Consider the following 72,089-nt stretch of genomic DNA (forward strand, 5'->3'; position numbering starts at 1 on the left):
ATAATTCTATGGGTTAATAGAGGGTTGCATATGGGGGGTGACACATATAAGCAGCAGGATGAGTAAAATATGTTGGTACTGTCCTCATCCTGTGTGTACTCCGACTGTGTGTTTGTTGAAAGCAGTGAGAATTAGTGTAATATTACTGAGCTGTATAAGAGGAACATTTTAGATATATTAACTTTTATAAGTGAGTCAATAACCAGTTGAATGTGGTTAAAATTGTCTTTGCCCATCTGTGTGGTATCGTGTGCAGTGAAGTCACTGAGAGCAGAGGAGTTGATGGTATGGCGACGCCAGCAAAAACAATGACACAACCTTTCTTTCCTTAGAGGCACACAGCTGAAGAAATTGGTCACACGATGACAATTTGCAGACGTGCTACCAAATATATTTTGAAGTTGCACTGATTTAATTTTGATCACATGTGCGACTTTTGCCCGTGGTTTAAAATCAAATTATTTTTATTTTGGGAAAATATTACTTTGTCATCAATGACTAAACATCAACTCATAGGAAGCTGAAATGTGTATCCTCCAAGCTATGAGAATAATTTCCTTACAAGATGTTATATTGTACATTTGTTTATATGCACATACGTAGAGGACTAGAATAACTTCTTAATTTCACTATTTTAACTTATTTCCTGATCCTGGGAGTAGTAATATGATCATCCCTGTGAGGGGGGCAAGGATTGCTGTAAAGCGTCGTAAATTGTCGTGAAGTGGATATGACATATACAGATGATGTATGTGGATAAGACAGATGCTCATCGCTTTCCTTAGCATCAGCAAGCAAAAAGACTTGAAAATGTTTGTTTTCCCAAACGGTGAGAATTCTTCCTTTGAGACACAAAGTTTTAATGAGAGAACATGTACATTGAAAATGTATCATTTTTTAAAAAAAGCTTAATTTAATAGGTGTTGTGGAGAAACCCCCAGAGACGGAGACTTCAACAAAGGGTATGTGATTTATTTTTTAACTTTAATACATTTTCTTTAGCATGTATTGTGTTAAATGTGTGTTAAAATAGAACAGTGGGATGGCAGGCGATCAGCTGGTTAGTGTGTGGGATGCATTTGTGCATGCATTGCAGGGTAGTTGCTTGATGGAACATATGCTACTTAATGTCAAGCTAGTGGTATAAAACATTAATTCTTTTAAACAGTTTGTTCATATTGTTAGCCAGTTTTCAGGTACCACATGTTGGACACATGCTAGCCGAGTGTAGGATCGATGTACAGTGGGTACGGAAAGTATTCAGACTGTTACGCCCCAGCCTAGGGGTTGCCGGAGCGTAACACGATTGTGGAGTTCTCCTCCAAACCTCTTCCACTCTCAACAAACACGAACTAGACGAACTACAATTAACACGAATATTTATTCTGTTTAAACACAGAATACAATACAGAAATGTACAACACAAACAAAACGCTCCGTGAGCCCTACGATACTATACGAATACAGGAAAACAAACACAAACGCTAAATATAGCCCTATGGTATCAAACAAACGAAAAGTCAATAACAGAAACGCTACAATAGCCCTACGATCTCAATCAAAAGAAACAACACAAAATCACAGGTCGCTAGCCTGGAAACTCCTAAAACAAACAGGAGAAAACAAAACACAAACGTAACCTACGAATCTAAATATTTCTAATCTAAACAACGAAAATCCTATCAATACTAAGTCCTCTAAACGAAACAAAAACCTAATCTCTAACTAACTAATTTACGAAATCGAAGTCTTTATCAAAATAGCTGGGAATGGCAAAGGTGGGAGAATAGCTCTCCTGAACAGTAGACCGTGGGCTTCTTATAGTCCTTCCGGAAGTGTTGGACCAATCCCGGAAGTCCAATCCACGGTTTCGAGTCCACGCCCACTCCAGCATCCGTCACACACACACACACACACACACACACTCGAAATGGGGAGGGGAGAGCCAACAACACACAACCACACACACAATGACCCCTAGGGTCATAACACCTCCCCCCCTAAAGTCAAACATTTTCACAAGAAAATGTTTGTCTTTTTTTTTTTTTTTTTTTTTTTTTTAACATCTTGACAGAGCATCTGCATATTACACTAGGGGTGTGACACCGACACCCTGACTTTCAGGGTGATATGCACTAGACGTGCGGTGTGTGACTTTGAGCTCTGCCATGACCTGAGCGAAAACTTTTGACATAAAATTGGAACCTTGGTCACTTTGAATATGTTTAGGCAGGCCAAATGTGGAGAAAAATTTTACTAGTGCCTTGACTATGGCACGAGTTTTTAAGGATCGAAGTGGCACTGCCTCGGGGTAACGAGTGGCAGCACACATTATCGTGAGAATGTATTGATTTCCGGATTTGGTTTTAGGCAACGGACCAACACAGTCAATAATGACGTGCTCAAATGGTTCCCCAATTACAGGAATTGGTTTCAATGGGGCAACAGGAATTACCTGATTGGGCTTACCGGAGACTTGACATGTATGACAGGAACGACAGAATTTTACTACATCGGACTTAAGTCCTGGCCAGAAGAAGTAACGAAGAATACGATTGTATGTCTTTCGTATTCCCAAATGTCCTGCCATACTGTGATCATGTGCTAGGGTCAGAATTTGGAAACGAAAGGGTTGGGGTATTACTACCTGACAAACAGAGTCATGTACATTACCAGAGCTCGGAGTCCAACGTCGCATCAACACACCGTCATTCATAAAGTAAGACACATCTCTTTTACAGTTTTCACTTTTCACAAGAGACATACAGGAAGACAAAGTGACATCAGTTTGCTGTGCATCAATTAGCTGTTCTCTGTCCACCGACAGAGACAGTGTTTTGTCATCAGGTCTTAATTCCATACACACAGATTCTTCTTTTTCACATTTAGGGTCAACATTTGGCGGATCAGAAGTGCTCATAAAAGAATCACTGAGATCCACCAAGTTTCCAAACTTTCGTGCTTGAGCACGGGTTACAGCACACATTGGAAATACTACAGGTGAGTTTAACACAGAGTCATCAGAAACAGTTACGGAAGCGGTCGGACATTCGATCACTTCCGGTGACGGAAATACCTGTCCGCCGGCTAAATCATTCCCCATGATAAGGTCTATCCCTTCTATTGGCAACTTAGCTCTAATGGCAACTTTACATTTGCCTGACAGAAATTGGGATGACAACTGAACAAAGTGTAATGGGGCACGTACAACATTCATCTCAACTCCCCACATCAAAATGTCGGACCCGCAGTAAGACTGGGCCGAGAGATGTAGTACGTCTTTACGTAACACAGACTGTTTTGCACCAGTATCTCTCAGGATAGTAATTGGAATTTGGACTGACTCATTTTCCAAAGAAACAAACCCTTGTGTAACAAACGGCTTAAATGCATTATCCACTTTGTTACTTCCAACCATGCCCACAGGTGGCAGGGTAGGTGGCGGGGTTTGTATAAGAGCCACTGGAGATGATGACTTAGCAGATTTAAGATTTTTATTCTGCTCTTTTTTTTTCAGAATGGGACACACAGCAATGAGGTGACCCTGCTCATGGCAGTAAAAGCACTCGCGTTTTTCAGCGGTGACTGGGAATGTACGTCGGAAAACTTTTGGAGAGGGATTTTTCCTCTCAACGAAACTCAAGTCATGCCTGACGGGTGGAACGAAGACGGCTTTATGCGTTAGCGCAAACTCGTCAGCCATAACAGCAGCATTGTCCAGAGATGTAACTTTCTGTTCGTTCAAATAAAGCACTATTTTCTCTGGCAACCGATTTTTGAATTCTTCCAATAGAATTAACTCACGCAAATTGTCTAATGTTTTAACTTTACTAGCCTGACACCATTTGTCAAAAAGAATGCCTTTCTCTCGTGCAAACTCTACATAAGTCTGTGTAGCAGTTTTTTCACAGTTTCTAAATTTTTGTCTATATGCCTCTGGCACTAGTTCATAAGCACGGAGGACTGTGGTTTTAACTGTATCATAATCTAAGCTATCGTCAATAGATAGCGATGCACACACTTCTTGGGCTTTCCCAACAAATTTGCATTGTAGCAACAGAGACCACACATTTTTTGGCCAATTTAAGGTGGCAGCTATACGCTCAAATGCGCTGAAATACGAGTCTACTTCAGACTCTCTAAAAGGTGGTACTAATGCAATGTGCCTACTCACATCAAAGCCTTCGTGGGGTCGTGAAACAGGTGACTGAAAGGAGGGACTGGCAGCGAAAGCAGCTCCCTGCTCCAACTCCAGAACCCTTACCTTAAGGTGCATGGCTTCCACCTCCAACCTTTTGTTCTGCAGCTCCACCTCCCGAATCCTCAGAGTGAGTTCTAGCTCCTCTGTTGTTCGTCCAGCTTGGACTGGGAGGTCTTTAGGTGGGGTAGGAACACCAGCCAGATCACCCGGCCCGACTCCATTTGTAGGAGTTGGCCCACCAACTGACCCTCTTTCCGTCAGCTTTGATATGAGGAGTTGTTTAATCTCCTCCTTCTTTGCATTTAATGGCACATGCACGTCAAAAAAACTGGCGATTAACACCAAATCAGCCTTGCGGCACCTATCCAACTTATCTACAGTTGGACTCAAAGTGAAGTCCTCCAATTTGAACTCCTTACTCATGCTGCCACCACCACAAAAAGAAAAAACTGCGAAACAGACAAAAGAGTTTACACTTACCGAACACGCTAGGAAAAGCACTACACAAAAGGGACGAGCCCCCAAATCTATGATTTGGGAACGGCACACAAAACGCGACGGACGAGCCCCCAAATCTATGATTTGGGAACGGCACGGAAAACGCGACGGACGAGCCCCCGAATCTATGATTTGGGAATGGCACGCAAAACGCAACGGACGAGCCCCCAAATCTATGATTTGGGAACGGTATGCAAAACGCGACGGACGAGCCCCCAAATCTATGTTACGCCCCAGCCTAGGGGTTGCCGGAGCGTAACACGATTGTGGAGTTCTCCTCCAAACCTCTTCCACTCTCAACAAACACGAACTAGACGAACTACAATTAACACGAATATTTATTCTGTTTAAACACAGAATACAATACAGAAATGTACAACACAAACAAAACGCTCCGTGAGCCCTACGATACTATACGAATACAGGAAAACAAACACAAACGCTAAATATAGCCCTATGGTATCAAACAAACGAAAAGTCAATAACAGAAACGCTACAATAGCCCTACGATCTCAATCAAAAGAAACAACACAAAATCACAGGTCGCTAGCCTGGAAACTCCTAAAACAAACAGGAGAAAACAAAACACAAACGTAACCTACGAATCTAAATATTTCTAATCTAAACAACGAAAATCCTATCAATACTAAGTCCTCTAAACGAAACAAAAACCTAATCTCTAACTAACTAATTTACGAAATCGAAGTCTTTATCAAAATAGCTGGGAATGGCAAAGGTGGGAGAATAGCTCTCCTGAACAGTAGACCGTGGGCTTCTTATAGTCCTTCCGGAAGTGTTGGACCAATCCCGGAAGTCCAATCCACGGTTTCGAGTCCACGCCCACTCCAGCATCCGTCACACACACACACACACACACACACACTCGAAATGGGGAGGGGAGAGCCAACAACACACAACCACACACACAATGACCCCTAGGGTCATAACACAGACCCCTTTAAATTTTTCACTCTTTGTGTCATTTCAGCCATTTGCCAAAATTAAAAAAGTTCATTTTATTTCTCATTAATGTACACTCAGCACCCCATCTTGACAGAAAAAAAACAGAAATGTAGAAATTTTTGCAAATTTATTAAAAAAGAAAAACTGAAATATCACATGGTCATAGTATTCAGCCCCTTTGCAGTGACACTCATATTTAACTCACATGCTGTCCATTTCTTCTGATCCTCCTTGAGATGGTTCTGCTCCTTCATTGGAGTCCAGCTGTGTTTAATTAAACTGATTGGACTTGATTAGGAAAGGCACACACCTGTCTATATAAGACCTTACAGCTCACAGTGCATGTCAGAGCAAATGAGAATCATGAGGTCGAAGGAACTGCCCAAGGAGCTCAGAGACAGAATTGTGGCAAGGCACAGATCTGGCCAAGGTTACAAAAGAATTTCTGCAGCACTCAAGGTTCCTAAGAGCACAGTGGCCTCCATAATACTCAAATGGAAAAAGTTTGGGACCCACTCCTGAACTTCCTGAGGAAGTTCCTGAGGAAGTTCAGGAGTGGGTTTAGAGGAAAAGGTTAGCTAAGAAGAAGTGGGACACTAAGGAGGGAGAGGTGGATTTGTACAGGTTGGCGAGGCAGAGAGACAGAGATGGGAAGGATGTGCAGCAGGTTAGGGTCATTAAGGACAGGGATGAAAATATGTTGACAGGTGCCACAAGTGTGACAGAAAGATGGAAGGAATACTTTGAAGAGTTGATGAATGAGGAAAATGTTAGAGAGCACAGAGTAGAAGAGGTGAATGTTGTGGAGCAGGAAGTAGCAAAGATCAGTAAGGATGAAGTGAGGAAAGGCAGTTGGTCCTGATGACATACTGTGGAGGTATGGAAGTGTTTAGGAGAGGTGGCAGTAGAGTTTTTGACTGGGTTACTTAAGATCTTGGAGAGTGAGAGGATGCCTGAGGAATGGACGAGAAGTATGCTGGTGCCCATTTTTAAGAACAAGGGGGACATGCAGAGTTGTGGAAACTACAGAGGAATAAAGTCAAACAATGAATTTATGGGAAAGAGTAGTGGAGGCTAGGCTGAGGTCAGAAGTGAGCATTTGTGAGCAGCAGTATGGCTTCATGCCAAGAAACACAGATGCAATATTTGCGTACTGAGGAGGAGGACATAACATCTACTGATTCAGCTGAAGATGATGTCGAAACATTGTTTGATTCAGTAGATTTCTCAGCGTTTGTGGACAATCTATGTGGTACATGCCATGTGTTGACCCATCAGTCTGATGCACTTGTGGATGCTTCCCCCGACCACCCAGCTATTGTTTTCAGTGGGATAGAGCAGGCTTTGGCATGTATGTCTGTGCAAGCTAATTCTGCGACAGATGACTCTGTTTTGTCAACTGATGGATCAAGTGTAAGTGTGTAAAGTGACTGGTTCAACTGATGTAGCAACACAGACTAATTGTGAAGATTCTGCCACTACTCAACATAACATTACCAAACTGTTAGTAGATATCTATGGTGGCGTGCCTGATGCAGAATTGAGTCATGAAGATTTTCTTCAATGGTCTGCAGACACACGCCAGAGAAATTAACAACCAAAGACAAAAATTAGCCAACTCCCCCCAGGAGCTAGATGTAAGTGTAGTGTCTTAGCAACTGTTGAACATGCTCATGACACCGGTGCTGCTGAGGCTGATAATGCGGGATCTGATAACGTCCAGAGCATGCCCTGTGGTGGTGTGTTTGACCCTGTGGCCGCAGATCAGCAACAGCAGCAGCAGAAGCAGCAGCAACAGCGATCAGCTAGAGGGATTGTCCACGAGCCAGACAATGATGTCCAGCAACTGACTATTAATAGTGTGTCAGATAACACCTTGCAGCAGCAGCAGTCTAGTAGTTTTGTTCATGATACAACACCTGGTAATGGCTCTCCGATGCATGGTGCAATCTCTATAAGGGATATTCAGACCTTCAATGCATTGGAGTTGCAAGAGCCTATTAATTTCAGAGATATAGACAAAGATCAAAGTAAGAACAACATTTGTACAAGCCAAGCAATGAGAGCAAAGACAATAACTCATGCTGTTTCTGCCTAGCGATACTCTGGCTCTCAAGTACGATGGTGTGTACTTAGAGCAGAATAAGGCTTTTTCAGACGTCACCATTCAGTGGCTGGAATTTGTGGCACATTCTGAAAAACGTGTGATAAGGCATGCACTCAGAGGGAGTGAACACAAAGTGAGGCTGTACTTTGCAGATGGCTACAGCACTGCCACAAACACATGCTATGAATTTACAGGCTCTTTTTTCCACGGCTGTGTCAAGTGTTATCCAGAATCCAGTGGAAATAATGCCTGGCTGTATGCACAGTTTAACAACAAAGTTGAGGACTCATTATGTGGTCGGTGCCGTGATGTGGGAGTGAACCTGGAACAGTCAGATCCTGCTGTCAAAGCCTTTCTTGCCATTTACAAGAAACCTGAGCGTCTGAACCCGAGAAATGCTCTCTTTGGTGGTAGGACAAATGCTATGAAACTGTACCATGTAGCATCCTGTGAAGATGATGAAAAAGTCCACTACTACGATTTCACCAGTCTTCATCTGACGCTTCAGTCCAAGAAAGTCTATCCTATAGGACATCCACAAGTAATAGTTGACAATTTTGACAATTATTATTTTGGCCTTGGCAAATGTACTGTGTTACCACGTAGAGGTCTGCACCACCCTGTCTTACGCTACAGGTGTCATCATAAACTCATGTTTCCCCTGTGTCGTACATGTGCTGAAATGCTGAATCAAGTCAGCGAGTGCAGTCACTGTGATCACGAGGGACAGTTGTCAGGTACGTGGGTGTCTTTTGGCATAATCTTTGCATCGATGAAGTGTGGCATTTTACCGACAAGGCAGTCGAACAACAGTTTGCTCAAAGAATATGTTAAGACATTTATTAAATGCAAACAAGAGGTATCCTAAACATGTCAAAACTGCAGAGGATCAGGAAAAATATATAGATGACTATTTCACGCATGGGGGGATTAAGCTAGACCCAAACAAGATCATGGTTAACAAAACAGTTAGGAGTTGTAACAAGCTACTTCTGAATTCCATGTGGGGATGGTTTAGCATGAGGACCAACATGGGCTTATATGAGCTGAACCAGAAAGATTCACTGAGTTAAGGTTTAGCGATCATTACAACGTTAGGAAGTTCTGTTTCATCTCTGACGAGGTAGGCATCGGAGGAGTGGCATCATGCTGATCGCGGAACGAGGGTGAATGTGTTCATCGGTGCCATGACAACTGGTCATACGAGCCTCATGTTGTATGATCTGTTAGAGAAGCTGCAGCAACGTGTTCTGTATGTGACACTAACACTGTAATCATTACATCCAGACCACTGGACAAAAATAATTTACTGATTATAGACGATTGATGAATGATGCAAGTATTAACCCTCTGGGGTCTAAGGGTGTTTTGTGGCCCTGGACAAGTTTTGAGATGTCCTGACATTTGTGCTTTTTTCAGTTGCCTTTAAACATATTAAAGGCTAAAGTCTGATAACACTGTAATCACCACAAACTGGGCTATAATAATATGTGAGCAGCATGTTTATACATGATTGTGTTTTTGAGAAAACAGCATTTATGCATGGTCAGTGAAAAACTACAATTTTTAAGTCACTGAAATAATGTTCTGTATGTGTTTTATGGTCATAAAACACATACAGAACATTGGTTCACAAAACTTTTGAGAACTGGATATTGTAGCCTAGAGTGTTTGCTTTAAAATGATGTGAAAATCATCTTGTTCACTCATTCACAGAAAACAATACACTAATTTAAATTTTCTAAGACTTTTTGTTTAGAAAAGACATATGCAAATAGGTGTGTCTGATCATGAATAATCATGTGATTTACCTGAGAAGACACAGACTCACACAAAGACCCGCATAATGAGCCTTTGAGTCAGGAATGTGGGGAGGGGATGTGTAAGGGAAATACTGTAATACAATGCACATGCAAGCGTTCGTCATCTGAGTTGACTTTTTCCTTTTGACGAAGTAAACTCTTTGTTGCAGTCTGGAACATATGAAGCGCTTCTTCGCCCGTGTGACGTGCCATGATCCAAACACGGAGAAAAAGTGAGTAAATTCTATGATAAGCTTGACGTTTTATGCCATTTCTCGAGGGGGTGTACATAATTACCTGGCTCACCTCAGATTACTTCCATATGAACAGTGTGCTCAGTGCGAGGTGGGATAACATGAGCTATAATTAGGTGAGACAGGAGAAAAAGGACCGCACCTTACATTCATAAGGATTAAATAAAAAGAGATAATTAGTTTTTTTTGTGTTACGTCAGTAATGACGGAACAGGAGAGGACTCAAAGGCAGATTCAAAACGATGAGTAAGTTTCTTTAACCCTCTGGGGTCTGAGGGAGTTTTGGGGGCCTGGACAAATTTTGACATGTCCTGACATTTGTGCTTTTTTCTGTGTCTTTTAAACATATTAATGTCTAAAGTCTGATAACACTGTAATCAGCACAAAATTGGCTACAATAATATGTGAGCAACAAGTTTATACATGATTGTGTTTTTGAGAAAAAAGTGTTTATGCATGGCTAGTGAAAAACTACAATTTTTTACTCACTGAAATAAGACCATAAAACACAAACAGAACATTGGTTCACAAGACTTTGGAGACCTGCATGTGTTTGTGAAGTGTTTACTTCAGAGTGCTGTGAATGTCATCTTGTTCACACATTCACAGTAAACAATACACTGATTTAAATTTTCTAAGACACTTTTTGTCCAGAAAGGCCATATGCAAGAGGGTGTGTCTCAGGATGAATAGTCATGTGATTTACCTGAGAAGGCAAAAGACGCACTGAACGACCAGACAAAGACGCACATAATGAGCCTTTCAGTCAATGTAGATGGGAGGGGATTAGTGCAGCACAATACAAAACAATGAGGAGCCAAACGATCCTCATTTGAGTTAAAATCAGTGTTTTTACTCTGAGGACAAACTAAACTGTTTGTCTCTGTGTGGAATATAAGAAACGCTTCTTCACGTCCGTGACGCGCCATCATCCAAACGCGCCGGAAAAGTGAGTAAATTCTATGATGAAGTTTGACGTTTTATGTCATTTCTTGGGGGTGTGCACATATTTACCTGGTTCACCTGAGATTATTTACATGTGAACAGTGAACAGAGTACCATGCGGGACCGCATTACCTGTAATGAGGTGAGACAGGAAAAAACGGACTTCTCCTTACGTTCATACGGATTAAATAAAAAGTGATGATTTGTTTTCGACTTGAATTGTTTCATTTAAAAGAAAACATTTCAAGCTTTCTAGCCATATAATTCTTATTTTTATAAGCCAAGTATTCGCTGAGATTCTGGTTGTTTTATTTACACGTCTGTGAAGAGAAATGACAGAAAAGGCCGAGAGCGCACCCTGTTGGCTTCCTTTATTTAAAAAAAGCACAACGTTTTGCTGTTATTATGATGGTATACCACTAAAACTAGACCCTTTACAGATTTGAATGATATACTTCTTTTATCTGTACGATCAGAATTGACGGAGTAATTTAAGTTTGTTTCGGCCCTATCAGAAAAAGATGCGCCAAACGTGCCGGCGCGTGCGTCGACCCCAGAGGGTTAAACACAAAATCACTGGAGATCAATCCACAACACAAAAACTCTCCAGGCACTCGGGACAATCCCTCGCGGAGGTACGGTGCAACGGATGCCTTGTTCAGAACTGCGTGGCTCGAGGATGACAGGGTTAGGCGCACCATAGGTAACTGCTGAAATGCAGGGACCTGGAGAAACAGAAAACAGGTAAGTATTCGGCTGATCACGTTTTCTCAACTGAGTGAAGCTGGCAAGATACTACCACGTGTAGTTAACGGGAAGACAGCACAACACACACTGAGGTAGAAAGGGAATGCAGACACACAAGGAAACTGGGAGGACCGGTACTGCCGCCTTATGAAAGTACCCCCTCCCTTACAGTCGCCACTCGGCGACCCCCAGGCTTGTCAGGGTGTCTCCGATGGAAGTATCTGATCAGGGTGGGGTCCAGAATAGCCGAGCGTGACACCCAGGAGCGCTCTTCTGGGCCGTAGCCCTCCCAGTCCACGAGATACTGATACCCCCGTCCTCGGCGGCGGACATCCAGTAACCGCCACACTGTGTATGCGGGGGCATCATCGATGAGCCGGGGCGGCGGTGGTGGGTTGGCTGGGGGGTTCAATGGGCTCACAGACACTGGTTTCAGCTGGGACACATGGAATAATGGATGAATTCTCATGTGGGGCGGGAGGCCAAGCCGGACTGCTACGGGGTTGATGAGCCTCTCTATAGGGAAGGGTCCGATGTATCTGGGGGAGAGTTTACGAGACTCAGTCTTAAGTGGGATGTTTCGAGTTGATAGCCATACCGACTGCCCCGGTTGGTAAGATGGGGCTGGGGACCTCTGGCGGTCAGCCACTCGCCGGTTTTGCTCTGCAGTTCTCCAAAGACTGTGTGTGTGAGTCTCCACACCCGGCGGCAGCGACGGAGATGGTGTTGGAGTGACGGGACTGCCACTTCCTGTTCCTGGGCATCAAATAACAGGGGCTGATAACCTAAGGAGGCCTCGATGGGGGTTAAACCAGTAGCAGAACTTAGTAGTATGTTGTGAGCATATTCAGCCCAAGGCAGGTACTTACTTCAGGAGGTGGGACAATATGCAGTGACAAAACGCAGAGGCAAAACAGAGGCGGGCTCGGGTTCCGACTCTGCAGGGGCGAACTGGCGGGAAAGGGCATCGGGCTTGGTGTTGCATGACCCCAGGCGGTAGGGGATTGTAAACTGGAATCGATTAAAAAACAGAGCCCACCGTGCCTGCTGAGTGTTTAACCGCCTGGTAAGGCTAGGTTCTTATGGTCAGTCCACAGTACAAATGGGTGTTCTGCCCCCTCTAACCAGTGCCTCCACTCTTCTAGGGCTAATTTTATAGCGAAGAGTTCTGTATTGCCCATGTCATAGTTGCACTCTGCTGGGGATAGCCGCTGGGAAAAGAAGGCACAGGGATGCAACTTGCCATCAGACTCAGCGTGCTGGGATAGAATAGCCTCGACTCCTACATTGGAAGCATCGACCTCTATGATGAACTGCCGCAGAGGGTCTGGTTGCAGGAGGATAGGGGCCGAGGTGAAGCATGCCTTTAATTCAGTAAAAGCCGCCTCCACCTCCGGGAGCCAGACGAAAGGCACGTTGGGGGAGGTGAGCAGGGTAAGGGGCTGGGCCACGCTGCTGAACCCACGAATGAAGCAGCGGTAAAAATTGGCAAACCCGAGGAACTGTTCTAACTTATGCCGAGTTGTGGGCTGTGGCCTTTCAGCCACCACGCTAACTTTGCTGGGGTCCGCCAGTACTCTACGGCTTTCAATAATAAGGCAGAGAAATGGAACGGATGGACGGTGAAACTCACATTTCTCGGCTTTGACGAACAGCTGACGAACAGCTGCAGCACCGGTCTCACATGTTCCTGATGCTCAGGCAGTGTCCGTGAGAAAATCAGGATGTCATCAAGATAAACAAAAATTTATTTAAAAAATCTCTGAGGACGTCATTGATCATTGACTGGAAAACAGCAGGGGCGTTGGTGAGGTCAAACAGCTTCACCAAATATTCAAAACGCCCTAGAGTAGTCTTGAATGCCATTTTCCACTCGTCGCCCTCCCGGATCCGAATTAAATGATACGCATTACGGAGGTCGAGTTTGGTATAAATAGTCGCTCCCTGCAGCAACTCGAATGCTGATGAAAGCAGGGGAAGTGGATAGCGGTTTCGCACGGTGATAGCGTTAATTCCGCGGTAATCTATGCAGGGGCACAAGGTCCGGTCCTTTTTCTCAACAAAGAAAAAACTGGACCCTACCAGGGACGACGAGGGCCGTATAATCCCTGATGCATGGGACTCACCAATATACCGCTCCATCGCTTCCCTCTCCGGGCACGACAGACTGTACAGCCTGCAGGAAGGAAGCGGAGCACCCAGGAGGAAATCGATGGGGTAGTTGTAAGGTCGGTGTGGGGGGTAACGATAGGGCCTTTTCTTTGCGAAAAACCTGTGCCAAGTCGTGATAACACTCTGGGACGCCGGTTAGTTCCATTGTTGTCTCAGTGGGGTTACTCTGGTTAAGAGTGGGGGTCAACGCTGCCTGGAGGCAGGTGACATGGCAACGCTGACACCACTCTGTGATCTTGCCGGTAGCCCAGTTAATGGTTATGGCATTGCAGCCACGGAAGACCCAACACCAGGGCCGGTACTGCCGCCTCATGACATTTTGACATTTAAAAGAACACATTTCAATCTTTCTAGCCATACAGTTCTCATTTTATGAGGCAAGTTTCACTGAGATTCAGGTTGTTTTATTTACGTGTCTGACTCTACTGAAGAAGTAGAGATGTCACCATGTATGCAGAGAAATTTGCCATTGTTGGTGCTCCTGTATAAATCATCACCGAGGCATGTTATCATTAGTAACGCTAGGTACAACTTTATTAAAGCTGTGTGAAATTGTGCTCAGTGTGTTAAGAGGCAACATTCCTCTGACTGACCAGCAGTACAACTGGCTGAAAAAGCTGAAATCAGTAATCAGATTGGTTGCAGACAGAAAAGTAGCAAATTCTAGAAAAAGGAAAGTCATTAACCAATCCGGTGGATTTTTACTGCCGCTATTAGGAGCCACTGTGCCATTCATCATTAGTCTTATTAATCGGAGATAGATATGGAACTTACACAAAAATGTATCTGAACAGGCGTAGCACCATTCTTCTTTGTCAGCCCAGCACAGGGCCAGTCCTCTGCCCACAAGATGGTCCACTGCTATTTGCACTGTGTGTACAAACGTTGCTGACTGATCTACCTGCAGTGCTTCGGTATCCACAGTCTGATGCACATGTTGTTGACGACAAAACACAGGGATGCAGCTCCTCCAGAGACCACAGGCCATCAGTCTCTAATTCAACAACCAGAAATAAGACCTGATTAACCCTCTGGGGTCGAAGCACGCGCCGGCGCGTTTTGACGCATCTTTTTCTGATAAGGCCGAAACAAACTTAAATTACTCCGTCAATTCTGATCGTACAGATAAAAGAAGTATATCATTCAAATCTGTAAAGGGTCTAGTTTTAGTGGTATACCATCATAATAACAACAAAACGTTGTGCTTTTTTTAAATAAAGAAAGCTGACAGGGTGCGCTCTCGGACTTTTCTGTCTCTGCCATTTCTCTTCACAGACGCGTAAATAAAACAACCAGAATCTCAGCGAATACTTGCCTCATAAAAATAAGAATTATATGGCTAGAAAGCTTGAAATGTTTTCTTTTGAGTGAAACAATTCAAGTCCAAAACAAATCATTACTTTTTATTTAATCCGTATGAACGTAAGGAGAAGTCCGTTTTTTCCTGTCTCACCTCATTACAGGTAATGCGGTCCCGCCTTGTACACTGTCCACTGTTCACATGTAAATAATCTCAGGTGAACCAGGTAAATATGTGCACGCCCCCGAGAAATGACACAAAATATCAAACTTCATCATAGAATTTACTCACTTTTCCGGCGCGTTTGGATGATGGCGCGTTACGCACGTGAAGCGGCGCTCCTTACATTCCTCACAGAGACAAACAGTTTAGCTTGTCCTCAGAGTAAAAACACTGATTTTAACTCAAATGAGGATCGTTTGGCTCCTCATTGTGTTGTATTGTACTGCACTAATCCGTCCCATATACACTGACTGAAAGGCTCATTATGCGCGCCCTTGTCTGGTCGTTCAGTGCGTCTTTTGTGTTCTCAGGTAAATCACATGACTATTCATCCTGAGACACACCCTCTTGCATATGGCCTTTCTGGACAAAAAGTGTCTTAGAAAATTTAAATCAGTGTATTGTTTACTGTGAATGTGTGAACAAGATGACATTCACAGCACTCTGAAGTAAACACTTTAGCCTACAACATGCTGGTCTCCAAAGTCTTGTGAACCAATGTTCTGTTTGTGTTTTATGGTCTTATTTCAGTGAGTAAAAAATTGTAGTTTTTCACTAGCCATGCATAAACACTTTTTTCTCAAAAACACAATAATGTATAAACTTGAAGCTCACATATTATTGTAGCCAATTTTGTGCTGATTACAGTGTTATTAGACTTTAGACATTAATATGTTTAAAAAACACTGAAAAAAGCACAAATGTCAGGACATGTCAAAATTTGTCCAGGCCCCAAAAACCCCCTCAGACCCCAGAGGGTTAAACACTGCATCTGTATTACATAACACCCACAAATATTACGTCAGCATTACTACATCATTACCTACCGTTTGGAATCATTGTTCCTGCACCATGACTGGCGACCCAGACAAGCCCCCAGCAAACTCCACATCATTCAAAACCGTTCTTAATGTTTCTTAATAAACTTGACTTTATCTCTCTTGATAGAGTTGTCAAATCTCGCTAAACATTTGCTGCAGAGCCCACCAGTCTGCCCACTGAATGGAAAACCAGTCTTTAAACTACATATTGCATTCAACTATTGAGATGGGGTATAGATGATTCTTGCTCACTACAATGCACTCCCCATCCTTACAGACATTTAAAAAAATATAGTCATCAGGCCACTGGGAGTACCGATTGGTGCAAATGGCTTTTTTCCTACTTTTTCCTTACTCGACCAAAATAATTTATTTTATAGTAGGATCTTGTTTTAGATAGCTGGCAGAAAGACAAAAATCCCTGGAGACATTTTTAATTCTTTCAGAATTTGGAAGAATTTGGGTTTATGGAAATAAAGTGAAAGAGAAAGACAAACGAGACAGAGGAAATGGCAGTGGAGATAGCAGGGGAACAAAGTGAGAAAGAGGGAGTAGCAGTGGAACAGAGGGAGGCCGGCTGCTATAACTGCTGTTTCATTAACTGCTAGTCGACAGCACATACATCAAGCTCCCACAATGCTTAGGGAGCGCAGCTGTAACCTGCAGTGACCCACCCGCAACAAGAGCTACCACTGATGGATTGTGTGACATGTACTGAGAGTATACACTCTCTGTCTCTCTTCCTGTCTGTCATACATAGTCACATGTGCATGCTTTATGTACTTTATGTTTTGATTCATTGTGGTGACTTGACATTGACTTACCTTGCTTTTTTCTGGATACTGTACACATTTATTGCTTTACTCTAACCCTGATGCTATACCAAATCACCACTCTAAAGTGAAATAATTTACATTACACAAAGACAATTTAGGTTATAGGATGGCAAGTTTAATAGGCAAAGCAGCAGAGTCACAAGCAGAGCATGCGTTCTGCAGAACGGGCCAATACTGATTGGCACAGGCCATAGGTAACAGCAGTTTTTTAATACCTACTCAGCAGTTTCAATTTACACATCTGTCAGTCACATGTAAATCACACCTGCATGACAATATACACAAGTGAATACACAGTGTTCAGTAATGTAATTAGCAAGTCTGTGTGACTACGTGTCCTTTCTTTTGCTTCCTGCATTTCCCTCCTGAATACACAGCAGTGTCAAAAGTCTTTGTTGAATTCACACAGGTCACACAGGGAGGTAGTAAACATAATTTCTGTCAAGGTGAAAATTTCCCTCACACATCCCTCCTTTTATTACAACTAACTACAGCTAGAAACAAAAATGGTCAGGATTTCTAAAGGCTGCGCAAAACTGAGATGTTTTCTCAGAAATGTTAATTCACAAAGATTCAAAACATTTCATCCTTATCTTCCAAGAAATAATGCTCAGGGCTAGACACTGAGTTTGTCATCTTCATGAAAAAGAGCTTCTCAATCAGAGATATGAAGAGGTCCAGGGGAAGCACTGTCACACTTTGGAGACAATGCTCAGGCACTTAAAAAACAAACAGAAACCCAACAAATCCCTTATGAGCAGCACTTGGCAACAGTGGAGAGGAAAAACTCCCTTTAAGGGAAGAAACCTCCAACACAACCAGGCTTAGTTTAGCCACCTGCCTCGACCGGATGGGATGAGTGGAGACAATTTGTAGGATGTCGCCTTTGTCACCTTCCTGTATTTAACTTTCTTGACATTTATTGGAGCTTGAAGAGCAGGCCCTGCCCAATCAGCATGTCTCCCCCCTCACCGAGTTGAACAGTTCAGGTGACAAATTTGCCTTGATGATCGTCTTCCACGGCAGCCGTTTCCTCATCCAGTCGGGCTATGTCTGGGTGGGGTTTGTTCGGTGTTGTTAGAGACAAATGTGTACTTTTAGGTGACCTAATCCACCTTACTTTAATGTGAGTCGATAACACTGTTGAATAGGGCCTGTTATCTCTTTTCTCTTTCTAAGGTCAGTCTGTTCTAACCTTCACTCTCTGATAAGACACTTAGCATCAAAACCCAGATGTCTTTAAGTCTTGTGGGAAAGTGTCTCCTCATAGTATTAAAATGATGCGTTGGGCAGCTAACAGCCAGTGACTCTCATGCTGTACTAAGGTGCTGTATGACTGTTACTCCTGGCAAGTAAAACTTCTATATAATCTTACCGAAGTTTCTCCTGTTTGTTAAAAGAATTTACCTAACAAACTTGGGGGCTTGTTCCAAGATCGCAATATCTCCTCTTCCTTCCAGGTTTAGACCTATGAACCATGCACAGGGGAGTCTAAGACTCCTGGGTGAAAGTCCTCTGCCCCGATTCCATAAGGGAATGGTTTGAAGCATTTAGAGGCTGGGATCTGCTGGAAAGGAGAGAAATGGCGCAATTGAGACCAGAGATGGAAATTGAGGCCTTGCAAAACTAAGTGGAGGAGAACCATTAGCTCACATCAGGGCCATGCAAAACTGGCTGAGTTACTGCAATCAGACAAAACTGTAAAATTGTGTGGCCTCAAAGAATCACTAACTCAAACATATTCAGGTAAAACCGAATAGGGCTCTCAGAGAATCAGAAACTCCAGCGAAACTGTAAAGCGGTCTGTGGGGGACCCAAAACTAAAATACCTAGGTGCAGTGTCAAAAGTGCTTTTGAGCATAAGGCCAAGAGAGAGTACCAAGGATAAAAATATAAAAAAAATAATTACAAAAAAAGGAGAAGGAACCTATTAAAATAAGTGTATGATAATATAATAATAATAAATAAATAAGGTTTTTCAGGGAAGTTAAACTGTGAGGACTGTCAAAGGTTAGTGAAGGACATAGTAAGTAGACGGTAACCAGCAAGACCAGAAGAAAGAAGGATTATTTGCAGCAGAAGAGTGTTTGTTGGAAATAGTAAGGAGAAGAGAGGAGAAGAGAAGAGAATTAGAAGCCATTGCACCATCAATGTACTGTACTTTGGACAAGGATGCCGATGATATTTCTATTTGTTGCAAACCTACTGCGCAATAGATTAACTGCCTTACCAACTGGAGTAACACCTTATTTTATTGAAAGGGCTGCTTGGATAAAAATTTCAAGACAAGACAAGAAAAACAAGAAGAACAAGAGGGTGTGTTGCATTACTTCATTAGGTTTAAGGAAATTTTCAACACACACAGTAGCATCCCACTGCCTGCCATTGCAGAACAAAATGGTAATGGTGCTTATGCACAGCAGCTAAAGAATGTTTTCCTGAATGGACTTAAGCCTGAAATTTCTGAGTTCATCTGAAAACATCAAATTGGCTGGCAAACGTGCTTTAACTGATACTAAAAACTATACTGTGCATGCAGACACTGTTTTCCAAAAGAAAAGATCTAAACTACAAAACAAAAGCAGAAAAACAAGTGAAGTGTTTTATACCGATTATGAAGAAGAACCTGTTTCTGAGTTCTATTTCCAGAGCAGTGGACCCTGGACTGGGTTTTAAGGATGCAGATGAGGACGTCATGCTGCAAAGTGACCTGGCGGACAGCAACAGCCCCAGCATGACAGCCTGTTATGTCTGTGGAAAAACAGGCCACTGAGTGTGAATGTGCCCACAGCGTAAGAGACGCTCTGAACAACAGGAGGGCGCAACAGCATGACTGACAAATGAAACAGGTCTGATGCAAAATACAGACACTGAACAGCAGAAAGAAATACAAGGCACACATCTGACTGAAGCTAGCATTCTGAGCCTAGAAGGAGCAACTGAACTTATGCTTTATGAAGGAAAACCAAAAGTGTGACTGTTGGCTTGAAAATAAAATTCCTTTTTGGTACAAAACCTTGTAAATCAATTCTTATTCTTTTCACCTCCTGAAGGAAGTCAAATACTTTTGTATGTAGATGATATTTTTATTAGTGAAACACAAGAACAATGTAAAACAGACACCATAGCTCTGTTTGAATCTCTAGCAGCTATGGAAAAAGGGAGTTAAATATCTAGGTTACAACCTCTCACAGCAAGGGAGAGCTCTAGACTCACACAGAAAGGAAGCTATACGTAACCCTCAGGGGTCGACAAACGCGCCGATGCATTTTGCGGCATCTTCTCCTGATAACGCTGAAACAAACTTAAATTACTTCGTCAGTTTTGATCATACAGATAAAAGCAATATATCATTCGAACCTGTAAAGGGTCTAGTTTTATTTCAATTCAATTCAGTTCAATTTTATTTGTATAGCGCCAAATCACAATACAAACAATCTCAAGGCACTTTACAAAAACTAAAACTAAAAACGAAAAGTTACGCATGTAACTGCGGTTCTATAAATCCTGAATGACCGCCAGAGGGCGGTGCTGTAAGCACTGAATGTTCCCTTCGCGCATGCGCAGTTCGAGTATTTATACCAACAAAGTCACGTGTGACCCTGGATGACCTCCGGAGGTGATATATTCCGGCGTCATCCAAGGCTCTTTTCCTACAGATTCTTCTCGCGGGAACGCGAGGATTCTGAGGGACAAGAGAGCTCTGGCGGTCATTCAGGATTCATAGAACCGCAGTTACATGCGTAACTTTCGTTCTATTTCATCCTTTCTGACCGCCAGAGGGCGGTGCTGTAAGCACTGAATGACTTATACCAGCGAAGTCACGAAGAATCCTGAGCATCCCTCTCACGGAGAGGGCCCCCAGGCCTCCGTCCGGAGGACCACATCCAGCGGCTGAGGAGTGACAACATTCAGCCTATAGAACCTGGAAAATGTGTTGGGTGATGTCCATGAAGCCGCAGCACATATATCGGCCAAGCCGTATGGGTTGATTGCGGTGCGAACCAGACAGCACCTTTGGAAGGAAGGCTGTGTTTGGCCACAGCGTAATGCCAGACCCGTCTGGACTCCATCTCAGGCATGTGTCACTGACAGACAGGGCATGCAGCTCGCTGACGCGTTTTGCAGAGGTAATGGCCAGCAAAAACGCAGTTTTACAAGATACCCACTTCAGTTCCGCCTGTAGCAACGGCTCGAAAGGAGGCCTGCACATGGCCTCCAGTACCAGCGGCAGGTCCCATGCCGGTGCACGTGGGCGTGTCGGAGGGCACAAGCGCCGGGCGCCCTTCAGAAAAAGAGATACCAGTGTGTGACGTCCCACCGTATTGTGCCCACCCAAACATGGTGACATGATATCGCAGCCACATAAACTTTCAGGGTAGAGGGGGAACGGCCCCTCTCCAGGAGGGATTGAAGGAAATCCAGGATCGTGGCCACTGGGCAAGATACCGGATCCTCCACACGCTCAATACACCACTGTGCGAACAGCTTCCACCTGTTCTCATACTGCTGGCGAGTGGACAGTGCCCTTGCGTTCAGGATGGTCTGCCAGACAGGGTCCGAGAGAACTGTCCGCTGCAGGTCGGACCCTGCAGCGGCCAAACCCACAGCTGGAGACGTCGAGGATTGGGGTGCCAGATCCTCCCTCCCAGCTGGGACAGAAGGTCTGCCCTGTGCGGAAGGCACCACGGCCTGCCGCGACAGAGCTCGCACAGCAGTGGGAACCATGGCCGTGCTGGCCAGAAGGGGGCGTCTGTGACCCTCCCGAAGAACCCAGTGGAGTGTTGGAACCACAAGGGATAGCGGCGGGAAGGCATACAAAAGACCCCGGGGCCAAGGATGGGCTAGAGCATCCAGGTGGAAGCCGTTCAGCCATCTCTGAAGGGGGCGTATGTACAGCAGGCCCAGAGGAACAACCTGCGAGACAGAGGTTAGCTTGCCCAGAAGACGGAGAAACACGATGTAGGGCAGCGACCTGCCCCGCCTGAAGTGGCGGAGCAGGCGAAGAATGTCAGAGCCATCATGGAGACTGTGTCCAAGGACATCCCGATGAAGGTCACCGACTGAGAGGGGATCAGACAGCCCTTGTCCGGATTGACCCGGAAGCCTAACCTGGCCACGTGGGACAACAGACGAGCCGTGTCCCGAGTGGCCTGAACCTGGAATTTGGCGCAGACCAGCCAATCGTCCAGGTATGGTAACAGCCTGATCCCCCGGGCTTGCAAGGGAGCAAGAGCCGCTTTCACACACCGAGTGAACACCCTCGGTGAAAGCGACAGCCCGAATGGGAGCACTCAGAATTGCCAGTGGAGTCACCGGAATGCGAAGCGGAGAAACCTCCTGTGCAGTGGTGAGATGGGGACCTGGTAGTATGCGTCCCTGAGGTCTATAGAGGTGAACCAGTCCCCGCTGGCGACGGTCTGCAATACCTCTGTCACCGTCAGCATATGAAACGGCAAAACTTTCAGATACCTGTTGAGCCGTCTTAAGTCTAGAATCGGGCGGAACCCGCCTGTCCTTTTCGGAATGAGAAAATATGGGGAATAGAACCCTCTGGGCTGTGACAGAGGGTCTACTGCCTCGATCGCCCCTTTGGCGAGGAGGGCAGAGAGCTCCTGGTCCAACGCCAGGGCTTTTGCCGGGTCTCCGATGATGGTCATTTTGACCCGGTTCGAAACGGGGGGGCGGCGTCGGAACTGCAACTTGTACCCATGAGTCAAGGTGGCAACCACCCATGGGTCCGACGTGAGAGCAGCCCAACAGTTGAGGTGCTGTTGGGTGAAGCTCCTGACCGCCGGCCCGGACGTTTCATCCCCTGGGATGGGGAGGACGCTGGGCCCAAGGCTGTTCTGGCTCAGGACGGGCTTGCTCCCGAAAGCCCTGCCCACCCTCAGCGCCCGCTGATGCTGGTAAGGATCAGTAGCATGGTGGGTCCTACGCGGCAGCCGGGTCCTCGGAGCTGCTGTCCGAATTCTGAATGTGGATGGGGGCGCCATGGGTCTACTGAGGCTTGACAACTGCTGTCTGGTCTCCCGAGCCTGAATGGTGCTCTCCAGCGCTGCCGATGCAGCTGATCCAAACAAGTGTCCCGGTTCCACAGGGACACTATGGAGGACATTGCGACACTGCTCAGTCAGAGCTGACTGTGCCAGCCATATCTGACGCCGAGTCTGGACAAGAAACGACATCATCCTACCCAGCTCACGGGTTAAGAGGGCAAAAGTCTGCAATGCCGCATCGCTGAATGCCATAGCGGAAGCCGCATCTGTGGTGTCCGGCAAGGAGGCCGATAAGGCAAACATCAGGTGCGCTAGTGAGTTTCCCAGACGGCCAGCACGCGCACCAGCATCATAGGCGCTTGTCACCAAGTCGTCCGTGACCCGGCATTGGGGCCGCGGGCACCGGACAGTGGGGCGCAGGGCCTCCTCAGGTGTCACAATGAGGGAGGCCACCGCTGGCTCTACCGCTGGCATGTGTGCCAAGCCAGCCTCCGCTGCATTGTGCATGGATGCTAGGACTCGACCATCTGCTGAAAGCCGAGACCTGGCTCTTGGGTCCCGCCAGCAGGTATGTAGCTCCTCCAGATATTCTCTGGAAGGGGGAACGACAAAGGCCGTAGGAGGCCACCCACGCCTGAAGAAGGCACTCTGGGGGTTCGGGTCCACCTGCTGTGGGATCTCTATATTCAAGCACCCCAGCGCCATGCGCATGAGGTCTTGCATTGAAGTGTCCCCTGTGGTACTCGCCAAGCTGTGACCAGAGGATACCGAACTCGGGTCTGAAGCCTGAGAGGGCCCTTCCTCAGCATCATCCGTAAACTGGGAAGCTGAGGCAGCCAATGAGAGGACATCTTCCTCCGGGGCCCAACTGGGCCCAGGCGGAGAGGGTGGCACTGCCGCCGCTGCTGGAGGGTCTGCGTGTTGAGTCAAGAACGCAGATCTCATCTCCGCTAATTCTGCTGACAGCCTGTCAACTCTCGAGGAAAGCCCACATCCGACCCTTGTCCGCTTCCTAGGGGGGGCCGTTGTCACCGCGGGCTCAGCCAGGCGCCTTGACCGCCGAGGGGGCCACTCGTCCTGAGGGGGGGAGGTCACCCTCATCCCCCGGTGTCAGCAGTGCCAACCTGGCTACCCTCTGTGCCCGAGGCAAGTAGCTGCAGTTCATGCACGGGTTGTCAGACAACCCTTCCCTCAGGTGATCCGGGCCGAGGCACGCCGGGCAGAGGTCGTGCCCATCGTCCGGTTGAAGCCTGTCACCACAGTTCACACAGCAGTGAGCCCCCTCCAGGCTGAGAGGCTTTGCTGTCTGCCCCAGTACCAAATGGCTGATACGCCCCTGACGCTGCAACCGCCGCCCAGGGGAGTAATCCAAGTGCCAGAAACTGGGAGCGGGGAGCGCGAACGCTGCCGTCACCAGTAGCAGCTGAGAGTGCTGACTGTATGTCTCCCCTATTTTATTATTTTTTTTTATTATTTCAAAGAAAAACCTGACACAGCGTCCCACCCGCAAGGTAGAGACGATGCAGCAACCCAATTGGGAGTGGGGAGCGCGAACGCTGCCGTCATCAAATGGCGGCTGAGGTGAGTGCACTGCCCTCCTTTTCTTGTTGTTTTCACAGAGAAGGCAGGTACAACAACTCACCCGCAGGGGAGAAATGATGCAGCAAAAGCCGATGTGGGAGCGGGGAGCGCGAACGCTGCCATCACCAATAGGTATAGGCCTATAGGCCTATAGCAGCATAACTAAGGGATGGTTCAGGGTTGCCTGAAGCCAGCCCTATTTTGTATTATTATTTATGCCATTATTATTATTTGTATACACTCATAATAACAAAACGCTGTGCTTTTGTAAAATAAAGAAAGCAGACAGGGTGCGCTCTGTCTTCTCTGTCATCTCTCTTCACAGACACTTAAATAAAACAACCTGAATCTCAGCGAATATTAGGAAGAAAAGTGAGTGATCTCCACTGGTGCAACTCTACTACCAATGTAATCACTCCAGAGGAGGGCTATGATCCTTCCTGGTTCACCAGCTATGTTACTGCATGTGCTTATGCCATATTATAGCAAGTCGTTTGAGCATAAATTAGATATCCTTGATATCAGATGTTCATTTCACATACTAGTTCAGTCTTTGTCAGAACTAGTTTAACATTTGATTGCACTAGTTGGACGTGATTGCACTAGTTGAACAAGAACCCTTACTAGTCACGCTTTCTCAGCAACTAGTGGCATTTCTGTCCAGCTAGTTCCAAGAAAAGCCCTACTATCAATGCCAGGCACTGCACTAGTAGGACCAAAGTCCCAACTAGTCAGAGCGGGGAGCGCGAACGCTGCCATCACCAATAGGTATAGGCCTATAGGCCTATAGCAGCATAACTAAGGGATGGTTCAGGGTTGCCTGAAGCCAGCCCTATTTTGTATTATTATTTATGCCATTATTATTATTTGTATACACTCATAATAACAAAACGCTGTGCTTTTGTAAAATAAAGAAAGCAGACAGGGTGCGCTCTGTCTTCTCTGTCATCTCTCTTCACAGACACTTAAATAAAACAACCTGAATCTCAGCGAATATTAGGAAGAAAAGTGAGTGATCTCCACTGGTGCAACTCTACTACCAATGTAATCACTCCAGAGGAGGGCTATGATCCTTCCTGGTTCACCAGCTATGTTACTGCATGTGCTTATGCCATATTATAGCAAGTCGTTTGAGCATAAATTAGATATCCTTGATATCAGATGTTCATTTCACATACTAGTTCAGTCTTTGTCAGAACTAGTTTAACATTTGATTGCACTAGTTGGACGTGATTGCACTAGTTGAACAAGAACCCTTACTAGTCACGCTTTCTCAGCAACTAGTGGCATTTCTGTCCAGCTAGTTCCAAGAAAAGCCCTACTATCAATGCCAGGCACTGCACTAGTAGGACCAAAGTCCCAACTAGTCAGCTTTTTGATGTACTAGTGGCCCTCTGGACGACACTAGTAAGGGTAAAAGTCCTACTAGTTAACTAGTGTGCTGAAAGAGATGTGACAAGTTTACTAGTCAAGCATGAGTTTGGCTCACTAGTGAACTAGTGACCAGAATTTGTTTGCACTAGTTCACTAGTGAGAGCCTAAATCCTCACTAGTGAGGGCCAACATGCACACTAGTTAACTAGTTAAGACCTCTAGGCCTTACTAGTTAACTAGGTAGGCTAAATAATGCATACTAGTTAACTAGTGAGGTTAAAACCACAATAGCTGTACTAGTGACAGACATTTTCATGTAACTAGTAAGTTTCAAAATGTTCACATGTTTACAAGGAACCATGTATAAAAATATACTATATTATTGCTGATTAGTGGCAATAATCCATCTAAAATACTATGTAATAATGTTGAAAAAATGTAGCCGGAAGCGGTGATGAGTGGCCCTCGCCTCGAGCAGACCGCCGCCCTCAGCGAACCACCGGCGCGAGCAACCCCCGGCTGGCGAGAGGTCGAACCGCTCCTCCCGGGCGAAGCGGCTCACCGGGAGCCCTTCGGACGAGAGCGGGACTCAAAGCCGGAAACCTGAGGCGGGGGATTTTTTCCGGTCAACGTCTGTCTAACGGACCGAAACGACTGCACCTCCCGTGACTCCTCTGTGAAACTCCTAAAGTTTGCAGATGACACCACTGTCACTGTCACTGTCTCCAGGACGGTGAAGAGTCTGCATACAGACAGGAGGTGGAGCAGCTGGCTTGCTGGTGCAGTCATAACAACCTGGAGCTAACCACGCTCAAAACAGTGGAGATGGTTGTGGACTTCAGGAGAAATGCCCCCACCCACCCTCCTCTCACCATCATGAACAGCACTGTAGCATCAGTGCAGTCATTCAGGTTCCTGGTGTTATGACCCTAGGGGTCATTATGTGTGGGTGGTTGTGTGTTATTGGCCCTCCCCCTTTACGTGTGTGTGTATGTGTCTGGGTGTGATGGAGGATGGAGTGGGCGTGGACGTAGGAAGCCCGGGGATTGGACTTCCGGGATTGGTCCAACACTTCCCGGAAGAACGATAAGAAGCCCACGAACTGCTGCTCAGGAGAGCTATTCTCCCACCTTTGCCATTCCCAGCTATTTGTTAAAGATTTCGATTTCGAGTGAGTTAGTTAGAAATTAGGTTTTGTTTCATTTTGTAGGTTTAGTGTTCATAGTAGTTTTCTTTGTTTTCGATTAGAGATACTTAGATATTTAGGCCACGTTTGTGTTTTGTTTTCTCCTGTTTGTTTTAGGAGTTTCCAGGCTAGCGACCTGTGATTTTGTGTTGTTTGTTTTGTTTGAGATCGTAGGGCTATTGTAGCGTTTCTGTTATTGATTTTCGTTTGTTTGATATCGTAGGGCTCACGGAGCGTTTTTGTTTGAGTAGGGCTAAATTAGCGTTTTGTTTGTTTTGTACATTCTGTATTGTATTCTGTATTTTGACAGAATAAATATTCTTGTTAATTGTAGTTCGTCTAGTTCGTGTTTGTTCAGAGTGGAAGAGGTTTGGAGGAAAACTCAACAATCGTGTTACGCTCCGGCAACCCCTAGGCTGGGGCGTAACGTAGATTTGGGGGCTCGTCCGGGATTTGCTAACTCGTTCGGGATCATTCGTCATCCGTTAAACGTATGTTCGGTAAGTCCGTATTCGTTAGTTGTCTGTTTGACAGTTTTCTTTTGGTGGCAGCATGGAGTTTAAATTGGAGGACTTTACTTTGAATCCAACTGTAGATAAGTTGGATAGGTGCCGCAAGGCTGATTTGGTGTTAATTTAATAATGCCAATTTTTTTGACATACATGTGCCGATCAATGCAAAAAAAGAGGAGATTAATAAGCAACTCCTCATATCAAAGCTAGCTGAAAGAGGGTCAGTTGGTGGGCCAACTCCTACAAATGGAGTCGGGCCGGGTGATCTGGCTGGTATTCCTACCCCACCTAAAGACCTCCCAGTCCAAGCTGGACGAACAACAGAGGAGCTAGAACTCACTCTACGGATTCGGGAGGTGGAACTGCAGAACAAAAGGTTGGAGGTGGAAGCCATGCACCTTAAGGTAAGGGTTCTGGAGTTGGAGCAGGGAGCTGCTATCGCTGCCAGTCCCTCCTTTCAGTCACCTGTTTCACGACCCCACGAAGGCTTTGATGTTAGTAGGCACATTGCATTGGTACCACCATTTAGAGAGTCTGAAGTAGACTCGTATTTCAGTGCATTCGAACGTATAGCTGCCACCTTAAATTGGCCACGGAATGTATGGTCTCTATTGCTTCAGTGCAAATTTGTTGAGAAAGCCCAAGAGGTATGTGCATCGCTATCTATAGACGATAGTTTAGACTATGACAAAGTTAAAACCACAGTCCTCCGTGCTTATGAACTAGTGCCAGAGGCTTATAGACAAAAATTTTGAAATTGTGAAAAAACTGCTACACAGACATATGTAGAGTTTGCACGAGAGAAGGGCGTTCTCTTTGATAAGTGGTGTCAGGCTAGTAAAGTTAAAACATTAGACAATTTGCGTGAGTTAATTCTATTGGAAGAATTCAAAAATCGGTTGCCAGAGAAAATAGTACTTTATTTAATTCAATTCAATTCAATTTTATTTGTATAGCGCCAAATCACAATACAAATCATCTCAAGGCACTTTACAAAAACTAAAACTAAAAACCCAACAATTCCCTTATGAGCAAGCACTTGGCGACAGTGGAGAGGAAAAAACTCCCTTTAACGGAAGAAAAAACCTCCAGCAGAACCGGGCTCAGTTTGGGCGGCCATCTGCCTCGACCGGTTGGGGTGAGTGGATAGAGCAGAGAGAAAAGAACAGCAACAATAAACAACAAATAGACACTGCAGGTTGGTGGGACCAGTAACTGCACATCAGCGATATACAGCTCCAGGACCAGGGACACCTGCAGAAGGTACAGAGAGAATAGAGAGAAAGGGAGAGAGCACAAACTAGGGGAGAGAGAGAACACAAGGTTAGTAAGATTCAATGGTGGAATATACATGAGGTGGGAGGAGAGAAGAGAGGGGAGGGGAAGGGAAAGGGGGGGGTTAGGGTAGGGGAGCTCAGTGCACCGATGGTCCTCGGGCAGTCTAGGCCTATAGCAGCATAACTAAGGGATGGTTCAGGGTTGCCTGAAGCCAGCCCTAACTATGACTTGAGTTTCGTTGAGAGGAAAAATCCCTCTCCAAAAAGTTTCCGTCGTACACTCCCAGTCACCGCTGAAAAACGCGAGTGTTTCTACTGCCATGAGCAGGGTCACCTCATTGCTGTGTGTCCCATTCTAAAAAAAAAAAGAGCAGAATAAAAATCTTAAATCTGCTAAGTCATCATCTCCAGTGGCTCTTATACAAACCCCGCCACCTACCCTGCCACCTGTGGGCATGGTTGGAAATAACAAAGTGGATAATGCATTTAAGCCGTTTGTTACACAAGGGTTTGTTTCTTTGGAAAATGAGTCCACCCAAATTCCAATTACGATCCTGAGAGATACTGGTGCAAACCAGTCTGTGTTACGTAAAGACGTACTACATTTCTCGGCCCAGTCTTACTGCGGGTCCGACATTTTGATGTGGGGAGTGGAAATGAATGTTGTACGTGCCCCATTACACTTTGTTCAACTGTCATCCCAATTTCTGTCCGGCAAGTGTAAAGTTGCCATTAGGGAAAAATTGCCAATAGAAGGGATAGATCTTATCCTTGGGAATGATTTAGCCGGCGGACAAGTGTTCCCGTCACCAGAAGTGATCGAATTTCCGACCGCTGTTTCAGATGACTCTGTGTTAAACTCACCTGTAGTATTTCCCATGTGTGCTGTAACCCGTGCTCAAGCACGAAAGTTTGGAAACTTGGTGGATCTCAGTGATACTTTCGTGAGCACTTCTGATCCGCCAAGTGTTGTACCTAAATGTGAAAAAGAAGCATCTGTGTGTATGGAATTAAGACCTGATGACAAAACATTGTCTCTGTCGGTGGACAGAGAACAGTTAATTAAGGTACAACAAGCTGATGTTACGTTGTCTTCCTGTATGTCATTGTTACAAAGTCAACAATGTAATCGAGGTGTGTCGTACTTTATGAATGATGGTGTGTTGATGCGACGTTGGACTCCGAGCTCTGGTAATGTACATGATTCTGTTTGTCAGGTAGTAATACCCCAACCCTTTCGTTTCCAAATTTTGACATTAGCCCATGATCACAGTATGGCAGGACATTTGGGAATACGAAAGACATATAATCGTATTCTTCGTTACTTCTTCTGGCCCGGACTCAAGTCCGATGTGGTAAAATTCTGTCGTTCCTGTCATACGTGTCAAGTCTCCGGTAAGCCCAATCAGTTAATTTCTGTTGCCCCATTAAAACCAATTCCTGTAATTGGGGAACCATTTGAGCACGTCATTATTGACTGTGTTGGTCCGTTGCCAAAAACCAAATCCGGAAATCAATACATCCTCACGATAATGTGCGCTGCCACTCGTTACCCCGAGGCAGTACCACTCCGAACATTAAAAGCTCGTGCCATAGTCAAGGCACTTGTGAAATTTTTTTCCACATTTGGTTTGCCCAAGTATATTCAGAGTGATCAAGGTTCTAACTTCATGTCGAAGGTTTTCGCTCAGGTCATGGCAGAGCTCAAAGTCACACACCGCACGTCTAGTGTATATCACCCCGAGAGTCAGGGTGCACTGGAAAGGTTTCATCAAACATTGAAAAGTATGTTACGAAAGTTTTGCTCCGAGTCAAGTCGAGATTGGGACGAAGGCTTACCATTGTTGTTGTTCGCCGTGAGAGAAACTTGCCAAGAGTCATTAGGATTTAGCCCAGCTGACCTCGTTTTTGGCCACACTGCGCGTGGACCGTTACGTTTGCTCCGTGAAACATGGCTTTCAGAGAAGCCAACCCCTGAAAAGAATATTTTGGACTATGTTAGTTCTTTCAGAGAAAGACTACATCACGCATGTGATGTAGCGCGCGAGTCATTGTCAAAGTCACAGTCCAAAATGAAGGACCATTATGACAAAAGGTCGGTTACACGGACTTTTCAGCCAGGTGACCGCGTTGGTTCTGTTGCCCGTTGTTGGTTCCGGCTTACAAAGATTTTCTTTGGCCCTTACCTAATTGACCGAAAGCTTAGCGAGACTGACTACGTAATTCAGACTCCAGACTGAAAGAAAACCTCTCGTGTCTGTCACATTAACATGCTGAAGCAGTATGTTGGTCGAAAGGAAAAACTTTCGTCTCCTAAACTAGTTCCTGTTACCCCCGTGTCTGTCACCCGCCCATCATACAAACCCAGTGATGACGGGTTAAGCGACAGACATGATTCTGTCCCCTGTGTACATTTTCAGAACTCGGAAATTTTGAACCAGTTAGACACTCACTTAGCGTATTTGCCAGAACCCGCCCGAGCTGACATTCATAAGCTCATTAACAATAACCTAGCACTTTTCAACGATGTTCCCACCCAATCTAACGTATTAAGTCATGACATTGATGTGGAAACTCATAAGCCCATTAAGCAACATGCTTACCGTACTCACCCGGAGAAACGTGCAATAATGCGTCAGGAGGTAAACTATCTTCTAGACCATGGTTTCGCTATTCCAAGCATTAGCCCTTGGAGTTCGCCATCTCTGTTAGTTCCCAAACCTGATCAGACGTTTTGGTTTTGTAACGACTACCGAAAGGTAAACGCCGTTACAAAACCAGACTCGTTCCCGTTACCACGTATGGATGACTGTATCGACCGTGTGGGTTCCGCGAAATTTGTCACAAAATTGGACCTGCTAAAAGGTTACTGGCAAGTTCCTTTGACAACTCGTGCTTCAGAAGTTTCTGCGTTTGTGACTCCGGACCACTTTCTGCAATACACAGTCATGCCGTTTGGATTAAGAAATGCACCAGCCACTTTTCTTAAGAGAAAATGTTTGACTTTAGGGGGGGAGGTGTTATGACCCTAGGGGTCATTATGTGTGGGTGGTTGTGTGTTATTGGCCCTCCCCCTTTACGTGAGTGTGTATGTGTGTGGGTGTGACGGAGGATGGAGTGGGCGTGGACGTAGGAAGCCCGGGGATTGGACTTCCGGGATTGGTCCAACACTTCCCGAGTTAGTTAGAGATTAGGTTTTGTTTCGTTTTGTAGGTTTAGTGTTCATAGTAGTTTTCTTTGTTTTCGATTAGAGATACTTAGATATTTAGGCCACGTTTGTGTTTTGTTTTCTCCTGTTTGTTTTAGGAGTTTCCAGGCTAGCGACCTGTGATTTTGTGTTGTTTCTTTTGTTTGAGATCGTAGGGCTATTGTAGCGTTTCTGTTATTGATTTTCGTTTGTTTGATATCGTAGGGCCCATGGAGCGTTTTTGTTTGAGTAGGGCTAAATTAGCGTTTTGTTTGTTTTGTACATTCTGTATTGTATTCTGTATTTTGACAGAATAAATATTCTTGTTAATTGTAGTTCGTCTAGTTCGTGTCTGTTGAGAGTGGAAGAGGTTTGGAGGAAAACTCAACAATCGTGTTACGCTCCGGCAACCCCTAGGCTGGGGCGTAACACTGGGCACCACCATCTCTCAGGACCTGAAGTGGAGCTTGCGCATCGACTCCAACGTGAAAAAGGCCCAGCAGAGGTTGTACATCCTGCGTCAGCTGAAGTTCAACCTTCCACAGACGCTGCTGACCCAGTTCTACTCAGCGGTCATCGATTCTGTCCTGTGCTCCTCCATCACTGTCTGGTTTAACCCTGAAAATTCTTACAGAAAGTGATGTTGTGGTGATGACTATTGCCAATAGAGACAGAAAGTTATGACATTTATTTTTACGTTATATTTCAGATTCTCTCCACAAATGTTTTTCAGATATGCTTGCTAGTGACTGCATGGTTGATAAGTCAGCCTGTAGGTTGAGTTCCTGTGAAAGAGAAAGTTGAGTGAGGTGAAACATTTGACCAGTCATGGCTTCAGTTTTTGCAGTGGTGTCTGCTGCAGAATTTCCTGTAGAAATTGTCATGCTCTTATGTCTTTGGGTTTCTGGTTTGGACTTTTAATTTGGCCTTCGAGTTTCCTGTGTCACTTGTGTAGATCCAGGCAGGTTATGTTAGCAGAATTAGGTTCACCTGTTTTCCATAAATGTTGTGCCATGAGGTATAATTTCCTCCTCTCCTCTTTTGTTCACCATTGGAGGATTCATGTTTAGTAGTGTCCATTCGAATTAGTGAGGGATGGAGGTTTATTTTGTATGCCTAGTGGCGGGTCGCCTTGATGGCTTTGTTTGTATTAAGAGAGTGTTCTCATTTGTGCCTGAACCAGTCAGGATCTGAGGAGACTTGAGGACCAAATGAAGCCAACACCAAGAGTTCAAGCATTCAACAGTCTCTTTATTTATAACTGTCAGAACCAAAAGATGAGAGGTGATGAGGGACCAGGAGGATGTAGAGGATTTCCAAAAGGATTATGGTGGATGGTGGTTACTACCTAGGCCCGCACCAGGTAACTTCAAGGGAGTCTAGTTAGATGATGATCAGAAACCGGAACATGGCCCGCAGAGCAACATCTCACGGTTCGGATGATTCTGGTCAGGAATCCCAATGATCTGACAGGAGAACTCAAAAACAATCCTTACTTCAAGTAACAAAAATTCACCTCCAAACTAAACTTAAACGAGGCAGGAGGGAGAAAAGGAAACAGTCACTTGGCTCACACACTGACCAAGGCAAATTAACTCAGAGGATCTTGATAACGTCCATAGCCTAATTTAGCTGGTGACCCAAAGCTTCATGCAGGATAGCTACTTCACAGAATCCAAACTTAGTGAGATCGGGAAAGGTAGTAGTAGTGATGGGCAAGTGAAGCCTCATGAAGCACTGAGGCTTTCCTGACAATTGTGCCGAAAAAGATTCAAAGCTTCGAGACTTCAGTGACGGTGACATCTGGTGGACAACTGAAGCAATAGCAACCTCTAAAAAGCACGAATGAAGCACTGGCACTGTTTCAATCCATGACAGCAATAAAAGTTCAGACCTCTTGAAATCAAAATGATCCCAAACTTTAGAACGTCGCTTATTGGTGGGACTCTCCGTGAAACTTGCCAAAATACTCTCTCTCACTCTTCAAATCCTGAAGCAGAATGATGCATGTTATATATCTGGTATGGCACCAAACCACTCAAATCTGTCAAACCTGTCAAGCTGTCATTGCCTCAGAATGCATTGAAACGCCATGAGCCAATGATACACACTGAAAGACTATGAGCCAATGAAAAGCTTTGAAACATTTTGAAGCAATGAAGCGTGAAGCGAAACAGTAATGACGTTCGAAGCTTCCAACGTCATCAGTCACGTGACACTGGTGTTTTGATACAAGCCTCGACACAGCAAATCACTCCGCTTCAGGAAGAGTGACACAAGCTCCGAAGCCTCGGTATCATTTGCCCATCACTAGGTAGTAGCTTACTTGACTCGATGCTTCTCATCTGATCGGGGAAATGCGGTGTTCCTGTTATCGGCGGCGAAGCAGACGATCCGGCGACCCGTCTGTGGCTGGAGGTGAGTATAAGAACTGTGAATCATAAGAGACAAACAGGTGAACAATGTTGTTACTTGATTAGCACCGGAAAATGGGAGATGATCGGCCGCACGTGGATGCTTCAAAACAAAAGTCGAAAACCGGAACTTAATGTAGCCGGGCGTGACAGAACCTTTAACATGCCCTGACATTTGTGCTTTTTTCAGTTTTTTTAAACATATTAATGGCTAAAGTCTGATAACACTGTAATCAGCACAAACTGGGCTACAATAATATGTGAGCAGCATGTTTATACATGTTTGTGTTTTTGAGAAAACAGCATTTTATGCATGGTTAGTGAAAAACAAAAATTTTTAAGTTACTGAAATAAGGCCATAAAACACATACAGAACATTGGTTCACAAGACTTTGGAGATATGCATCTTGTAGTGTAAAGTGTTTGCTTCACAATGATGTGAAAGTCATCTTGTTCACATCAATCAAAGACATATGATAGAAGGTGGGTCTGATCATGAATAATCATGTGATTTACCTGAGAAGACAAAGACCCGCACAAAGACTTGCATAATGAGCCTTTCAATCAGGAATGTGGCTGAGAGGGAATTACTGCAATACAATGCAGATGCAAATGTTCGTTATCTGAGTCACGTTTTTCCTCTGAGGACAAAGTAAACTCTTCATCGCTGTCTGGAACATACAAAGCACTTCTTCACCCATGTAACGTGCCATCATCCAAACGCACAGAAAAAGTGAGTAAATTCTATGATGAAGTTTAACATTTCATGCCATATCTCTGGGGCGTGTACAGAATTATCTGGCTTACCTCAGATTATTTCCTTCCGTATAAACTATAAAATCCTCCTTCTCACCTACAAAGCCCTCCACTCTATTGCCCCACCATACATCACTGATCTACTTCACATCTATTCTCCGCTTCGTACTCTTCGTTCCTCCAGTTCCACTCTCCTCTGCACCCCTACAGTGCGCCTGGCCACCATGGGCGCTAGATCCTTCAGCCACACTGCGCCCCGCCTTTGGAACATTCTCCCTCATCACATCCGGTCGTCTCCGGACTTATCAACTTTTAAATCATCACTCAAAACGTATCTGTTCCGTATAGCGTTTTCCACCTAACTGTCTTAACTTCTCAAAGCAGCCCGTGATGTTCTACCACCCTCTGCCTATTTCATATTGTCTCATATTGTTTCATATTTGTTGTTCTGTCATCTGGGTTTCTGTGTTTCAATTTGCTCTTGCTGTACATCGCCCACTTCCTGGATGCGCCGCACTTTTGCCTTTACATTCTGGCCCTCTGTTAATGCATTGTTGATTTTATTGTTGTTTTAATGCACTCTATGTATTTCATGCTGTATGCTTCCTTTTTCTCTCTGTAAGGTGACCTTGAGTGTTTGAAAGGCGCCATGAAATAAAATGTATTATTATTATTATATGAACAGTGCACTCCTGCACAGGCAGGATCACATTAGCTATAATGAGGTGAGACATGAGAAAACGTACCGCTACTTACGTTCATACGGATTAAATGTCATGTCATGTCTTGTCATTGCATTGCCCACTTTACAGGCTTTGGTAAGCAATTAGTTCAGCAGCCTGTGCAGACAGATGAGAAGGCAATTTTTTTCCTTCAAATGAAAAGGCAAACCAGTACTGGCTGTCCCGGTGTACAGGGACAGAAAAGAAAGCACTGGCCAAATCTGCTACTGAAAATTGAGTTGAATGTGGAGTTACCAGAGACAAGATGGTTTGAGGATTATTTACTGTAACACACTGGAAAAAGCAACAAGCGTGATTGATTTGTAGGCTCTTTCGTTTATTCAGCCAGCAGTTTTACATATCTCACCACAGTTCTGTGCAACACAACATTGGGTGAACTACTACTAACTCTAACTCATTATCTCTTTCAGGTCTGCTCTCAAGATTTCCATCTGTCTACTGCCACCAACTGGACACCCATTGCGTAGCTGTGAGTATGCAAAATTGTATGCATGTACTGAATATTTTAACATAAATAAAACAATAACTGTTGAACAGACATTACAAAGAAAAATTTATATATTTGAAGGGCCTAGCTTTTTATACAACAATTAATCTATCAATATACATATTCTAGATTTCTCCACATTCTCTGCTACAAAATAGAATGTAGTTATTATAATGTAGTATTCACCCATGAGTTTACTTCTTAGATCTGAGTCAGTGACACAAAAGTTAAGTACTCGTGCCATACATTCACATGCCACACACATTTATCTCCTTTTTCCATGCAGTGTGTTTGCAGCAGACATCACTGTGCACCTTGACCTTCTACCACCATCACTGTTCATCAACAGGAATCTGTACTTTCACTGAAGGAATCTAACCTTGAACCGTAGAAACAAATCTACTTTGTAAGTGTTTTCTTCCGGAATTTCTTCTTCTTTTCTTCCCATTGAAACACTAAAATATTAAATTAATTGTGCTCTTGTTTTAATTCAACTTATCAATCAAATTGATTAAACTACTAGTTGGAATTCTCATCTAAATAACATTCTAGCTAGTACTCATTTCCTCTCCATTTAATTCAACAGCTTACCCATCTACAATGCTAGGCTGACCTAGGGTATGTATGTAAACATTTTTTTGTTTTTCTGTTTCTCAAAGGATACAGTGGGTACGGAAAGTATTCAGACCCCTTTACATTTTTCACTCTTTGTGTCATTGCAGCCATTTGCCAAAATCAAAAAAGTTCATTTTATTTCTCATTAATGTGCACTCAGCACCCCATCTTGACAGAAAAAAACAGAAATGTAGAAATTTTTGCAAATTTATTAAAAAAGAAAAACTGAAATTGGTCATAAGTATTCAGACCCTGTGCTCAGTATTGAGTAGAAGCACCCTTTTGAGCTAGTACAGCCATGAGTCTTCTTGGGAATGATGCAACAAGTTTTTCACACCTGGATTTGGGGATCCTCTGCCATTCTTCCTTGCAGATCCTCTCCAGTTTTGTCAGGGTGGATGGTGAACGTTGAGAGATGCCAGAGATGCTCAATTGGGTTTAGGTCAGGGCTCTGGCTGGGCCAGTCACAGAGTTGTTCCGAAGCCACTCCTTTGTTATTTTAGCTGTGTGCTTAGGGTCATTGTCCTGTTGAAAGGTGAACCTTCGGCCCAGTCTGAGGTCCTGAGCACTCTGGAAGAGGTTTTCTTCCAAGATATCTCTGTACTTGGCCGCATTCATCTTTCCTTCAATTGCAACCAGTCGTCCTGTCCCTGCAGCTGAAAAACACCCCCACAACATGATGCTCCCACCACCATGTTTCACTGTAGGGATTGTATTGGACAGGGGATGAGCAGTGCCTGGTTTTCTCCACACATACCGCTTAGAATTAACGCCAAAAAGTTCAATCTTGGTCTCATCAGACCAGAGAATCTTATTTCTCATAGTCTGGGAGTCCTTCATGTCGTTTTTGACAAACTCTATGCCGGCTTTCATGTGTCTTGCACTGAGGAGAGGCTTCCATTGGGCCCCTCTGCCATAAAGCCCCGACTGGTGGAGGGCTGCAGTGATAGTTAACTTTGTGGAACTTTCTCCCGTCTCGCTAATGCATCTCTGGAGCTCAGCCACAGTGATCTTTGGGTTCTTCTTTACCTCTCTCACCAAGGCTCTTCTCCCACGATTGCTCAGTTTGGCTGGACGGCCAGGTCTAGGAAGAGTTCTGGTCATCCCAAACTTTTTCCATTTGAGGATTATGTAGGCCACTGTGCTTTTAGGAACCTTGAGTGCTGCAGAAATTCTTTTGTAACCTTGGCCAGATCTGTGCCTTGCCACAATTCTGTCTCTGAGCTCCTTGGGCAGTTCCTTCGACCTCATGATTCTCATTTGCTCTGACATGCACTGTGAGCTGTAAGGTCTTATATAGACAGGTGTGTGCCTTTCCTAATCAAGTCCAATCAGTTTAATTAAACACAGCTGGACTCCAATGAAGGAGCAGAACCATCTCAAGGAGGATCAGAAGAAATGGACAGCATGTGAGTTAAATATGAGTGTCACTGCAAAGGGTCTGAATACTTATGACCATGTGATATTTCAGTTTTTCTTTTTATATAAATTTGCAAAAATTTCTACATTTCTGTTTTTTTCTGTCAAGATGGGGTGCTGAGTGTACATTAATGAGAAATAAAATGAACTTTTTTGATTTTGGCAAATGGCTGCAATGACACAAAGAGTGAAAAATTTAAAGGGGTCTGAAAATACTTTCCGTACCCACTGTATGTTCTTTTGCAGGTTGGCTGTGAAGGAGTTTCTGTCACTCTCTTTAGCATCATCTATTTCTCCGATCTCTCCTCTCGAGCATGACACATCATCTTCTCCCTGTCCTGTTCCTTGCTCATCTTCCTCCTCTGGATCTGCATCGTTCAGCATCACTGTATTCTCACAATGAGGTTCTGGAGGTTCTGACTGTAGATGCCTACTATCGTTTCGACTCTCTGTTGATTGACACTCTGACTAGGGTTCTCCAATCTTCACCATCTGAACTGTCACAGTGCATTTGATTTTCCTGTGTCAATGTTTTTCTAACCTTTTTTTCTTTTACAGGTCTTCCAGGTAGGTGTTTGTTTTCTACAGGTAAGTAATAGGTTTCTGTGCAGTATTTTTTGGTTTTCTTTTCCCATACGGCACAATCCTGGTACTTCTCCTGACTGATGACGTAAACTTGCTCTTCCCAGAATGGTCTGAGCTTCCCGGGCCTTTCCCCTTAAAGTTACAGACCAGTACTCTATTACCAGGGAATAATTCAGCTCCATGCGCTTTCTTGTCATACAGAACTCTTCCTCTTTCCTTCTCTTTGTTTGACACGCTTGAAGCCAACTTGTAAGGTTCCATCATTCTCTTCCTCCACCCCTCAGCATAGTCATGGTAAGAGGAGCTTTGGTCCTTCGCTGGAACACCAACCATGATATCAATGGGCAACCTGGGTGTACGGCCGAACAGGAGATAATAGGCTGCAAACCCTGTCACCTCATTTCTTGTACAGTTGTACGCATTCACAACCTTTGCGAGTGATGTCTTCCAGTCAGCTTTGGTGGTGTCGAGCAAGGTTCTCAGCATTGAGAGAAACGTTCGGTTAAACCATTCAACTTGCTCATTTCCCTGCGGGTGATACAGTGTTGTATGGGAGACTTGCCAGTTTCCTTCTCTGCAGCTGTCTTGGCGCTCTTGTTTCTACACGCATACGCTTGAGTGAACTGTGTAATGTGGTCCATCACAACTAAAATGTATTCATAACCTACACGTCTCCAGATGTCAAAAATCAATGGAGACCAACTCAAATGGATAAGTGGTGGTTGTATTAGTCAGAGGAGCTCAAGTCACTCTATTTGGACACTTGCTTCTCAGACAACTGCAAACACGCGTGACATAGTGTTCCACTTCCCTTTGCATGTAGGGCCAATAAAATCGTTCACTGATCAGGTTCAGCACTCGTTCTGCCCCTAGGTGGCCCATGTCCTGATGTAACTCCTTATAAACAAGCTGGTGATATTTTTTTGGCAGGACCAGCTGATTGGTTGCTGTTTTACACAACAAGAGACCATGCTCATCTGAGTATAGTCTGGCTTTTTTCCCTCATCAGTTGTCAAGCCTCTTTGCCCTAGCTCTTGTTTGAGGGCTGTGATTTTGATTTTAGACACATCAGACACATTAGAACACAGTGAGAGGTTGGCTGGATTCCTCTACAAAACCCTGGTGATAGGCTTTGCCTTGATCAAGGACTGAAAACCAGGCACTGCCCACCAAGCTGTCAAGCATGTCCTGTATACGGGAGATGGGGTGTCTATCTGGAGTGGATTTCTTATTTAACTCCCGATAGTCACAACAGAGGCAGAGCGTTCCATCTGTCTTACTGTTACATGTCATAGGTTGATTTTGTGGTTTGTGTCCTTTTTTGTTCTGCCACTAGGAGCGTGGCTGGTGGCCATGGGTTGACTGAAGAGGATCCAGGTGGATGCTGGTGATTAGTGATCGTGACCTGGTTAAGACAATCATAGGAAAACACTCCCCTATAAGACAGGCAGGAGTGGATGTGCGGATGGAGGCGTGCCATGGGCATGGGCATGAGTGCTTCATGCTGCAAATTTGTTTGGGCCCCGTTATCTCTTTCTTTCCTTTTTCCTTGTCTGTAATTGATACAGTCCTGCTGTCACGGTGTTGTGAAGTGGAGACCAAGGTAAGACAGGGTACCCTTTACACTTTGCATACAAGTAGGAAGTTGTTTGTTAGACACTTTAGGGTAGAGGGTGAGTGCCTTCTCTATGTTTTGTATGCACTGCCATTTTGGTAGACAAGGTAGTCAGTTTTTTATTTTAGGATCTCTTTTGTTTATTAGTGGTTTAGCCAAGTGTCAGGTAGACCTGTGTTTTGTTTTGTTACTTTCATTTAGAGAGAGATGTATCCCATCACTCCACCACCCCCATGGTCTCCTACTTCACTCACTGTTGTTTCTCGTTTTGTGGCTAAGTCAGAATAATCCCATTTTGTTTTTAATCAACATCTCAGCTGTTCTTGCTTTCTCCCTGGGTTGTTAAGTTGTAACACTTACACACGCAGATTACTGGCGAAGAGTAGGGTGACTTTGATCTAGTAATCCATCCCCTATTCAACAGATCGTCCAGTATTCTTTAACCTCTTTGTGCAGTGGCTTTGGGACATACATGTATGTGTGCTTCACAGGTGTGGTATTATGGAGGTGGATTTTGAGCTAGAGAGATGGGATACATCCCGCATCACTGTCATTGCTGGCAAAGGCACCACTTTCCTCCCTTAAGAACTGTTTTACTTTCTGTTGCTGTTTGGGTGTTAGGTGGTCGATGCAAACAGGAGAGTCCCATAAGCATTCCGTCAGGATTTTCTGTAGACTGAGCAACTTTACTGGCTTTACGGGCTTTGAGTGGTGTGTGTGGTAGTCTCGCATGCACTCTTGCTGGATGGTTACTGGTATCACCTCAGCTGGGTAGAATGCCTTTACTGGCTGTATATGGCCCAGAACTGCACGTGGAGGCAGGTCAATGTCATGGACAGTATCGTTAATTACAGGAATGCAGACGCATGAACAAGTCCCTCTCTGGAGGCGGACAATGTTTTCCTCCACCCTCAATCCGCCACCATGCACACTCATCTGGCACAAACACGGCATCTTGGTCAGATAATAAAGGACCTGTTATGATGTAACATTTAACAGCTGTAGCCTGTTTCTTACAGTCGCAGGACAGGGCAGTACTCATGACTTTGGTTGTTACACTGGTAGGTTGCTTGATGCCATTGTTCAGAAGATACTCGATGACATTGTACCTAAGAATGGGCTCCTCTGCCACCCCATCATCACCAGATACTAATACAGGTACTTCCAACTCCAGCGGTGTGGCTTTTCCCAGCTTGAATGTCACTTCGACCTAGCTTTCAAACGGGATGACTGTTTGGTTTACTGCTCGACTGGTGAGATGCCCAGAACCGAGTATCTCTGCTAGGCTGCGTAGCGTGGTGTGTGGGAGATGTTCTTTTCTCCATTTTTCATTCATGAGACAAACTTGTGAGCCAGTATCCCATAATGCTTGCGTTGCCACACCATCGAAGAAACAGTTCACTAGGCATTTTTCTCCAATCAAATTAAGCAACTGTGCATTGTGTTTGGTGGATAGCTGATTAGCACTTACTGATCTGATGAGCTGTAGGTAGGTCTCCTTCTGCTTCACTGTTTCCTGGGCTTCCAACTGCTTGATGCTGTCACATAGGAGTACATTTTGTTGTTCCAACCACTGGGATAGTGTCATGTAAGCATATCATCATACTACTAGCTGAGTCCCTGTTTCTGTTCTTCCTACAGGTGGTCCCCTGCACCCTCTGGAAAGATGCCCACTTTGCCCACATTTAAAACAATGGTCACACTGATCACCTCTACCATGCTCCTGACACCCACACCATCCCCGCTTCCTTTCTTGGTGCTGTGTGGAACACTAAGCAGTCATCACTTTCCTCATTTCTCCAATTTCCTCCTTCAGCTGCTTGACAGCCTCATAGAGCTTAGAGTCTTTCTTGTCCATGACCTGCAGCGTTTTCAAAGCTTTTACTTGTGTGTGCATGGACTGTTCTTTACCTGCGGCAGAATGACTCATCCTGTCTTGGCTTTGATGTAATTCTGCTTAGATCTCAGTGACTTTAGTCTTTTTGATTTGGGCATTTTTCTTGAACCTTTGTTGTCGTTCCCACTCAAGGCTTGCAGCTTTGTTCATCTTTGTGATGAGAACCTCATCTGTGACTTTAGGGTCATCAAGGCAGGCTTTGAGTTAGTATTTAATGTGGTCATTTGATAGGCCTGTCCCCAGCGCACGTGGGAATCTACTCTGTATGAGATCTGGACTGAATGATTCTTCCCCATCAGGTTCTTGAGCAGTAGCTAACAGTCTTTCTTTAAATTCAGTAGCCCAGATGAGGAAGTTGTGTGGTGAATCACGGCTCTCCTGAGTTATGTTTATCAGTCTATGGTATAGGTCGGTTGAGCTTTCTTCCTTATAATGGCCTTCTGATCTTCTGATAATCTGTCTTAATCTCCAGCATGTCACGCAGGCGTATACCTGGAGTGATTGCTCTGATCACAGCCTCAATGATTTCAGACTCTTTGTATCCTTTATTTATTCCAGCATCAATCTGGTGCATCAAGTTGTTGTATGACAGCTTATCTTTCTGTCCCTGTTCTCCTATTTTAATCTTAAAATCACATCAGATTCTGACTTCCGGAACTGCCTGCTGAGGTCGGGGGAACACAGGGGGACTTGGCACATCAGGATCTTTCAAACTCAAGAGTTGGATTTCATTTCTCAGCATACTTGTGGATAACTCGAAATGATGCTACAGTTCGATGTACTGTTTCTTTAAATATGCAAGCTCCACTGAATTCCTGTTTGTGTCGCCACTGCCATCTTGTACCACGCAGTTGTCGTATTGCATCATCTCACTGGCAAACTCTAACAAATCTTTCACGTTGATGGGCTACATCCTCTTCTTCTGTTTCTATAACATTCTCTACTGCTTCACTTATTAATCTGATCAGCGAGTGACGTTTGTCCCTCTGCCGACAATTTAGCATGCACACACACCTCTTGCAGTTGATCAAGCTGCAGCCAGAGTAATGCCTCGCTCAGCTGATCATGCAGCTGTTCTATGTCCATGTTCAGTGTTGCTGGAACTCACTCAAAACAGCATAGCTGATCCCATCCTCGTTGGCAGTATTTTGTAATACACTTGAAGAAAGCAACAAGTGTGATTGATATTTGGGTTCTTTCGTTTATTCATCCAGCAGTTTTTCAGCTCTCAGCACAGTTCTGTGCAACACAACATCGTGTGAACTACTACTAACTGTAATTCTTTTTCTCTTTCAGGTCTGCTCTCAGGATTTTCATCTGGCTACTGCCACCCACTGGACACCCATCGCGTAGCTATGAGTATGCAAAAATGTATGGCCTAGCTTTTTATACAACAATTAATCTATCAATATACATATTCTACATTTCTCCACATTACTTCTGGCACTTGGGGGTGTATGGCTGCATTCATTGCCTGTAAATCTTGCACAAAGCGCCATTCAGTTGGTTGACCTTGATGTCTTATCTTTTTAACTGGAAAAATGGGAATGCACACTGGAGAATTCCCACACGGAATTATTATGCCAGCTTTTAACAAAGACTTGAACACAGGCTTTATATCATTGATGTCTTCCTGTTTTAAAGTGTACGTAGTGTAAAGTGTAAATATGGCCTATATTCTGATTTTGGATGTACTATCAGAGGCTCTGAATTTTTCTCAAGGCCTACATCATATTTGTGGGCTGCCCTGAGAGATTCTGGAATTTGCTCGAACTCTGGTGGTAAACTAGTTTCTGTGATGGTAAAGGCTGCAGCGTCACAACAATGTCCCTGACAAAGTGTGTCCCCAAAATGGTACTAATACCAAGTGCATGCACACGCACGCACACACACATACATTCTCTCTGAGCATTTCTCAGTTGAATCTCGGAAGAAATCAAAAAGGGAAATTTTGTTAAAATTTTGAAACTTAAATAATTCCAAATGATCAAAATAAACAGTTAAATTATTTAACTCTAAATTTAATTATAATCCATAATGCCAAAGGAATGAGAATGTATTGAATGCAACTGGAGTACTTTGTTGGCCGAGGAGGGCCTCTGATAACATTGCAGAAAGAACCACTACTTGAAACACTATGTCATACTAAATGCTGTGTACATGTTGGCTTGCCAATATACTGAGACATCTAACAATCTTTAGAGATTCAGAGAAGAGATGATATAAAAGTATATGTGCAGTTATAAGGGGGTTAGCTGAATCTGAAAGAGGGTTTGTGAAAGAATACAAATGTATTCTTGCAGACCAAATGATGAACATATGCTTCGTACCTTGACATGTACGTAAAAAAATAAATCTATTATGACAATGAGGAAGGGTGCATGGACAGCAAGAGCTCAGTCTGCATAATAATTAGTTGGGTAGGCAGTCATAATGCATAAATATATGAAGCATTGGAATTACAATTTAATAGCCTGTGGAATTACAGAAGGGAGCTCTTGTTCTTGTTTTTACTAACCACACCTTTCTCTGCCTCTCTAATTTCAATTTCCAATTTCAATTTTTTTTTTTTTTGCTATAATGCAAAGTCAGCATTGTCTTTCATTTCTGTACTTTATTCTTATATGTTTTGTTATGTCATGTTATGGCAAGAACTTGTGGATGACATTGTGGAGTCAAAAAATGTTTCACAATATCAGGTAGGTCTGATCAGCTGGCAGCCAAACGAGGTAGTGAGGCAGGACCACTGTGGATGAAAGCTTTTGAAAGTCATGGCATGTGTGTCAGAGAGTCAGCGATAACCAGCAAACTGCCATCAACTATTTGATGGCAAGTTGAAGTGAATTTCTGACTTATATTTATATTGCCAAACTGAAAGATAACCCATACTCATTACATGCCATTTTTTGGAGAAAAAAAAATCTTTTTATAAGAAACACTAGACAAGTCCAGGTGTAACATTGTCCAGTGATGTCAGCCTCCTTGTCTTTGAAGCCTTTTCTCATATAAAAGTGAAATATGAAATACACATTTTTCGCACATAATTCTCTGTTGTTTCTTAGTGACAAACCACACCTGCCAGGCCCTTAAAGCAACCAGACTAACTTTCTTTGTCTGTCTTTTGGGTGTTAATTAAACACAGCTGGACTCCAATGAAGGAGCAGAACCATCTCAAGGAGGATCAGAAGAAATGGACAGCATGTGAGTTAAATATGAGTGTCACTGCAAAGGGTCTGAATACTTATGACCATGTGATATTTCAGTTTTTCTTTTTAAATAAATTTGCAAAAATTTCTACATTTCTGTTTTTTTCTGTCAAGATGGGGTGCTGAGTGTACATTAATGAGAAATAAAATGAACTTTTTTGATTTTGGCAAATGGCTGCAATGACACAAAGAGTGAAAAATTTAAAGGGGTCTGAAAATACTTTCCGTACCCACTGTATGTTCTTTTGCAGGTTGGCTGTGAAGGAGTTTCTGTCACTCTCTTTAGCATCATCTATTTCTCCGATCTCTCCTCTCGAGCATGACACATCATCTTCTCCCTGCCCTGTTCCTTGCTCATCTTCCTCCTCTGGATCTGCATCGTTCAGCATCACTGTATTCTCACAATGAGGTTCTGGAGGTTCTGACTGTAGATGCCTACTATCGTTTCGACTCTCTGTTGATTGACACTCTGACTAGGGTTCTCCAATCTTCACCATCTGAACTGTCACAGTGCATTTGATTTTCCTGTGTCAATGTTTTTCTAACCTTTTTTTCTTTTACAGGTCTTCCAGGTAGGTGTTTGTTTTCTACAGGTAAGTAATAGGTTTCTGTGCAGTATTTTTTGGTTTTCTTTTCCCATACGGCACAATCCTGGTACTTCTCCTGACTGATGACGTAAACTTGCTCTTCCCAGAATGGTCTGAGCTTCCCGGGCCTTTCCCCTTAAAGTTACAGACCAGTACTCTATTACCAGGGAATAATTCAGCTCCATGCGCTTTCTTGTCATACAGAACTCTTCCTCTTTCCTTCTCTTTGTTTGACACGCTTGAAGCCAACTTGTAAGGTTCCATCATTCTCTTCCTCCACCCCTCAGCATAGTCATGGTAAGAGGAGCTTTGGTCCTTCGCTGGAACACCAACCATGATATCAATGGGCAACCTGGGTGTACGGCCGAACAGGAGATAATAGGCTGCAAACCCTGTCACCTCATTTCTTGTACAGTTGTACGCATTCACAACCTTTGCGAGTGATGTCTTCCAGTCAGCTTTGGTGGTGTCGAGCAAGGTTCTCAGCATTGAGAGAAACGTTCGGTTAAACCATTCAACTTGCTCATTTCCCTGCGGGTGATACAGTGTTGTATGGGAGACTTGCCAGTTTCCTTCTCTGCAGCTGTCTTGGCGCTCTTGTTTCTACACGCATACGCTTGAGTGAACTGTGTAATGTGGTCCATCACAACTAAAATGTATTCATAACCTACACGTCTCCAGATGTCAAAAATCAATGGAGACCAACTCAAATGGATAAGTGGTGGTTGTATTAGTCAGAGGAGCTCAAGTCACTCTATTTGGACACTTGCTTCTCAGACAACTGCAAACACGCGTGACATAGTGTTCCACTTCCCTTTGCATGTAGGGCCAATAAAATCGTTCACTGATCAGGTTCAGCACTCGTTCTGCCCCTAGGTGGCCCATGTCCTGATGTAACTCCTTATAAACAAGCTGGTGATATTTTTTTGGCAGGACCAGCTGATTGGTTGCTGTTTTACACAACAAGAGACCATGCTCATCTGAGTATAGTCTGGCTTTTTTCCCTCATCAGTTGTCAAGCCTCTTTGCCCTAGCTCTTGTTTGAGGGCTGTGATTTTGATTTTAGACACATCAGACACATTAGAACACAGTGAGAGGTTGGCTGGATTCCTCTACAAAACCCTGGTGATAGGCTTTGCCTTGATCAAGGACTGAAAACCAGGCACTGCCCACCAAGCTGTCAAGCATGTCCTGTATACGGGAGATGGGGTGTCTATCTGGAGTGGATTTCTTATTTAACTCCCGATAGTCACAACAGAGGCAGAGCGTTCCATCTGTCTTACTGTTACATGTCATAGGTTGATTTTGTGGTTTGTGTCCTTTTTTGTTCTGCCACTAGGAGCGTGGCTGGTGGCCATGGGTTGACTGAAGAGGATCCAGGTGGATGCTGGTGATTAGTGATCGTGACCTGGTTAAGACAATCATAGGAAAACACTCCCCTATAAGACAGGCAGGAGTGGATGTGCGGATGGAGGCGTGCCATGGGCATGGGCATGAGTGCTTCATGCTGCAAATTTGTTTGGGCCCCGTTATCTCTTTCTTTCCTTTTTCCTTGTCTGTAATTGATACAGTCCTGCTGTCACGGTGTTGTGAAGTGGAGACCAAGGTAAGACAGGGTACCCTTTACACTTTGCATACAAGTAGGAAGTTGTTTGTTAGACACTTTAGGGTAGAGGGTGAGTGCCTTCTCTATGTTTTGTATGCACTGCCATTTTGGTAGACAAGGTAGTCAGTTTTTTATTTTAGGATCTCTTTTGTTTATTAGTGGTTTAGCCAAGTGTCAGGTAGACCTGTGTTTTGTTTTGTTACTTTCATTTAGAGAGAGATGTATCCCATCACTCCACCACCCCCATGGTCTCCTACTTCACTCACTGTTGTTTCTCGTTTTGTGGCTAAGTCAGAATAATCCCATTTTGTTTTTAATCAACATCTCAGCTGTTCTTGCTTTCTCCCTGGGTTGTTAAGTTGTAACACTTACACACGCAGATTACTGGCGAAGAGTAGGGTGACTTTGATCTAGTAATCCATCCCCTATTCAACAGATCGTCCAGTATTCTTTAACCTCTTTGTGCAGTGGCTTTGGGACATACATGTATGTGTGCTTCACAGGTGTGGTATTATGGAGGTGGATTTTGAGCTAGAGAGATGGGATACATCCCGCATCACTGTCATTGCTGGCAAAGGCACCACTTTCCTCCCTTAAGAACTGTTTTACTTTCTGTTGCTGTTTGGGTGTTAGGTGGTCGATGCAAACAGGAGAGTCCCATAAGCATTCCGTCAGGATTTTCTGTAGACTGAGCAACTTTACTGGCTTTACGGGCTTTGAGTGGTGTGTGTGGTAGTCTCGCATGCACTCTCGCTGGATGGTTACTGGTATCACCTCAGCTGGGTAGAATGCCTTTACTGGCTGTATATGGCCCAGAACTGCACGTGGAGGCAGGTCAATGTCATGGACAGTATCGTTAATTACAGGAATGCAGACGCATGAACAAGTCCCTCTCTGGAGGCGGACAATGTTTTCCTCCACCCTCAATCCGCCACCATGCACACTCATCTGGCACAAACACGGCATCTTGGTCAGATAATAAAGGACCTGTTATGATGTAACATTTAACAGCTGTAGCCTGTTTCTTACAGTCGCAGGACAGGGCAGTACTCATGACTTTGGTTGTTACACTGGTAGGTTGCTTGATGCCATTGTTCAGAAGATACTCGATGACATTGTACCTAAGAATGGGCTCCTCTGCCACCCCATCATCACCAGATACTAATACAGGTACTTCCAACTCCAGCGGTGTGGCTTTTCCCAGCTTGAATGTCACTTCGACCTAGCTTTCAAACGGGATGACTGTTTGGTTTACTGCTCGACTGGTGAGATGCCCAGAACCGAGTATCTCTGCTAGGCTGCGTAGCGTGGTGTGTGGGAGATGTTCTTTTCTCCATTTTTCATTCATGAGACAAACTTGTGAGCCAGTATCCCATAATGCTTGCGTTGCCACACCATCGAAGAAACAGTTCACTAGGCATTTTTCTCCAATCAAATTAAGCAACTGTGCATTGTGTTTGGTGGATAGCTGATTAGCACTTACTGATCTGATGAGCTGTAGGTAGGTCTCCTTCTGCTTCACTGTTTCCTGGGCTTCCAACTGCTTGATGCTGTCACATAGGAGTACATTTTGTTGTTCCAACCACTGGGATAGTGTCATGTAAGCATATCATCATACTACTAGCTGAGTCCCTGTTTCTGTTCTTCCTACAGGTGGTCCCCTGCACCCTCTGGAAAGATGCCCACTTTGCCCACATTTAAAACAATGGTCACACTGATCACCTCTACCATGCTCCTGACACCCACACCATCCCCGCTTCCTTTCTTGGTGCTGTGTGGAACACTAAGCAGTCATCACTTTCCTCATTTCTCCAATTTCCTCCTTCAGCTGCTTGACAGCCTCATAGAGCTTAGAGTCTTTCTTGTCCATGACCTGCAGCGTTTTCAAAGCTTTTACTTGTGTGTGCATGGACTGTTCTTTACCTGCGGCAGAATGACTCATCCTGTCTTGGCTTTGATGTAATTCTGCTTAGATCTCAGTGACTTTAGTCTTTTTGATTTGGGCATTTTTCTTGAACCTTTGTTGTCGTTCCCACTCAAGGCTTGCAGCTTTGTTCATCTTTGTGATGAGAACCTCATCTGTGACTTTAGGGTCATCAAGGCAGGCTTTGAGTTAGTATTTAATGTGGTCATTTGATAGGCCTGTCCCCAGCGCACGTGGGAATCTACTCTGTATGAGATCTGGACTGAATGATTCTTCCCCATCAGGTTCTTGAGCAGTAGCTAACAGTCTTTCTTTAAATTCAGTAGCCCAGATGAGGAAGTTGTGTGGTGAATCACGGCTCTCCTGAGTTATGTTTATCAGTCTATGGTATAGGTCGGTTGAGCTTTCTTCCTTATAATGGCCTTCTGATCTTCTGATAATCTGTCTTAATCTCCAGCATGTCACGCAGGCGTATACCTGGAGTGATTGCTCTGATCACAGCCTCAATGATTTCAGACTCTTTGTATCCTTTATTTATTCCAGCATCAATCTGGTGCATCAAGTTGTTGTATGACAGCTTATCTTTCTGTCCCTGTTCTCCTATTTTAATCTTAAAATCACATCAGATTCTGACTTCCGGAACTGCCTGCTGAGGTCGGGGGAACACAGGGGGACTTGGCACATCAGGATCTTTCAAACTCAAGAGTTGGATTTCATTTCTCAGCATACTTGTGGATAACTCGAAATGATGCTACAGTTCGATGTACTGTTTCTTTAAATATGCAAGCTCCACTGAATTCCTGTTTGTGTCGCCACTGCCATCTTGTACCACGCAGTTGTCGTATTGCATCATCTCACTGGCAAACTCTAACAAATCTTTCACGTTGATGGGCTACATCCTCTTCTTCTGTTTCTATAACATTCTCTACTGCTTCACTTATTAATCTGATCAGCGAGTGACGTTTGTCCCTCTGCCGACAATTTAGCATGCACACACACCTCTTGCAGTTGATCAAGCTGCAGCCAGAGTAATGCCTCGCTCAGCTGATCATGCAGCTGTTCTATGTCCATGTTCAGTGTTGCTGGAACTCACTCAAAACAGCATAGCTGATCCCATCCTCGTTGGCAGTATTTTGTAATACACTTGAAGAAAGCAACAAGTGTGATTGATATTTGGGTTCTTTCGTTTATTCATCCAGCAGTTTTTCAGCTCTCAGCACAGTTCTGTGCAACACAACATCGTGTGAACTACTACTAACTGTAATTCTTTTTCTCTTTCAGGTCTGCTCTCAGGATTTTCATCTGGCTACTGCCACCCACTGGACACCCATCGCGTAGCTATGAGTATGCAAAAATGTATGGCCTAGCTTTTTATACAACAATTAATCTATCAATATACATATTCTACATTTCTCCACATTACTTCTGGCACTTGGGGGTGTATGGCTGCATTCATTGCCTGTAAATCTTGCACAAAGCGCCATTCAGTTGGTTGACCTTGATGTCTTATCTTTTTAACTGGAAAAATGGGAATGCACACTGGAGAATTCCCACACGGAATTATTATGCCAGCTTTTAACAAAGACTTGAACACAGGCTTTATATCATTGATGTCTTCCTGTTTTAAAGTGTACGTAGTGTAAAGTGTAAATATGGCCTATATTCTGATTTTGGATGTACTATCAGAGGCTCTGAATTTTTCTCAAGGCCTACATCATATTTGTGGGCTGCCCTGAGAGATTCTGGAATTTGCTCGAACTCTGGTGGTAAACTAGTTTCTGTGATGGTAAAGGCTGCAGCGTCACAACAATGTCCCTGACAAAGTGTGTCCCCAAAATGGTACTAATACCAAGTGCATGCACACGCACGCACACACACATACATTCTCTCTGAGCATTTCTCAGTTGAATCTCGGAAGAAATCAAAAAGGGAAATTTTGTTAAAATTTTGAAACTTAAATAATTCCAAATGATCAAAATAAACAGTTAAATTATTTAACTCTAAATTTAATTATAATCCATAATGCCAAAGGAATGAGAATGTATTGAATGCAACTGGAGTACTTTGTTGGCCGAGGAGGGCCTCTGATAACATTGCAGAAAGAACCACTACTTGAAACACTATGTCATACTAAATGCTGTGTACATGTTGGCTTGCCAATATACTGAGACATCTAACAATCTTTAGAGATTCAGAGAAGAGATGATATAAAAGTATATGTGCAGTTATAAGGGGGTTAGCTGAATCTGAAAGAGGGTTTGTGAAAGAATACAAATGTATTCTTGCAGACCAAATGATGAACATATGCTTCGTACCTTGACATGTACGTAAAAAAATAAATCTATTATGACAATGAGGAAGGGTGCATGGACAGCAAGAGCTCAGTCTGCATAATAATTAGTTGGGTAGGCAGTCATAATGCATAAATATATGAAGCATTGGAATTACAATTTAATAGCCTGTGGAATTACAGAAGGGAGCTCTTGTTCTTGTTTTTACTAACCACACCTTTCTCTGCCTCTCTAATTTCAATTTCCAATTTCAATTTTTTTTTTTTTTGCTATAATGCAAAGTCAGCATTGTCTTTCATTTCTGTACTTTATTCTTATATGTTTTGTTATGTCATGTTATGGCAAGAACTTGTGGATGACATTGTGGAGTCAAAAAATGTTTCACAATATCAGGTAGGTCTGATCAGCTGGCAGCCAAACGAGGTAGTGAGGCAGGACCACTGTGGATGAAAGCTTTTGAAAGTCATGGCATGTGTGTCAGAGAGTCAGCGATAACCAGCAAACTGCCATCAAATAGTTGATGGCAAGTTGAAGTGAATTTCTGACTTATATTTATATTGCCAAACTGAAAGATAACCCATACTCATTACATGCCATTTTTTGGAGAAAAAAAAATCTTTTTATAAGAAACACTAGACAAGTCCAGGTGTAACATTGTCCAGTGATGTCAGCCTCCTTGTCTTTGAAGCCTTTTCTCATATAAAAGTGAAATATGAAATACACATTTTTCGCACATAATTCTCTGTTGTTTCTTAGTGACAAACCACACCTGCCAGGCCCTTAAAAGCAACCAGACTAACTTTCTTTGTCTGTCTTTTGGGTGTTAATTAAACACAGCTGGACTCCAATGAAGGAGCAGAACCATCTCAAGGAGGATCAGAAGAAATGGACAGCATGTGAGTTAAATATGAGTGTCACTGCAAAGGGTCTGAATACTTATGACCATGTGATATTTCAGTTTTTCTTTTAAATAAATTTGCAAAAATTTCTACATTTCTGTTTTTTTCTGTCAAGATGGGGTGCTGAGTGTACATTAATGAGAAATAAAATGAACTTTTTTGATTTTGGCAAATGGCTGCAATGACACAAAGAGTGAAAAATTTAAGGGGTCTGAAAATACTTTCCGTACCCACTGTATGTTCTTTTGCAGGTTGGCTGTGAAGGAGTTTCTGTCACTCTCTTTAGCATCATCTATTTCTCCGATCTCTCCTCTCGAGCATGACACATCATCTTCTCCCTGCCCTGTTCCTTGCTCATCTTCCTCCTCTGGATCTGCATCGTTCAGCATCACTGTATTCTCACAATGAGGTTCTGGAGGTTCTGACTGTAGATGCCTACTATCGTTTCGACTCTCTGTTGATTGACACTCTGACTAGGGTTCTCCAATCTTCACCATCTGAACTGTCACAGTGCATTTGATTTTCCTGTGTCAATGTTTTCTAACCTTTTTTTCTTTTACAGGTCTTCCAGGTAGGTGTTTGTTTTCTACAGGTAAGTAATAGGTTTTCTGTGCAGTATTTTTTGGTTTTCTTTTCCCATACGGCACAATCCTGGTACTTCTCCTGACTGATGACGTAAACTTGCTCTTCCCAGAATGGTCTGAGCTTCCCGGGCCTTTCCCCTTAAAGTTACAGACCAGTACTCTATTACCAGGGAATAATTCAGCTCCATGCGCTTTCTTGTCATACAGAACTGTTCCTCTTTCCTTCTCTTTGTTTGACACGCTTGAAGCCAACTTGTAAGGTTCATCATTCTCTTCCTCCACCCCTCAGCATAGTCATGGTAAGAGGAGCTTTGGTCCTTCGCTGGAACACCAACCATGATATCAATGGGCAACCTGGGTGTACGGCCGAACAGGAGATAATAGGCTGCAAACCCTGTCACCTCATTTCTTGTACAGTTGTACGCATTCACAACCTTTGCGAGTGATGTCTTCCAGTCAGCTTGGTGGTGTTGTCGAGCAAGGTTCTCAGCATTGAGAGAAACGTTCGGTTTAAACCATTCAACTTGCTCATTTCCCTGCGGGTGATACAGTGTTGTATGGGAGACTTGCCAGTTTCCTTCTCTGCAGCTGTCTTGGCGCTCTTGTTTCTACACGCATACGCTTGAGTGAACTGTGTAAATGTGGTCCATCACAACTAAAAATGTATTCATAACCTACACGTCTCCAGATGTCAAAAATCAATGGAGACCACTCAAATGGATAAGTGTTGGTTGTATTAGTCAGAGGAGCTCAAGTCACTCTATTTGGACACTTGCTTCTCAGACAACTGCAAACACGCGTGACATAGTGTTCCACTTCCCTTTGCATGTAGGGCCAATAAAATCGTTCACTGATCAGGTTCAGCACTCGTTCTGCCCCTAGGTGGCCCATGTCCTGATGTAACTCCTTATAAACAAGCTGGTGATATTTTTTTGGCAGGACCAGCTGATTGGTTGCTGTTTTTACACAACAAGAGACCATGCTCATCGAGTATAGTCTGGCTTTTTTCCCTCATCAGTTGTCAAGCCTCTTTGCCCTAGCTCTTGTTTGAGGGCTGTGATTTTGATTTTAGACACATCAGACACATTAGAACACAGTGAGAGGTTGGCTGGATTCCTCTACAAACCCTGGTGATAGGCTTTGCCTTGATCAAGGACTTGAAAACCAGGCACTGCCCACCAAGCTGTCAAGCATGTCCTGTATACGGGAGATGGGGTGTCTATCTGGAGTGGATTTCTTATTTAACTCCCGATAGTCACAACAGAGGCAGAGCGTTCCATCTGTCTTACTGTTACATGTCATAGGTTGATTTTGTGGTTTGTGTCCTTTTTTGTTCTGCCACTAGGAGCGTGGCTGGTGGCCATGGGTTGACTGAAGAGGATCCAGGTGGATGCTGGTGATTAGTGATCGTGACCTGGTTAAGACAATCATAGGAAAACCTCCCCTATAAGACAGGCAGGAGTGGATGTGCGGATGGAGGCGTGCCATGGCATGGGCATGAGTGCTTCATGCTGCAAATTTGTTTGGGCCCCGTTATCTCTTTCTTTCCTTTTTCCTTGTCTGTAATTGATACAGTCCCTGCTGTCACGGTGTTGTGAAGTGGAGACCAAGGTAAAGACAGGGTACCCTTTACACTTTGCATACAAGTAGGAAGTTGTTTGTTAGACACTTTAGGGTAGAGGGTGAGTGCCTTCTCTATGTTTTGTATGCACTGCCATTTTGGTAGACAAGGTAGTCAGTTTTTTATTTTAGGATCTCTTTTGTTTATTAGTGGTTTAGCCAAGTGTCAGGTAGACCTGTGTTTTGTTTTGTTACTTTCATTTAGAGAGAGATGTATCCCATCACTCCACCACCCCCATGGTCTCCTACTTCACTCACTGTTGTTTCTCGTTTTGTGGCTAAGTCAGAATAATCCCATTTTGTTTTTTAATCAACATCTCAGCTGTTCTTGCTTTCTCCCTGGGTTGTTAAGTTTGTAACACTTACACACGCAGATTACTGGCGAAGAGTAGGGTGACTTTGATCTAGTAATCCATCCCCTATTCAACAGATCGTCCAGTATTCTTTAACCTCTTTGTGCAGTGGCTTTGGGACATACATGTATGTGTGCTTCACAGGTGTGGTATTATGGAGGTGGATTTTGAGCTAGAGAGATGGGATACATCCCGCATCACTGTCATTGCTGGCAAAGGCACCACTTTCCTCCCTTAAGAACTGTTTTACTTTCTGTTGCTGTTTGGGTGTTAGGTGGTCGATGCAAACAGGAGAGTCCCATAAGCATTCCGTCAGGATTTTCTGTAGACTGAGCAACTTTACTGGCTTTACGGGCTTTGAGTGGTGTGTGTGGTAGTCTCGCATGCACTCTCGCTGGATGGTTACTGGTATCACCTCAGCTGGGTAGAATGCCTTTACTGGCTGTATATGGCCCAGAACTGCACGTGGAGGCAGGTCAATGTCATGGACAGTATCGTTAATTACAGGAATGCAGACGCATGAACAAGTCCCTCTCTGGAGGCGGACAATGTTTTCCTCCACCCTCAATCCGCCACCATGCACACTCATCTGGCACAAACACGGCATCTTGGTCAGATAATAAAGGACCTGTTATGATGTAACATTTAACAGCTGTAGCCTGTTTCTTACAGTCGCAGGACAGGGCAGTACTCATGACTTTGGTTGTTACACTGGTAGGTTGCTTGATGCCATTGTTCAGAAGATACTCGATGACATTGTACCTAAGAATGGGCTCCTCTGCCACCCCATCATCACCAGATACTAATACAGGTACTTCCAACTCCAGCGGTGTGGCTTTTCCCAGCTTGAATGTCACTTCGACCTAGCTTTCAAACGGGATGACTGTTTGGTTTACTGCTCGACTGGTGAGATGCCCAGAACCGAGTATCTCTGCTAGGCTGCGTAGCGTGGTGTGTGGGAGATGTTCTTTTCTCCATTTTTCATTCATGAGACAAACTTGTGAGCCAGTATCCCATAATGCTTGCGTTGCCACACCATCGAAGAAACAGTTCACTAGGCATTTTTCTCCAATCAAATTAAGCAACTGTGCATTGTGTTTGGTGGATAGCTGATTAGCACTTACTGATCTGATGAGCTGTAGGTAGGTCTCCTCTGCTTCACTGTTTCCTGGGCTTCCAACTGCTTGATGCTGTCACATAGGAGTACATTTTGTTGTTCCAACCACTGGGATAGTGTCATGTAAGCATATCATCATACTACTAGCTGAGTCCCTGTTTCTGTTCTTCCTACAGGTGGTCCCCTGCACCCTCTGGAAAGATGCCCACTTTGCCCACATTTAAAACAATGGTCACACTGATCACCTCTACCATGCTCCTGACACCCACACCATCCCCGCTTCCTTTCTTGGTGCTGTGTGGAACACTAAGCAGTCATCACTTTCCTCATTTCTCCAATTTCCTCCTTCAGCTGCTTGACAGCCTCATAGAGCTTAGAGTCTTTCTTGTCCATGACCTGCAGCGTTTTCAAAGCTTTTACTTGTGTGTGCATGGACTGTTCTTTACCTGCGGCAGAATGACTCATCCTGTCTTGGCTTGATGTAATTCTGCTTAGATCTCAGTGACTTTAGTCTTTTTGATTTGGGCATTTTTCTTGAACCTTTGTTGTCGTTCCACTCAAGGCTTGCAGCTTTGTTCATCTTTGTGATGAGAACCTCATCTGTGACTTTAGGGTCATCAAGGCAGGCTTTGAGTTAGTATTTAATGTGGTCATTTGATAGGCCTGTCCCAGCGCACGTGGGAATCTACTCTGTATGAGATCTGGACTGAATGATTCTTCCCCATCAGGTTCTTGAGCAGTAGCTAACAGTCTTTCTTTAAATTCAGTAGCCCAGATGAGGAAGTTGTGTGGTGAATCACGGCTCTCCTGAGTTATGTTTATCAGTCTATGGTATAGGTCGGTTGAGCTTTCTTCCTTATAATGGCCTTCTGATCTTCTGATAATCTGTCTTAATCTCCAGCATGTCACGCAGGCGTATACCTGGAGTGATTGCTCTGATCACAGCCTCAATGATTTCAGACTCTTTGTATCCTTTATTTATTCCAGCATCAATCTGGTGCATCAAGTTGTTGTATGACAGCTTATCTTTCTGTCCCTGTTCTCCTATTTTAATCTTAAAATCACATCAGATTCTGACTTCCGGAACTGCCTGCTGAGGTCGGGGGAACACAGGGGGACTTGGCACATCAGGATCTTTCAAACTCAAGAGTTGGATTTCATTTCTCAGCATACTTGTGGATAACTCGAAATGATGCTACAGTTCGATGTACTGTTTCTTTAAATATGCAAGCTCCACTGAATTCCTGTTGTGTCGCCACTGCCATCTTGTACCACGCAGTTGTCGTATTGCATCATCTCACTGGCAAACTCTAACAAATCTTTCACGTTGATGGGCTACATCCTCTTCTTCTGTTTCTATAACATTCTCTACTGCTTCACTTATTAATCTGATCAGCGAGTGACGTTTGTCCCTCTGCCGACAATTTAGCATGCACACACACTCTTGCAGTTGATCAAGCTGCAGCCAGAGTAATGCCTCGCTCAGCTGATCATGCAGCTGTTCTATGTCCATGTTCAGTGTTGCTGGAACTCACTCAAAACAGCATAGCTGATCCCATCCTCGTTGGCAGTATTTTGTAATACACTTGAAGAAAGCAACAAGTGTGATTGATATTTGGGTTCTTTCGTTTATTCATCCAGCAGTTTTTTCAGCTCTCAGCACAGTTCTGTGCAACACAACATCGTGTGAACTACTACTAACTGTAATTCTTTTTCTCTTTCAGGTCTGCTCTCAGGATTTTCATCTGGCTACTGCCACCCACTGGACACCCATCGCGTAGCTATGAGTATGCAAAAATGTATGGCCTAGCTTTTTATACAACAATTAATCTATCAATATACATATTCTACATTTCTCCACATTACTTCTGGCACTTGGGGTGTATGGCTGCATTCATTGCCTGTAAATCTTGCACAAAGCGCCATTCAGTTGGTTGACCTTGATGTCTTATCTTTTTAAACTGGAAAAATGGGAATGCACACTGGAGAATTCCCACACGGAATTATTATGCCAGCTTTTAACAAAGACTTGAACACAGGCTTTATATCATTGATGTCTTCCTGTTTTAAAGTGTACGTAGTGTAAAGTGTAAATATGGCCTATATTCTGATTTTGGATGTACTATCAGAGGCTCTGAATTTTTCTCAAGGCCTACATCATATTTGTGGGCTGCCCTGAGAGATTCTGGAATTTGCTCGAACTCTGGTGGGTAAACTAGTTTCTGTGATGGTAAAGGCTGCAGCGTCACAACAATGTCCTGACAAAGTGTGTCCCCAAAATGGTACTAATACCAAGTGCATGCACACGCACGCACACACACATACATTCTCTCTGAGCATTTCTCAGTTGAATCTCGGAAGAAATCAAAAAGGGAAATTTTGTTAAAATTTTGAAACTTAAATAATTCCAAATGATCAAAATAAACAGTTAAATTATTTAACTCTAAATTTAATTATAATCCATAATGCCAAAGGAATGAGAATGTATTGAATGCAACGGAGTACTTTGTTGGCCGAGGAGGGCCTCTGATAACATTGCAGAAGAACCACTACTTTGAAACACTATGTCATACTAAATGCTGTGTACATGTTGGCTTGCCAATATACTGAGACATCTAACAATCTTTAGAGATTCAGGAAGAGATGATATAAAAGTATATGTGCAGTTATAAGGGGTTAGCTGAATCTGAAAGAGGTTTGTGAAAGAATACAAATGTATTCTTGCAGACCAAATGATGAACATATGCTTCGTACCTTGACATGTACGTAAAAAATAAATCTATTATGACAATGAGGAAGGGTGCATGGACAGCAAGAGCTCAGTCGGCATAATAATTAGTTGGGTAGGCAGTCATAATGCATAAATATATGAAGCATTGGAATTACAATTTAATAGCCTGTGGAATTACAGAAGGGAGCTCTTGTTCTTGTTTTTACTAACCACACCTTTCTCTGCCTCTCTAATTTCAATTTCCAATTTCAATTTTTTTTTTTTTTGCTATAATGCAAAGTCAGCATTGTCTTTCATATTCTGTAACTTTATTCTTATATGTTTTTGTTATGTCATGTTATGGCAAGAACTTGTGGATGACATTGTGGAGTCAAAAAAATGTTTCACAATATCAGGTAGGTCTGATCAGCTGGCAGCCAAACGAGGGTGGTAGTGAGGCAGGACCACTGTGATGAAAGCTTTTGAAAGTCATGGCATGTGTGTCAGAGAGTCAGCGCGATAACCAGCAAACTGCCATCAAATAGTTGATGGCAAGTTGAAGTGAATTTCTGACTTATATTTATATTGCCAAACTGAAAGATAACCCATACTCATTACATGCCATTTTTTTGGAGAAAAAAAATCTTTTTATAAGAAACACTAGACAAGTCCAGGTGTAACATTGTCCAGTGATGTCAGCCTCCTTGTCTTTGAAGCCTTTTCTCATATAAAAGTGAAATATGAAATACACATTTTTCGCACATAATTCTCTGTTGTTTCTTAGTGACAAACCACACCTGCCAGGCCCTTAAAGCAACCAGACTAACTTTTTTGTCTGTCTTTGGGTGTTAATTAAACACAGCTGGACTCCAATGAAGGAGCAGAACCAATCTCAAGGAGGATCAGAAAGAAATGGACAGCATGTGAGTTAAATATGAGTGTCACTGCAAAGGGTCTGAATACTTATGACCATGTGATATTTCAGTTTTTCTTTTTAAATAAATTTGCAAAAATTTCTACATTTCTGTTTTTTTCGTCAAGATGGGGTGCTGAGTGTACATTAATGAGAAATAAAATGAACTTTTTTGATTTTGGCAAATGGCTGCAATGACACAAAGAGTGAAAAATTTAAAGGGGTCTGAAAATACTTTCCGTACCCACTGTATGTTCTTTTGCAGGTTGGCTGTGAAGGAGTTTCTGTCACTCTCTTTAGCATCATCTATTTCTCCGATCTCTCCTCTCGAGCATGACACATCATCTTCTCCCTGCCTGTTCCTTGCTCATCTTCCTCCTCTGGATCTGCATCGTTCAGCATCACTGTATTCTCACAATGAGGTTCTGGAGGTTCTGACTGTAGATGCCTACTATCGTTTCGACTCTCTGTTGATTGACACTCTGACTAGGGTTCTCCAATCTTCACCATCTGAACTGTCACAGTGCATTTGATTTTCCTGTGTCAATGTTTTTCTAACCTTTTTTTCTTTTACAGGTCTTCCAGGTAGGTGTTTGTTTTCTACAGGTAAGTAATAGGTTTCTGTGCAGTATTTTTTGGTTTTCTTTTCCCATACGGCACAATCCTGGTACTTCTCCTGACTGATGACGTAAACTTGCTCTTCCCAGAATGGTCTGAGCTTCCCGGGCCTTTCCCCTTAAAGTTACAGACCAGTACTCTATTACCAGGGAATAATTCAGCTCCATGCGCTTTCTTGTCATACAGAACTCTTCCTCTTTCCTTCTCTTTGTTTGACACGCTTGAAGCCAACTTGTAAGGTTCCATCATTCTCTTCCTCCACCCCTCAGCATAGTCATGGTAAGAGGAGCTTTGGTCCTTCGCTGGAACACCAACCATGATATCAATGGGCAACCTGGGTGTACGGCCGAACAGGAGATAATAGGCTGCAAACCCTGTCACCTCATTTCTTGTACAGTTGTACGCATTCACAACCTTTGCGAGTGATGTCTTCCAGTCAGCTTTGGTGGTGTCGAGCAAGGTTCTCAGCATTGAGAGAAACGTTCGGTTAAACCATTCAACTTGCTCATTTCCCTGCGGGTGATACAGTGTTGTATGGGAGACTTGCCAGTTTCCTTCTCTGCAGCTGTCTTGGCGCTCTTGTTTCTACACGCATACGCTTGAGTGAACTGTGTAATGTGGTCCATCACAACTAAAATGTATTCATAACCTACACGTCTCCAGATGTCAAAAATCAATGGAGACCAACTCAAATGGATAAGTGGTGGTTGTATTAGTCAGAGGAGCTCAAGTCACTCTATTTGGACACTTGCTTCTCAGACAACTGCAAACACGCGTGACATAGTGTTCCACTTCCCTTTGCATGTAGGGCCAATAAAATCGTTCACTGATCAGGTTCAGCACTCGTTCTGCCCCTAGGTGGCCCATGTCCTGATGTAACTCCTTATAAACAAGCTGGTGATATTTTTTTGGCAGGCACCAGCGATTGGTTGCTGTTTTACACAACAAGAGACCATGCTCATCGAGTATAGTGGCTTTTTTCCCTCATCAGTTTGTCAAGCCTCTTTGCCCTAGCTCTTGTTTGAGGGCTTGATTTTGATTTTAGACACATCAGACACATTAGAACACAGTGGAGGTTGGCTGGATTCCTCTACAAAACCCTGGTGATAGGCTTTGCCTTGATCAAGGACTGAAAACCAGGCACTGCCCACCAAGCTGTCAAGCATGTCCTGTATACGGGAGATGGGGTGTCTATCTGGAGTGGATTTCTTATTTAACTCCGATAGTCACAACAGAGGCAGAGCGTTCCATCTGTCTTACTGTTACATGTCATAGGTTGATTTGTGGTTTGTGTCCTTTTTTGTTCTGCCACTAGGAGCGTGGCTGGTGGCCATGGGTTGACTGAAGAGGATCCAGGTGGATGCTGGTGATTAGTGATCGTGACCTGGTTAAGACAATCATAGGAAAACACTCCCCTATAAGACAGGCAGGAGTGGATGTGCGGATGGAGGCGTGCCATGGGCATGGGCATGAGTGCTTCATGCTGCAAATTTGTTTGGGCCCCGTTATCTCTTTCTTTCCTTTTTCCTTGTCTGTAATTGATACAGTCCCTGCTGTCACGGTGTTGTGAAGTGGAGACCAAGGTAAGACAGGGTACCCTTTACACTTTGCATACAAGTAGGAAGTTGTTTGTTAGACACTTTAGGGTAGAGGGTGAGTGCCTTCTCTATGTTTTGTATGCACTGCCATTTGGTAGACAAGGTAGTCAGTTTTTTATTTTAGGATCTCTTTTGTTTATTAGTGGTTTAGCCAAGTGTCAGGTAGACCTGTGTTTTGTTTTGTTACTTTCATTTAGAGAGAGATGTATCCCATCACTCCACCACCCCCATGGTCTCCTACTTCACTCACTGTTGTTTCTCGTTTTGTGGCTAAGTCAGAATAATCCCATTTTGTTTTTAATCAACATCTCAGCTGTTCTTGCTTTCTCCCTGGGTTGTTAAGTTGTAACACTTACACACGCAGATTACTGGCGAAGAGTAGGGTGACTTTGATCTAGTAATCCATCCCCTATTCAACAGATCGTCCAGTATTCTTTAACCTCTTTGTGCAGTGGCTTTGGGAATACATGTATGTGTGCTTCACAGGTGTGGTATTATGGAGGTGGATTTTGAGCTAGAGAGATGGGATACATCCCGCATCACTGTCATTGCTGGCAAAGGCACCACTTTCCTCCCTTAAGAACTGTTTTACTTTCTGTTGCTGTTTGGGTGTTAGGTGGTCGATGCAAACAGGAGAGTCCCATAAGCATTCCGTCAGGATTTTCTGTAGACTGAGCAACTTTACTGGCTTTACGGGCTTTGAGTGGTGTGTGTGGTAGTCTCGCATGCACTCTCGCTGGATGGTTACTGGTATCACCTCAGCTGGGTAGAATGCCTTTACTGGCTGTATATGGCCCAGAACTGCACGTGGAGGCAGGTCAATGTCATGGACAGTATCGTTAATTACAGGAATGCAGACGCATGAACAAGTCCCTCTCTGGAGGCGGACAATGTTTTCCTCCACCCTCAATCCGCCACCATGCACACTCATCTGGCACAAACACGGCATCTTGGTCAGATAATAAAGGACCTGTTATGATGTAACATTTAACAGCTGTAGCCTGTTTCTTACAGTCGCAGGACAGGGCAGTACTCATGACTTTGGTTGTTACACTGGTAGGTTGCTTGATGCCATTGTTCAGAAGATACTCGATGACATTGTACCTAAGAATGGGCTCCTCTGCCACCCCATCATCACCAGATACTAATACAGGTACTTCCAACTCCAGCGGTGTGGCTTTTCCCAGCTTGAATGTCACTTCGACCTAGCTTTCAAACGGGATGACTGTTTGGTTTACTGCTCGACTGGTGAGATGCCCAGAACCAAGTATCTCTGCTAGGCTGCGTAGCGTGGTGTGTGGGAGATGTTCTTTTCTCCATTTTTCATTCATGAGACAAACTTGTGAGCCAGTATCCCATAATGCTTGCGTTGCCACACCATCGAAGAAACAGTTCACTAGGCATTTTTCTCCAATCAAATTAAGCAACTGTGCATTGTGTTTGGTGGATAGCTGATTAGCACTTACTGATCTGATGAGCTGTAGGTAGGTCTCCTTCTGCTTCACTGTTTCCTGGGCTTCCAACTGCTTGATGCTGTCACATAGGAGTACATTTTGTTGTTCCAACCACTGGGATAGTGTCATGTAAGCATATCATCATACTACTAGCTGAGTCCCTGTTTCTGTTCTTCCTACAGGTGGTCCCCTGCACCCTCTGGAAAGATGCCCACTTTGCCCACATTTAAAACAATGGTCACACTGATCACCTCTACCATGCTCCTGACACCCACACCATCCCCGCTTCCTTTCTTGGTGCTGTGTGGAACACTAAGCAGTCATCACTTTCCTCATTTCTCCAATTTCCTCCTTCAGCTGCTTGACAGCCTCATAGAGCTTAGAGTCTTTCTTGTCCATGACCTGCAGCGTTTTCAAAGCTTTTACTTGTGTGTGCATGGACTGTTCTTTACCTGCGGCAGAATGACTCATCCTGTCTTGGCTTTGATGTAATTCTGCTTAGATCTCAGTGACTTTAGTCTTTTTGATTTGGGCATTTTTCTTGAACCTTTGTTGTCGTTCCCACTCAAGGCTTGCAGCTTTGTTCATCTTTGTGATGAGAACCTCATCTGTGACTTTAGGGTCATCAAGGCAGGCTTTGAGTTAGTATTTAATGTGGTCATTTGATAGGCCTGTCCCCAGCGCACGTGGGAATCTACTCTGTATGAGATCTGGACTGAATGATTCTTCCCCATCAGGTTCTTGAGCAGCAGCTAACAGTCTTTCTTTAAATTCAATAGCCCAGATGAGGAAGTTGTGTGGTGAATCACGGCTCTCCTGAGTTATGTTTATCAGTCTATGGTATAGGTCGGTTGAGCTTTCTTCCTTCTAATGGCCTTCTGATCTTCTGATAATCTGTCTTAATCTCCAGCATGTCACGCAGGCGTATACCTGGAGTGATTGCTCTGATCACAGCCTCAATGATTTCAGACTCTTTGTATCCTTTATTTATTCCAGCATCAATCTGGTGCATCAAGTTGTTGTATGACAGCTTATCTTTCTGTCCCTGTTCTCCTATTTTAATCTTAAAATCACATCAGATTCTGACTTCCGGAACTGCCTGCTGAGGTCGGGGGAACACAGGGGGACTTGGCACATCAGGATCTTTCAAACTCAAGAGTTGGATTTCATTTCTCAGCATACTTGTGGATAACTCGAAATGATGCTACAGTTCGATGTACTGTTTCTTTAAATATGCAAGCTCCACTGAATTCCTGTTTGTGTCGCCACTGCCATCTTGTACCACGCAGTTGTCGTATTGCATCATCTCACTGGCAAACTCTAACAAATCTTTCACGTTGATGGGCTACATCCTCTTCTTCTGTTTCTATAACATTCTCTACTGCTTCACTTATTAATCTGATCAGCGAGTGACGTTTGTCCCTCTGCCGACAATTTAGCATGCACACTCACCTTGCAGTTGATCAAGCTGCAGCCAGAGTAATGCCTCGCTCAGCTGATCATGCAGCTGTTCTATGTCCATGTTCAGTGTTGCTGGAACTCACTCAAAACAGCATAGCTGATCCCATCCTCGTTGGCAGTATTTTGTAATACACTTGAAGAAAGCAACAAGTGTGATTGATATTTGGGTTCTTTCGTTTATTCATCCAGCAGTTTTTCAGCTCTCAGCACAGTTCTGTGCAACACAACATCGTGTGAACTACTACTAACTGTAATTCTTTTTCTCTTTCAGGTCTGCTCTCAGGATTTTCATCTGGCTACTGCCACCCACTGGACACCCATCGCGTAGCTATGAGTATGCAAAAATGTATGGCCTAGCTTTTTATACAACAATTAATCTATCAATATACATATTCTACATTTCTCCACATTACTTCTGGCACTTGGGGGTGTATGGCTGCATTCATTGCCTGTAAATCTTGCACAAAGCGCCATTCAGTTGGTTGACCTTGATGTCTTATCTTTTTAACTGGAAAAATGGGAATGCACACTGGAGAATTCCCACACGGAATTATTATGCCAGCTTTTAACAAAGACTTGAACACAGGCTTTATATCATTGATGTCTTCCTGTTTTAAAGTGTACGTAGTGTAAAGTGTAAATATGGCCTATATTCTGATTTTGGATGTACTATCAGAGGCTCTGAATTTTTCTCAAGGCCTACATCATATTTGTGGGCTGCCCTGAGAGATTCTGGAATTTGCTCGAACTCTGGTGGTAAACTAGTTTCTGTGATGGTAAAGGCTGCAGCGTCACAACAATGTCCCTGACAAAGTGTGTCCCCAAAATGGTACTAATACCAAGTGCATGCACACGCACGCACACACACATACATTCTCTCTGAGCATTTCTCAGTTGAATCTCGGAAGAAATCAAAAGGGAAATTTTGTTAAAATTTTGAAACTTAAATAATTCCAAATGATCAAAATAAACAGTTAAATTATTTAACTCTAAATTTAATTATAATCCATAATGCCAAAGGAATGAGAATGTATTGAATGCAACTGGAGTACTTTGTTGGCCGAGGAGGGCCTCTGATAACATTGCAGAAAGAACCACTACTTGAAACACTATGTCATACTAAATGCTGTGTACATGTTGGCTTGCCAATATACTGAGACATCTAACAATCTTTAGAGATTCAGAGAAGAGATGATATAAAAGTATATGTGCAGTTATAAGGGGGTTAGCTGAATCTGAAAGAGGGTTTGTGAAAGAATACAAATGTATTCTTGCAGACCAAATGATGAACATATGCTTCGTACCTTGACATGTACGTAAAAAAATAAATCTATTATGACAATGAGGAAGGGTGCATGGACAGCAAGAGCTCAGTCTGCATAATAATTAGTTGGGTAGGCAGTCATAATGCATAAATATATGAAGCATTGGAATTACAATTTAATAGCCTGTGGAATTACAGAAGGGAGCTCTTGTTCTTGTTTTTACTAACCACACCTTTCTCTGCCTCTCTAATTTCAATTTCCAATTTCTATTTTTTTTTTTTTTGCTATAATGCAAAGTCAGCATTGTCTTTCATTTCTGTACTTTATTCTTATATGTTTTGTTATGTCATGTTATGGCAAGAACTTGTGGATGACATTGTGGAGTCAAAAAATGTTTCACAATATCAGGTAGGTCTGATCAGCTGGCAGCCAAACGAGGTAGTGAGGCAGGACCACTGTGGATGAAAGCTTTTGAAAGTCATGGCATGCGTGTCAGAGAGTCAGCGATAACCAGCAAACTGCCATCAAATAGTTGATGGCAAGTTGAAGTGAATTTCTGACTTATATTTATATTGCCAAACTGAAAGATAACCCATACTCATTACATGCCATTTTTTGGAGAAAAAAAAATCTTTTTATAAGAAACACTAGACAAGTCCAGGTGTAACATTGTCCAGTGATGTCAGCCTCCTTGTCTTTGAAGCCTTTTCTCATATAAAAGTGAAATATGAAATACACATTTTTCGCACATAATTCTCTGTTGTTTCTTAGTGACAAACCACACCTGCCAGGCCCTTAAAGCAACCAGACTAACTTTCTTTGTCTGTCTTTTGGGATCTCCATCATGACTTTTTGTGATAATTAGGATTGACATACTCTGAATTTGACTCAATGCTCTATAAATATGTTGGTTTTAATATGTTTTGTATATCTTTTGTATCCTAGTGGAATTAACCCAGCATAGGCTGTCGTGGCAAAAAAAGTAACTAGGAGGTAGAACTTAGGTTATAGGATAGCAAGTTTAATGGGCTGTCATAAGTTGGGTTTTTCTTAGTTCCAGTTTTGGACTCTTGTTTTGGTTAGTTTCCAGTTTTTCTCCTATGTTAATTATAGGTAGCTTTGTTTCTTGTTAGTCTATTAGTTTCACCTGTGATTATTAGTCTTGAGTTCTGTCTATATATACCCCTGTGTTTCCTTTGTTCTCTGTCGGAGCATTAGCATTGTAATGTAGCGTTGTGTTGATGCATGTTTGCAGCAGAATAAGGAGTTGTTATTTTGTGTCCGTTACGCCAAGTGGCGTTTCTGTTTCTGTCTGCCTGCCCATACACCATGTGGCCTTTTGGTTCCGTCTGCCTGCCTGTCCGCCGTGTGGCTGAGATAATTTGTTGTTTTTGCCTGAGCCCTGGAAGATCCAGGAAATAAAGAATTGGTTGTCCTGCACTTGGGTCCTCACCTCTCTGCCTTCAGCACATCACAACACCATTTCATGACATGGGGCAAAGCAGCAGAGTCACAGGCAGAGCATTCGTTCTGCAGAATGGGCCAATACTGATTGACACATGACATAGGTAACAGCAGTCTTTTATACCTACTCAGCAGTTTCAATTTACACATCAGTCACACCTGTAAATCCCACCTGCATGACATATACACAAGTGAATACATAGGAGTCAGTAATGTAATTAGCAAGTTTGTGTGACTACCTGTCTTTTCTTTTGCTTCCTGCATTTCTCTCCTGAAATACAAAGCAGTGTCAAAAGTCTTTGTTGAATACAAAAAACAAACTCAACAAATGCCTTATGAGCATCACTTGGTGACAGTGGAGAGGAAAAACTCCCTTTAACAAAGGAAACCTCCAGCAGAACCAGGCTCAGTTTGTGTGGCCATCTGCCTCGACCCGTTGGGGTAAGTGGATAGAGGAGAGAGAAAATAACAGCAACAACAAATTGACATTGCGGTTACCTGAAGCCAGCCCTAACTATAAGCTTTGTCAAAAAGGAAGGTTTTAAGTCTAGCCTTAAAAGTACAGAGAGTGTCTTGGTCCTAAACCCAGACTGCAGGCTGGTTCCACAGGAGAGAGGAGCTTGATAGCTAAAGGCTCTGCCTCCCAGTCTGCTTTTGGAAACTCTGGGAACCACATATAAACCTGCACTCTGAGAGCAAAGTGCTCTATTGGGATCATGTGGTACTATGAGGTCTTTAAGGTATGAAGGAGCTTGATCAATGGAGGGATTTGTATGTGAGAAGAAGGATTTTAAATCCTATACTGTATTTTACAGGGAGAGAAGCTAATGTAGGAGAAATATGATCTCTTGATAGCTCCTGTCAGGACTCTGGCTTCAGCATTCTGGATTAACTGGAGGGTTTATGGAGTTACTGGGACATCCAGATAGTAATGAGTTACAGTAATCTAGCCTTGAGGTAACAAATGCATGAACTAGTTTTTCTGTATCATTTTGAGACAGGATGTTCCTAATTTTGGCAATGTTGCGCAAGTGAAAGAATGCAGTTCTAGAGATTTGTTTTATGTGTGAGTTAAAGGACATGTCCTGTCCTGGTTTGTGATGTCAGGTTTCAAAGATAGATACAGTGTCATAGATAGAGTGTCATCTGCATAGCAGTGGTAATTAATAGAGTGCATCCTAATGACCTAGCCTAAAGGAAGCATGTACAGGGTGAACAGAATCGGTCCTAGCACAGAACCTTGTGGAACTCCATAACTAACTTTTGTTCATGTGGATGGTTCATCATGGACATGAACAAACTGTCCGATAAATAGGATTGGAACCATTTTAATGCTGTTCCTCTAATGCCAGTCACATGCTCCAGTCTCTGTAATAAGATGCTGTGGTCGATAGTGTCGAATGCAGCACTAAGGTCTAGGAGGACAAGTATTGAAACAAGTCCATTATCTGAGGCTGGGAAGATCATTGGTGACTTTTAACAGTGCTGTTTCTGTACTATGGTGTGCTCTAAATCCTTGCTCTAAATAAATTCAAATAGTTCATTCCTGTGGTCTGATAGCTGCTTAGCAACAGCTTTTTCAAGGATTTTAGAAATAAATGGTAGGTTGGATATTGGTCTATAATTAGCCAAAGAGGCTTTTTGCTTTTTGAGTAGGGGTTTGATTACTGCAGTCTTAAAGGCCTGTGGTATGTAGCCTGATACTAGAGATAAATTTCTAAGAACTTCAGATAAAGTCTAATAAAGATGAGTGTTGTGAATGTTGATGCTTTAGATGAAGCAACTACTGATGTAAATTCAGAGAGATTTATGGGAGAGAATCCAAACATAACTGAAGTCAGATGATTCAAGAGCTACTGTAGTAGAAGATTCATTAATGGCAGCTGTAGGAAGCATCTGATGAATTTTATCTCTAATAGTTGTGATTTTATTTGTAAAAAAACTTATAAAGTCATCACTGCCGAGAGCTGAGGGAACACCGGGCTCAACAGAGCTGTGACTTTTTGTCAGCCTGGCTACAGTACTGAAAAGAAACCTGGGATTGTTTTTATTTTTCTCTATTAGTGATGAATACTATGCAGTTCTGGTTTTACGGAGAGCCAGAATGTTAGAATGTTAGAATAGAATGTTTTTTCCAGGCTAGACAAAATTCCTCTAAATTTATGGAATGCCACTTCCTTTCCAGCCTTTGTGATACCTGCTTTAAGGTACAAATATGTAAACTGTACCATGGAGCTAATCTCCTCTAATTCACTTTCTTTTTCAGAGGGGCAACAGTACCAAGTGTTTCACGCAGTGAGGCTACAGCACTGTCAACAACATGATCAATTTGATAGGGAGCAGGATTGAGGCAGCTGCCCTCCACTGTGTTGGCACATGGCGTAGATGTAACTCCTTGTCAGTTTGGTACTGGTGAACTGCTGAGTGAGCCGCTGTTCTTGCCATAATTCATAACTCATCCATGATTGTTATAATTATAATAATTGAAGACAATAAATGTCCATAACCTGATCTTCAGGTTCCATTCCTTTTTGCTGAGTGGATACACTTGTGTATGATTCTCTATCGTTGGGCACCAGATGTCGCCTTTGTCACCTTCCTGTATTCACCTGTCTTGACGTTAGAGTTCGACGTGCGGGCCCTGCCCTATCAGCATTTCTCCCCCATCACGAGGTGAACAATTCAGTTGACAAATTAGACTGTCTGTGCCTTGTTGATTGTCTTCCATGGCAGCTGTTTCCTCCTCCAGTCAGGGTATGTCTGGGCGGGGGTTGTTCGGTGTTGGAATACTCTTACAGTGGTTGGAGTGAACCCAGGAAGCACATCCACCTTTACTGCCATATTCAACGTCAGTAGCACATGATGTGGTTCGGTGAATCATCTCTGCATCCATTGTTTCCTCCGGTGGTCCTTGATGAGCATGTAGTCACCTGGTTTGAGATCATGCAGTGTGGTATCTGCAGGGCTAGACAGAGGTGCTTTCACCTGTGGACAAAGGGCTGAGAGAGAAGCAGAAAGCTTTGCACAATAGTCTAACATCACATCTTCATGACTTCTACTCATTAGAGCTTGTTTGTTGTATGTATGTAAAATAGCACCAGTGGTAGTGCTTGGATCCATGTCAAACCTGTTTCTTCACAGCATTTTTTTAATTAGCTCTTCAGTATGCCATTCTGTCGTTCTATTGCACCTGGATTCTGTGGATAATAAGAGCAGTGGTATTTCAAATCAAACCCAAAATAGTCAGACAAATCTTTCAACCCTTTGTTGGCAAACCCAGGACCAGTGTCACTGCTGATCTTCTTTGGAATACCCCAAGTACAATGATGTCTCCGATTAGGGCTTTTGCTACTGTTGATGCATCCTGTTGGGAAGAATAGAAAACCTATACCCACTTGCTAAACATGCAAACTATAGTCAAGGAATATTTCTTATTCTGGCATGGTGACAGTTCAATGAAATCAATAATCAATGTTGAAAAGGGTGGGGAATGGCTTTGCAATGGCATTCTAATGGCACCAGAGGGATTATGTGCTGCATGGAGTATACATCTTCTGCAGTACTGAATATGTTGAAAAACCCCTGGTTTACCAGTGGGTATTACCATATGTACACATCCCTCCTTTGGATGCATGATCTTTACCATGAGCAAGCTTTGCATAGAGATGAAAATAAGCTTTAGGTAAACAAGGTTTGTTTGGCCCAGACAACAAACCTTATCTCCTTTTGCAATGTTGTGCCAGATTTTCTTCACAAATGTTTTTCAGATATGCTTGCTAGTGGCTGCATGGTTGACAAGTCAGCCTGTAGGTTGAGTTCCTGTAAAAGAGAAAGTTGAGTGAGGTGAAACATTTGACCTGTCGTGGCTGCAGCTTTTGCAGTGGTGTCTCACTGATGCTCTTAT

Source organism: Mastacembelus armatus, unplaced genomic scaffold, assembly GCF_900324485.2.
Source record: "Mastacembelus armatus unplaced genomic scaffold, fMasArm1.2, whole genome shotgun sequence".
Lineage (NCBI taxonomy): Eukaryota > Metazoa > Chordata > Actinopteri > Synbranchiformes > Mastacembelidae > Mastacembelus > Mastacembelus armatus.